Genomic DNA, 72,089 nt, shown 5'->3' with positions numbered 1-72,089 from the left:
AGAAGGTAGATCCGGTGAAAGCAAAGCGCACTCTGGCTACCCTGACAAAACCACCAAAGTCTCCGCCGAGAGGCAACTATGAGCGCGTTCTTGCAAAGACATATGCCGAAGCGGAGCGGTCGGGAAGTACTGTCAGTGATAAAAGGATGAAAGAACGACGAGCTGGGAAAAAAATTGCCCAGCTCGGCGAACAAGCAAACCAATCGTGCCCCCCGCTCAAGGTGTCAAAAGACATCGTCGCTAATGATCCGGGTATGGTGCCCGGTTATAGCAATCTTGGAGATTACCTGCCCGACGATGTACATTATGAAATCATGGAGGTGGACGACCACAAATACCATTACGGGAAGCCTCTCGTCAAAGATGTCAGATCTCTAAGCACGATGATGCGAAGACTACATGATTGGTACATGAAAACCTGCAGAGAGTCTGATGGGATGAGTACTTTGACGCTGAGAGTTAAACCGGAGCATGACCTTGTTGGAATTGAACTGCTGAATGTTCCATTTGAGGATTTCTTCCAGTTTTACAATCAAAAGTCCCTCGATAAAACAACGATCACTTGCTACTGTCTGTAAGTAGTACTACTTCTGTCATTAAGTCTCTCTATATAGGTCAGCTCTTTCATTGCATGTATTTATACTTATCCTCACTATATTATGCAGATTGAAGATCGCCGAATTGAAGAAAAGACAAATCGGTGATATTGGGTTCATTAACACAAATCTCATAGATGCATATACGGTTGAAAAACATCCCAAAGAAGCCGAGGCCAACTTGTTACAATCGTTGGTATTAAATCAAAACAAAGATATAATACTCTTTCCTTACAACTTCAAGTGAGTGTTACTGTCTTCTGCATATTCGGTTTCCCTTATTAGTCCAGGTTATGGTAATGTAATTGATGACTTATGCATGCATGCACAGCTTCCACTATATTCTCCTAGAGATTAAGCTTGAGCCGGGAGTAGTAACCGTCTTAGACTCGAGACGAAAAGATCCCCAGGACTATGCGAACATGACTCAAATGCTCCAGAAGTAAGTTAAATCGATCATTATCCACCATATCAGCAACTTTGTTCATTTCCTGATATCAAGTAATTGTTTTCTTTGTCTGGCAGGGTTTGGAGAAAATTCACCTCAAAAGCCCCGGGACTGCCGAACCAGCTGCAATTTAGACACCCGAAACTAAGTACTATAGTAGCATGTTCCGCGCATCTCCTAGTGATTCAAGCGCTAGTTTGATCAATACCATTTAGCATGCTTGCTTATCAGTTTGATTGACCTCTATTTCTTGTAAAGTGGTTGTGGAAGCAACCCGGGAATAATTACTGTGGATACTACGTTTGCGAGTCCATCCGCTACCATACCTGTGAGCGGGGCTACACTGAAGAACAATATGAAGTGCGTAAGCAATAATATTCACAATTTTATTTTATTACCATCATTTGTGTTGAGTTTCATTTATTCATATATATATGTATTGACCCCCTTCTTCAAATTAGATTTTTCGGAAGCGGGATCAACTCCTAGCAGAAGATCGTATGCGAGGAATTCAAGAGGAATTGGCGGCATTCTTCCTTGACCACGTGATCGCTGAAAACGGAGAATACTATGTGGACCCTGTGTTCATATAATATAATTAGGAGATTGTATTGTAAGAGATAATTATTTGTATATATGTAGCCGGTAGTGTCGGATAGATATACGAGAACTTGTTGTTCGACCAATATCTCGGAGAAGGAGAGGTGGTCGATATCACTTCTCTCTGTATGCATATGTTCATGACGATCTTCTGTTTCCTTCATTTGATTACTAGCTAGCGTGTCTAGTCCTCTCCATACGTATATAGTATGTAGCGTCGACCAAGCACGGAGATAAGAGAGGACACTTCTCTCTATTAATTAGCTAGCTAACACAATATATGAAACACCTAAATTAACCCCCCAAAACCCCTAAACCACTCCCTTTCAAAAAAAACAAAAACCTCAGCTCCTGCCAGGTGCTGACGCGTGGATGCCTATTGGTCCCGGTTGGTGGCACCAACCGGGACCAAAGGCCCTCCTGCCTGGGCTCCCCGCACCGGCCACATGGATGGCCTTTAGTCCCGGTTCGTGTAAGAACCGGGACTAAAGGGCTAGGGCATTAGTAACGACCCTTTAGTCCCGGTTCCAGAACCGGGACTAAAGGCCCTTATGAACCGGGGTAAAAGCCCCTTTTCCTACTAGTGCTTCTCACCCGTAGCGAAGCTGAAGTCCGTCTGAATCATGTTAGCAATTGCCGCATTCTACGATTATGAGATATGGCAAATGGACGTCAAAACGGCATTCCTTAACGGCTTTCTTAAGGAAGAATTGTATATGATGCAGCCGGAAGGTTTTGTCAATCCTAAGAATGCTAACAAAGTATGCAAGCTCCAGCGCTCAATCTATGGGCTGGTGCAGGCATCTCGGAGTTGGAACATTCGCTTTGATGAGATGATCAAAGCGTTTGGGTTTACGCAGACTTATGGAGAAGCCTGTGTTTACAAGAAAGTGAGTGGGAGCTCTGTAGCATTTCTCTTATTATATGTGGATGACATACTATTGATGGGAAATGATATACAATTCTTGGAAAGTATAAAGGCCTACTTGAATAAGTGTTTTTCAATGAAGGACCTTGGAGAAGCTGCTTACATATTAGGCATCAAGATCTATAGAGATAGATCGAGACGCCTCATAGGTCTTTCACAAAGCACATACCTTGACAAGATATTGAAGAAGTTCAATATGGATCAGTCCAAGAAGGGGTTCTTGCCTGTATTGCAAGGTGTGAGATTGAGCACGGCTCAATGCCCGACCACGGCAGAAGATAGAGAAAAGATGAGTGTCATCCCCTATGCCTCGGCCATAGGGTCTATTATGTATGCCATGCTGTGTACCAGACCTGATGTAAACCTTGCCGTAAGTTTGGTAGGAAGGTACCAAAGTAATCCCGGCATGGAACACTGGATAGCGGTCAAGAATATCCTGAAGTACCTGAAAAGGACTAAGGATATGTTTCTCGTTTATGGAGGTGACGAAGAGCTCGTCGTAAAGGGTTACGTCGATGCTAGCTTCGACACAAATCTGGATGACTCTAAGTCACAAACCGGATACGTGTATATTTTGAATGGTGGGGCAGTCAGCTGGTGCAGTTGCAAGCAAAGCGTCGTGGCGGGATCTACATGTGAAGCGGAGTACATGGCAGCCTCGGAGGCAGCACATGAAGCAATCTAGATGAAGGAGTTCATTACCGACCTAGGAGTTATTCCCAATGCATCGGGGCCGATGACTCTCTTCTGTGACAACACTGGAGCTATTGCCCTTGCCAAGGAGCCCAGGTTTCACAAGAAGACCAGGCACATCAAGCGTCGCTTCAACTCCATTCGTGCAAATGTTCAAAATGGAGACATAGATATTTGTAAAGTGCATACGGATTTGAATGTCGCAGATCCGTTGACTAAACCTCTTCCACGAGCGAAACATGATCAACACCAGAACTCTATGGGTGTACAATTCATCACAATATAACTAGATTACTGACTCTAGTGCAAGTGGGAGACTGTTGGAAATATGCCCTAGAGGCAATAATAAAATGGTTATTATTATATTTCCTTGTTCATGATAATTGTCTATTGTTCATGCAATAATTGTGTTATCCGGAAATCGTAATACATGTGTGAACACATAGACCATAACATGTCCCTAGTGAGCCTCTAGTTGACTAGCTCGTTGATCAATAGATGGTTATGGTTTCCTGACCATGGACATTGGATGTCATTGATAACGGGATCACATCATTGGGAGAATGATGTGATGGACAAGACCCAATCCTAAGCATAGCACTAGATCGTGTAGTTCGTTTGCTAAAGCTTTTCTAATGTCAAGTATCATTTCCTTAGACCATGAGATCATGCAACTCCCGGATACCATAGGAATGCTTTGGGTGTACCAAACGTCACAACGTAACTGGGTGACTATAAAGGTGCACTACAGGTATCTCCGAAAGTGTCTGTTGAGTTGGCACAGATCGAGACTGTGATTTGTCACTCCGTATGACGGAGAGGTATCTCTGGGCCCACTCGGTAATGCATCATCATAATGAGCTCAATGTGACCAAGTGGTTGGTCATGGGATCATGCATTACGGTACGAGTAAAGTGACTTGTCGGTAACGAGATTGAACGAGGTATTGGGATACCGACGATCGAATCTCGGGCAAGTAACGTACCGTTTGACAAAGGGAATTGTATACGGGATTACTTGAATCCTCGACATCGTGGTTCATCCGATGAGATCATCGAGGAGCATGTGGGAGCCAACATGGGTATCCAGATCCCGCTGTTGGTTATTGACCGGAGAGTCGTCTCGGTCATGTCTGCGTGTCTCCCGAACCCGTAGGGTCTACACACTTAAGGTTCGGTGACGCTAGGGTTGTAGAGATATTAGTATGCGGTAACCCGAAAGTTGTTCGGAGTCCCGGATGAGATCCCGGACATCACGAGGAGTTCCGGAATGGTCCGGAGGTAAAGATTTGTATATAGGAAGTCCAGTTTCGGCCACCGGGAAAGTTTCGGGGGTCACCGGTATTGTACCGGGGCCACCGGAAGGGTCCCGGGGGTCCACCGGGTGGGGCCACCTATCCCGGAGGGCCCCATGGGCTGAAGTGGGAAGGGAACCAGCCCCTGGTGGGCTGGTGCGCCCCCCATGGGCCTCCCCCTGCGCCTAGGGTTGGAAACCCTGGGGGTGGGGGGCGCCCCACCTGACTTGGGGGGCATGTCCCCCCCCCTTGGCCGCCGCCCCCCCTTGAGATGGGATCTCCAGGGGCCGGCGCCCCCCCCCCCAGGGCCCCTATATAAAGGGGGGGAGGGAGGGCTGCGCACCCTAAGCCCTGGCACCTCCCTCTCCCTCCCGTAACACCTCTCCCTCTCGGTGAGCTTGGCGAAGCCCTGCCGAGATCCCCGCTACTTCCACCACCACGCCGTCGTGCTGCTGGATCTCCATCAACCTCTCCTTCCCCTTGCTGGATCAAGAAGGAGGAGACGTCTCTCCCAACCGTACGTGTGTTGAACACGGAGGTGCCGTCCATTCGGCGCTAGGATCATCGGTGATTTGGATCACGACGAGTACGACTCCATCAACCCCGTTCTCTTGAACGCTTCCGCTCGCGATCTACAAGGGTATGTAGATGCACTCATCTCTCTCATTGCTAGATGACTTCATAGATTGATCTTGGTGATGCGTAGAAAATTTTAAATTTCTGCTACGATCCCCAACAACATGCTCCTGTCTCCCGTGGCCGGTTGTGCTACCGCGGAGACCTCACCGCCCCCTAATATTCCCACCGTTGGCCAGGCCCTGCGGCGACGGCAGCCTCACATCCCAGCCAAACCAGTGCACCCTCGTACTCCTCCCCGCGAGGGCTTCCACTGCCGCGTCTTCCCCGGCTCCGCATCGTCCCCTTCCTAGGCCTCGCCGTCGTCCACCGCCCTGGTGCTCTCGGCGCGGCGTGGTCAATGTGGTCAAGGAACGACTTCCATCAGAAGAGTACTATACGTGGATAGGCTGACAGCTGGGTCCACGGTGGCCGTAAGGAAGTGCCTCCTTATTACGCACAAAATAATTATTCCTCCACCTGACAGCAGGAACCCACCAGACGGGCCACCGTATTTCACGAAAAAAATGTTTCCCCCTGACTGCTGGGACCCACCAGCTACATCTTCGCATGCAAGGAAGTGCGTCCGGGCAAAAAAAAAACGATTCGCCCCCTGACTGCTGGGACCCACTAGCTACATCTTCGCACGGAAGGAAGTGTCTGACAGTCGGGACCCACCTGGTCGAAGCGTACGTAGCGTTGTCATTCTGGTCGTGAACATGTACGTACATACTGGTCGATGTAGAGGCGCGCACGTAGCATGTACACATACGTACAGCGGCCAGGGTGCAAGAAAGTAAATACGGTCACGTACGTACATATGGGCGGGGTCTCGAACGCCTACTCGCGCGTACGTACGGCCAGGACTCGTGTACATGGCTGGGTCGGAAAGGAGAAACTGCGTCGTCGTCGTGTTCATGGGGAGGCAACGGAATGCGTCGTGTTCATCGAGAGGCAACGGAACGCGTGGGAGCCAACCGGCTTGGACGGAACAGCCGATGGAAACGAGGCCTGGTGTACCGCAGAACGGAGGAAACGGCCTTGTGTTCGACCAGCCACGTTCGAAACGGGATCCTGTTCATCGGGAGGGGTCTGGCGTACCGCAAAACGGAGGAAACAGACCTCCTACGGTCGAAACGGGGGTCCTGTTGATCGGGAGGGGTGTGGCGTACCGCAAAATAGAGGAAACGGACTTGTGTTGGAGCGCTACGGTCGAAACGAGGGTCCTGTTCATCGGGAGGGGTGTGGTGTACCGCAAAACGGGACTCCACGGGATACTGTTCATCTCCACCGTCGACCCCCTCAAGCCTCCACGGGCTACTGTTCATCCACCGTCGACCTTCTCCAGCCTCCACCTGCGACTATTCATCCACGGGCTCCTGTTCATCCAGCCTCCACCGCGCGCTACTCCACCGGCTACTGTTCATCCAGCCCTCCACGGGGTGGTCATGTTCATCCAGCCCTCCACGGGGTCCTGTTCATCCAGCCGCAACCGGCTCGATCGGTCGGGGTCCTGTTCATCCAGAGGCAACACCACGGGGTCCTGTTCATCCACCCCCACCGGGAACTGTTCATTCAAACCCCCCCCCCCCCAGCAACGCTCACTGTTCATCCAGAGGCAGCATCGATCGGCTTCAGTAGTAGCGAAGGAATCGCTCGATCGGGTTCAGTTAACAGCCATCGATCGATCGCTTGGGTTCAGTAACACGTAGCCTCCAGTGCAATCGCTCGGGTTCAGTTAGAGCCCAACGCCTCGCACCCACGCGCGTGCGTGTACGAGAGAAACGCGCATCGCTCGGCCCCGACCACCCACCATAACCGGGAACACCCTGATAGTTTCCTCGCCCTCGCTTCTACCATGGTTTTTTCCGTCATGGACGGCCCAAAGAATGTCATGCAGCTGCGTCTCCGGCCCGCCCCCAAAGAATGTCATGCAGCTGCGTCTCCGGCCCGCCCAGGAAGAAAAGCCCATTTTCTGTCATGAGGTTTTGTCATAGAAGTAGGAGCCCACCACATCTATGATGATACCGGGTTTTGTCACAATTATCGCCATAGAAGTGTCATAAGTATGACAGAAAAAAATTCGTTCGGCCCAAAATGTCACGGATGTGTCTTTTTTTAGTGTTTCCCTCTTCCTCTCCTCTCCTTCCCTCTTTCCCCCTCCATTGGAAGGAAAAGGTGGGGGCGAATCCTACTTGGACTGGTAGTCCAAGTAGTAGGACTCCCCCCATGGCGTGCCCCTCCTGGCTGCCGGCCTCTCTCCTCCCCCCTTTATATATGTGGGCAAGGGGCACACCAAGAGTTCTCTTAGCCGTGTGCGGTGCCCCCTCCATAGTTTACTCCTCCGGTCATAGCGTCGTAGTGCTTAGGCGAAGCCCTGCGTGGATCACATCACCATCACTGTCACCACGCCTTCGTGCTGACGGAACTCTCCCTCGACCCTCTACTGGATCAAGAGCTCGAGGGACGTCATCGAGTTGAACGTGTGCTGAACACGGAGGTGTCGTACGTTCGGTACTTGGATCGGTTGGAACGTGAAGACGTTCGACTACATCAACCGCGTTAACATAACGCTTCCGCTTTCGGTCTACGAGGGTACGTGGACACACTCTCCCCTCTCGTTGCTATGCATCTCCTAGATAGATCTTGCGTGATCGTAGGAAATTTTTTGAAATTGCATGCTACGTTCCCCAACAGTGGCGTGGCTGAACGGACGCATAGTTGTGAACCCTTAAAAGTGCCAACTAACTGACTTCTTTGATTAGTTCCTCAACCTCTCCCGACAGATCAAGATTTTCCTGTTCTTTGCCATGCAGATTGAGTCCTTCAAAAGCATCTTCAAGATTTGGATCAGGGCCATAATGGTCCCAGTAAGTTGCCTCCGCATCCTCCCGATCTGCCTCTGCGTTTTTTGCTTTCCCTTCACCATCAGCAACATCTACCTTGGACGGATCTGGCAGTGCCAGCCCGCCCCCCAACCCCTTCTCTCCTCGCAACTCCCCCTCTCCTACACCTTTCTTCTTGCCCTCCCCGACCTCCTAACTGCCTAGATCCTCCATGCAAACGTTGGATTAGGGCTACCCGATCCAGACCCACTGATTGTCGGCAGGTAACTAGCAATCGTCGGTGAACTGGCGTGGAAATTGGTGGACTTTGGTAGCGCCGCCAGAGGAATAGGTGGTGTGTGTGTGTGTGAAGGTTCTTGTGAAATCAAGGATTATCATGCCAAGATTAAAGGTGTGTTGTTCATCTCCAATTTGCTTTCCGGATTCGTTTCCTTATCTTCAGGTTGCATGGATTGACCCCGTGATTAGAAGGTTTGCTATTTGATTGTCTTGCGATGAAATATTGGGCCAAATCAGTGGCGTGTCCGAGCTCGTGCCATTATCAGTTCATCGAATACAAAAAAATGTTCATCAAAATCAAAAATATGTTCATTTCTAGAAAATCTTGAACTTTTTAAATCCACAAACATTTTCTTGAAATCCTGGACATTTTTCCAAATTAGTGAACATTTTTAAAAAATATATTTTTTATTTATGAACATGTTTTGAAATTAAATTTGATTTCAAGAAGCAAAAAATAAAATTAAAAAAGGAAATAGAAGAAAGAAAAAAGGGGGCCCCCGCCCAGTGGATGGGCTAGCCCAAAAGGGAGCATCGAGGAGCGGGAGTGCGTGTTTCATCCCATCCCATCACGCCGGGGAATCCTATTTGGCGCATAGATCGCTAGTTAGCAACTGAGCACGTAACCCCCCGCTGCCGCTAAACCTGGGCATTCTCCTGGTCGGGCTTGGTTCGGGCTGGGCTTTGTGTTAGGGCATATTTCTCCCTTATTGGTTTTGGTGATTGATGACAATGCAATTTGCGGACTAACCGTGTGCATTGAGCATTTCAGATATTATCACATATGGCACAAGACGGTTATCTTCCCCTCGGTGATATAGACTGAAGATGGTTTCTTTCTGGCGTTTCTTTTTTGGTGGAATTCAGTCATAGGAAATCCGTACTATTAAGAGAGGGTTCTCTTTGGAAAGGTTAGGTTGGAATCAACATGTATACATACCCTTCCCACAACTTCAGAGTTCCTTCTATTTTCTGTGTCGGAGTTTTGGAAGCTTTGAAGCGGTAGTACCGCCCTGGACGGCGGTAGTACCACACAACCGCCTATTTCTGGGGTTCTGTGATGTTTTTTCGTCTCAGTGGTAGTTGGGCGGTAGTACCGCTCCAGCGGTAGCAGTACTATACCCCACCACATTGCCTTCTATGTAGCCTAGAGGAACTAGTAGAAGTAGTACGGTAGTAGGGCGGTAGTACTGCCTGAGCAGTACTACCACTTCCCACAACCGCACGAACTACCGCATATTTCTAGCTTCGGTAACCTTCCACTACTAGGAAAAAGCCTAGTAGTAGCGCGGGTTAAACAGCTAGTAGTAGGGTGGGTGCCCGCGCTACTACTACGGCACTACAGCTAACTTGTAGTAGTAGCGCGGGTGCACCCGCACTACTACTACGCCCGTTAGTAGTAGCGTGGGTGCTACCCGCGCTACTACTATTAATTTCAAAAACAAAAACAATTCTTGATCCTGTGCGTGCTGTCAATGGCAGCAATGTTTTGATCCAGCGCCGGCAGGGGTCGCCGGAGGTGCTGAAGGGTGGCGGCAGACCAGATCCAGCGGCTGCGGCTGTAGAGGGCCCGGATCCATGGTCGAGCAAGGCGGCGGCGTGGGGCTCCTCTTCGTAGCCAAGGCAGTGAGCTCCTGGTCGTCCATGGCGATGACCTGCACGGGCAAGGACATGGGAGGGTGAGTCAATCCAGAGGGAGAGAGAGAAAGAAAACGAGGGAGAGAGGAAGGAGATGGAGGTAGCAGCGGGGATGGTCGTCGGTGGTGAGGTGCTCCGTCGTGGTGGCATAGAGGCGAGGGGGAAGACGAGCGAGCTCCTAGATGCCAGCGACGCAGGGAGGTGAACTCGTTGGGCGCCATGGAGGAGGAGGTGTGCTTGGGCAGGAGCACCATAGGAGAGCCTATGGAGAGAGGGGCGAGGGTGAGGGAGAGATGAGGGATTCGGCCGAGGATATGGGGACTTCACCTACCTCGTACTTAGTAGTAGCGAGGGGTATACAACCGCGCTACTACTATCAACTTAGTAGTAGCGCGGGTTTATACCCCTTGCTACTACTATGGCCGTCCCGGAGGGCACGGTAGAGACTGTTTAGTAGTAGCGAGGGTTAAAAACCCGCGCTACTACTATCAACTTAGTAGTAGCGGGGGGTAAAAACCCTTACCCCCCGCTACTAGTAAGTAGCAGTAGCGAGGGGTATAAACCCGCGCTACTAGTAAGCGTCTGCCTATAAGCTTTTCCCTAGTAGTGTTCATTCCTCTCCACGGTTGTAGCGCAGTTGTAGCAGGCGGTAGTACCACTTCGGTGGTACTTCCGCTGTACCCACCTCTGCTACCGTTATTCCACTGTGCTCTGTGACACCACGCGGAAGTACCGCTGGTGAGGATGGTAGTATTGCTTCGGCGACACTATCGCCCCTGTATCTACATACTCACAGGCACTAGTTGGAACTGCCACCTCTAGCGGTAATACTGCTTCTATGAGCGGTAGTACCGCTTGAGCACAACTTTGAGGCAGATACCGGTTAGATTGTTCCCCCACTATATATAGGGGGTCTTCTTCGCTAAGAAGACCACCTCTTTTCCCCCTAAGCTACATTGTTGTCCTAAGCTCCAATTTCTCCCGATCTCCCTCCCTAGCCAACAAAATTTGTTGTTGCTCTAGGGTTTGCTTGAGAGGGCCTCGATCTACACTTCCACCAAGAGATGTTTCATTCCCCCACTGATCCCTAGCGGATCTTGTTACTCGTGGGTGTTTGGGCACCCTAGGCGAAAGAGGTCACCTCAGAGCCACAAATCCATTATGGTGAAGCTTCGTGGTAGTGTTGGGATCCTCCAATTAATTTGTGGAGATACTCCCAACCTTGTTTGTAAAGGTTTGATCGCCACCTTCAAGGGCACCACCAGTGGAATCACAACATCTTGCATTGTGTGAGGGCATGAAGAGAATACGGTGGACCTAGTGGCCTCCACACCGCTCCAATAGAGACGTACTTCCCACTAAAGGGAAGGAACTTCGAAAACACATCCTCCTCTCCATCAACTCCACTTGTGGTTACTTCTTACATTTACTTTGTGCAAGCTTATATTGTGTTGTATCTTGTGCTTGCTAGTGTTGTTGTTATTGAGAGCATCATATAGGTTGTCCACCTAGTTGCATATCTAGACAACCTATTTGTTGTTAACCCTAATTTGCTAAAAAGAGCTAAAATTAGTAGTTGTCTATTCAACCTCCCCCGCCCCCTCTAGTCAACCATACCGATCCTTTCACTTTGCAAACCTCAACCTCAAAATTCCAATCCCGAACCCGGCCCGAAACAAATTAACAGTGCACCTTTTTATTAAAATAATAAATTTGGGATATTTAAATGATATATTATATGTATATTTCTAACAAAATAGTTATGTATGCCTTGTTCGGGCTTTTCTTCGACATCCGGGTCGGCCTTCGGGCGGAAAAGCTGAGCTCAAGCCCGACCTAGATGTCGGGCTTTCGGGTGGCTGTCCATGCTCGGGTCTAAGTACCTATACGCACATTTTGGGCCCAGTAGCTCTTGGCGGTTTTGGGAACCTTCTAAAACCAATTTATTTCTTTTTTGTGTGTGTTTTTATTTCGATTTTATTCTTCTTTTGCTTTTGTCACTTTTCCTTCTTTCTTGATTTTTTTCTTTACATTTTTCCTTTCTGTTTCATGTTAATTTTTTCTTCTATTTTTAGTTTTCATCTTATTTCATTTTCGTTTTTATTTCATTTATTTCTTATTCAATCATGAAGATTTTTTAAATCAACAAATTTTTTTCAATTCTCGGCCATTTTTATGAAATGACGGACATTTTTAAAATTGTGATCACTTTTTGAATACACGAACATTTCTTATAATTCAGAAAGATTTTTTGAATTGTGAACATCTTTTATGAAACTTGTGAACATTTTTTAAAACAGAAAATGTGCTTTTGAAATGAAAAATAATTATTGAAATTGGGGAACCTTTTTTGACATTCATGAAAAAAATTATATTTGACAAAATTCTTTTAAAAGCGTGACTATTTTTTGAATCAGCATACATTTTTTAATATATGAACTTTTTATGTGATTCACACATATTTTTTGAATTTTTTGAACATTTAATAAAAACATGAACATTTTCTGAATTTGCAAACATTTGTTCAAATTCAGAAAGTCTGTTTGAATATCATGATTTATTAATTTCCAGAATGTTATTTTCATAATCGTGAACTTTTTTAGATTATGTGAACATTTTAGAAAAAATCACGAATAGTTTTTTGAATCCATGAGAGTTTATGATTTCCTGAAGAAAAAATGAATTCATAATTTTTTAAAGTTTGCAACTTTTTGAAATCTCAAAAATATTAAAGAGGTCCCATTGCGTTGGTTGATAAATAGGAGTTACCACCAAATTGAACCTGAAATCACTAACAGATGGCCACACGTTAATTGTGAGAAAATTACAAGCTAATCCTATAACTTGTTGGCGCATATCATAACCACCCCTGAAGGTGAGAAATGCTCCAGTACGGTAGTTGAATACACAAATATGTAACATCTATGGTCTTGTCTACGGTAGGGTAATGTGGTGCTGCCATGTGGCCATTGATATTTGCGAAAAGGACCCTCAGGTTTTCTGGAATCCGCGCATGCCTCATGCCACGTCCGTACAACCAACAAAAGGCCAGATCCCATCTTCTTCCTCTCTACTCCCCTCGCCCCCAAATTCCAAAATCGCTAACCCTAACAACAATGGAGATGACTTCGGTGTTGGTGGAGGTGGGAGATGGTGATGCGGAGAAACTCACTAGGCTCAGCGTGATCTGTAAGCTGGTTTCTGAACAACTCGATGCTCTACGAGGACTTCTTTTGTGACACGATTATGATGGTTCTTTGCATCTCACTCAGTGGGAACTTCTTTTGGAAGTATGTGTCCGTTGCCAGGCTAGCGCATATGCGGAGATGTACTCCTCTTTTGGCACTGCATGTGTGATAACATATCACATCATTGTGATATTGTCGGGTTGTAGTTTCTTGCACGGTATACTGTATTCTTGATGGCCTTCAAATTTGCAAAGGGTTTTGCTACAGCTACATAAATATTCTGCGTAACCTACGTGAGAGCTTGCTTGGCATGATTTGATTGAAAAAAGTGGCCCGAGCCCCATCCCGCGAAAATCTGGGTGAGGGAGAGGATTAAATTTGGAATTTAAGTAAGAGTAAGTACGTGGTTACGTAGATGTAGGATTGTTGATTTGGAAATAATATAAATGGCTTATAGCGATTCCATCTTAGTGCTCGTCTTTAGGATGCTATACGGGCCATGGCCCACTAGCAATCAGGCGGGCATTGTTTGGTGTGATTCTGGGTGGCTGAGCTATATGTCGCTCATACCGAGACATATTGCATCTCGCCTACAGGGCGGCACTATTTGGCAGGACCAATCCTTAGTAATAGTTTGACTGTTCTACATTGTTTCCTCAGGTTTTTTGTTTCTAATTTTCTTCCTTTTTGTTTATCTTTTCTTGGTTTTCTTTGGTATTCACTTTGTTCCACTACTTTCTTCAGTTTACTTTGGTGTATTTTTTTTCGTTTTTATTCTTATTCAACACATGACATAATTTTAACGCAAGATAAAAGAAAATCCTATAAATCTAGAACATTTTTATGTACATGTTTAACATTTTTAAAATGCACGATTAACAATTTTAAAATATATATTTTTTATGTCTACATTTTTTGTAAACATTAAGAATATTTTTTATACATGTTTACCAATTTTAAGATACGTTATTAATATTTGGCCTACATATACGTCTTCTATGTTTATTATTTTCATATATTTTGTATATTTTCTTAATACAAATGAAACATTATTTTTATACACGTTCAAAATTTTCAAATATATGATTAACATTTTTATAATATATTTTTCTTGTGTACACTTTACATATAGATTGTGCATTTTCGTATCCACAAAGAATTTTTTTCAATACGCGTTCAACTTTTTTCAAATACAATGATTTTTTTTTTCAGATACAAGTTTTCATGTCTACTTTTTCCTACACAATGTATATTTTTTGTATATATCTGAAAGATTTATTTTATGTTCATTTAACATTTTTCACATACATGTTTAACATTTGTTTTTGAAAACATGGTTGAACTTTGATTTCAAATATACTCCCTCCGTCCCAAAATAAGTGTCTCAATTTTGTACTAACTTTAGTACAAAGTTATATTAAACTTGAGACACTTATTTTGGGACGGAGGGAGTATGTTTCAAAAAATTCAAATACTCATTGATCTTTTTAAATGATATATACCTTTGTTAAAGTTGCATGAACATTTTTTCAACACAGCATAATTATCTTCAAAACTGGAAACCTTTCATGTGAAATATATGTATATAGAATTTTCCTGAAAATAAAAAAATGAAAACACGGAAGAAAAATAAAAGTAAAAATTAAAATGAGAGAAAAAACAAATCAAAGAAATACGAAAACCTGCAGCTGAGCTGGACCACTAGAGGCGTCCTTTCAGGCGACACTGGCTTCCTACTCCACAGTTTTTGAAAGGTTATGTCCAGTTTTTCCCTTTTTCCTATGTGTCATACATGTTCGGTTTCCATTTTTCTTTTTCTTTTTTTTAATTCTTGTTTTTTTATTCTACTTTTCTATACACACTTAAAAAACTTTAATACATATTTAAAAAAAATCAGAAACCAATTAACTAGCACGTTGAACTCATTTCAGACACATGTCGAATAATTACAAACCCATGTTCAACAATTTTTTGAATACAGGTTAAAACAAAATTTAGACACACATTGAGTATTATTTAATACACTTTAAAATAATTTTGAATGCATGGTGAAAAATTTTAAATAAAATTTTAATACTGATTAACTAATCGGTGAACATTCTTTAGTTGTCACGAACATTGTTTTCTGAAATTTCTCGAGTATTTCTAAAAATTACTTGAACATTTTTATTATTGACATTAAGTGTTTTGTAAACATGTGAACATTTTTAAAATGTCATGAACGTTTTATTGAATGGTGTGAACGTTTTCTAAATGTCATGATCAGTTTTTAATAGCAGAATTTTTTTTTTAATATTTAATTAAATTGCTTCCACATTCACAAAAATAATTTGAAGTACACAGAACATAGCTTTTTAAATGTGTATCAGTTTGACCGTAGTAAGGAACGGAACAAGATTCTAAAAAAAAGGAACGAGATTGTAGCTTGCGATTCCTGGGCTAGGGATCTCGCGCATGGTGCTGGGTGTGACCTGCGAGAGGAAGCCCCCTATTTGACGCTATTTGCATCAAATAGAAGGTTTGCCGCACAGAAGGGGTCGTCTTGGTGGGCTGGCCCATCCATGAACTGTTGCTCGAGTGGAGAGCTAGCGAGCTGGACATGTGCATTAGCGAACCCGTGTTACCTTAGCGACCAGGTTTTTTAACTTTTGAGCACATTTTGTGAAACACAAACTTATTTTGAAATTTCGAACACTTTCTGAAAACATGGTTTTTTTAAAAAAAATGAACATTTTCAAAACACTGACATTTTTGTAATATTTGCAAACATTTCTTGAATTTATGAACAGATTTTTAAATTGCGAATATTTTTTTAAGATTCTGAACATTTTTCAAAACGCGATGTTTTCAAAAAACTGGGCACAATTTTAGAAAATAGGAACATGTTTTGAAATTCGGAACAAAAACTTAAAGCAAGAGCATCTTTTGAAATTTGAAACAATTTTGAAATTTCCAAAAAAAGTAAAGAGGAAATTTTTGAAATAATAATAATAAACAAAACCGGTAAAAGTAACAATAGAAAAATACAGTTAAGAACTTGCTAGAAGTATCTCAAAACCTGGTTGTGTAGAACAGTCTACCGGTTTATCTCGTTCGCTGGGTCACTCGCACCTGTGCGAAGTAGTGACTATTTGCCACGAAATGCGACAATAGGAATTGCCCCGCTAGAGGGGAGTTTGGGTTGTCGAGACAGTCGCCCGGAAGTGGACACAATGGAAGCGTGGGGCCCGTCTAAAAAAATCTCATTATTCAGGGTACGTCTTCAGAAAATGAATAGTATTATTTTCGGCAATTCTATTATGCCGACGGTTGCTAGGTGGGGATGGCGAATTACACGTTTTTTTACTGCAATTTATATCGATGTGGGGATGGCAAATTTAGTTTACAAACACGACAGATCCTGGTAAAATAAACTGAACTAAAGCGGATTTGCCATCCTTGCGAACTAAACTTGCCATCCTCGACCAACACAAATTGCCATGCAAAGCTTTCGCAATCACCATGCTTCCCCGCAGACGTTCGCTCGTTAAGCCGGTCCACTATTATATCTCAAAAAGAAAAAAAAAATTGAAGAAGATGTGGCACACTTTCGCTAAGAAAAATGCACCCCGTTTTTTCTCTGCATGTAGACGGCACACCCTGCATGCATCAGGAAGAGAAGGCAAGCAACAGGAGCACGGCCACGCATATGCGGCGGAGAGGCAGACAAGCTCCACCCTCGGAAATGCTGAAGCTCAGCCTCTACCCACAATATTCTCATATTTTATCATCGACCCGGCCGCTTGCTCCCTTTGGTGCGTGATCTGCGGTGCGCATGGTTTTCTTCTTCTTCGTGTCTGTCTGTCTCCACCGCCTTTCCTCGCCCGAGCAAGGGTCCAAGGCCCCCGGCGTGAACTGCGATGCCACCCGGCTCCGCCACTGCCAATGCCAGCCACCATGGCGCGTGTGATCTCCAATGCCGAGCATATGGTAGTACATGCCGTACGTACGCGCTCAGACGACATCGACCTAGGCACGTACGGTGTCTGCGCCCGTGAAATTAACACACGGCTCCCTTGGTGTTCACGACATGGAGTTATGCACTGACAGTCGGACACGCACGGTGACAGTAAGATCGGTACGGGGCATACGATGGACAGCGTCATTACCTCCCGTGTCCTCGGAGGAACACGACGACACAGGGCAAGCTGGCTAGCTAGCTAGCTAGCGGCACTACTCCAGCATCGACCAGCCTGCGTTTCCTCGTCGGAACAAGTTTTTTTATTTTTTTTTTATTTTTGCGGGAACTGCCGGGACAAGCTAGCCAGGCTGTAGTGCAGTGATCACCATCACTGGAACCATAATTATTCCAGTAATTACGTACTCCCTCAGTAATGAAATATAAGAGACTGAGAATTTATAGAAGAAATATAAGAGAATTTAGATCACTAACCGCTCTTACATTTCTTTACGGAGGAAGTACATACATGATACTACATGCACACTATTGAAATTTGCCGAAACCAGTGAATGGTGATCAGAAGTTGAGAAAGGACCGATCCCCTGCCTGTTTCCTTGTAATACGCGATCGATGCGGTGAAAACTGATGGGCGAGGTCGTTCAGAAGGCATGGGACGGTCGTAGTAAATCACGCGAGCACGCACTGGTGGGCACCATTAAATCGCCATTCATTCTCCGTTGCCACGACGCGCGGTGCCATTGGCCACATTCATTCTCTCCGGCCGGCCGGTTCCGATCGATCGATCTAGGATCTGGCTAGCCCTTCTTTAGTTGGACCATGGCTGTCTATTCCGTGCAGCGCAAGCCCGGCCGGTCCCTAGCGTACGTATACCATGACATCCCAATGATAAATGCAACAAATCATGCATAAGAAAACTATTGGGCTTTCATCCCCGGTTTTCCAGACCCATGCAACGCTTTACCCAGAGTTGTGCGGGAGATTATGCATGTACAATCCAGTAACGGACGTCTAATCTCATATACTTATGCGATTTTACTCGATTGGCTCATGCCTAGTAGTATATACTCTCTCCGTCTCAAAGTAAATGTCTCAAGGCAGTATGAAGGATCAAAGACAACCCTTAGTCTCCCTAAAGAAATTAGTGTTCCTGTGACTCCCGTCGGCGTTGCCGTCGGTCCGCCTCGACTTCGGTGGCCTTAGGGCCATGGAGGCACGGTGGATCGGCCCTTACCGGTGTGAGGGCTCCGTTTTTAAATGTTCCTTCGAGTTTTGTTAGATTTGTGTCCTGCTCAGGAAGATGAGACGACGGCCGCTCCCTGACGGTGGAATAAGGTTCTCCCCGCCTAGCCTCCGTCCTGATGATGCGCCTAGTATCGTCGGTGGGCATGGGGAGGTGTGTCTCCGGCAGATCTGTCTTCGGTGGATTTGTTCGGATCTGGTCATCATTCGTCTATATTCGTGTGTTTTCAAGTTGGATCCTTCCGATCGACGCTACTCTTCATCGGCGGCGGTTGTTGTTCTGTTGGGCTGGTCCTATGGGGCTTTAGCCCGACGACTTTCCGACTGTCTACTACAACTCGTTTTGCCGGCTCCAGCGAGGGAGGGGCGATGACAGCGGCGTGTCTTCGGCTCGCTTCAGTGATTATAGTCTTCGCTAGGTGGTCTACGGATCTGGATATAATTTTTATTATTTTTGATATTCGTTGTACTGGCATGATTGAAGACGAAGAGATCGGCAGTTTCTCCGGAAAAAAAAAGACAACCCTTAGTCGTTTTTTTAGCCGTAGTTGTTAAGTATACTTGTGTTTGCTTCATTCACATGAAAAAGTATACAACCTTTTTCCGCGGTGACATGTTACATGTCTATTTGTTTTCTTTTGGAAAAGGTCTAAGTCAATATATTGAGTATCACAGGTCAATACAAACACACCATTACAGAAGAAGAAAACAATCCCATCCAATTCATTGAGGGTGTGAAAGTCTCCTTCCTCCTGCATCCATGTGCCATGAGCAAAGCTTGTTCCCTCTTATGGGCCTCCATCTCGACGAAGCAAATTTGTTGAAACTAGGAGCTTGTAGAAGCAATGGTCAGGAAGCCATCGATGTAGAACTGGTGTCGAGGGTCCCGATCCGCGCCCCGGAGAGGAAAACGTCAACGGGGGCATGTAAAAACTTCGAAGGCCATGAGTGTTGGATGGATCCACTAGAGTTCAAAACCGACCAGATCCCGGAAGGCCCGCCGGAGACACATCTCTACATACCCTCCACCGGCGATAATGAAACAGAGATAGGGCGAGAAGGACATTATTCCTAAGTTGGGTCGATGCTACCGCCTTGCCGCCCCAAACTAGGCGCATAGAGTAGACTACATAGAACAAACATGAACCAAGTTGCCCACGTCGTTGCACGTCAGATCCATGCCTAAGGGCGAGCACGCCGCCGGCCAAGCCCGCGCTTGGACACCAAATTCTTCGGTGACCTAGTATCAGCCTTCGCCCCCCGCCTCTGGCGACAACAAGAAGGGAGGTAGGCAGATTGGCGGCTAGGTTTTCTTTGTCCATGTCGGTCAACTTCGCTAGCCCTTATTCTCGTGTTACTATTCTTTTATTTATTAGATTTATATTAATTCAAGTTATATCCTACTAATCTGATCTAAACTCAAACCTATTTCGTCTGAACCACAAGCACCTCTATCTATTCCCAACGAATTTAAAATTTTCACACGGCTATTTAAAAAAAAGGAGAACAGCATTCTTAATAAGAAAAGTATATGGCTGAAGCGGAAGGGAGCTTTCTACAACTAATCGGGTGAAGTATCCCTCACAAAAACAAATTGTTTCTTGGTGAAGTTGGTTGGGGCAGCCTGAAAGCCGGGACCGGGACGGGCCTGCGCGCACGCACGTGGCTAGGGTGGCCGGTCACCAGTCGGACAGCCGCGGCAACGCACACCCCATCCATCACCCCTGTTTGCTCCGCGTTCTCTCTCGAAGCCACCACCGTTCCCCAAACTGCCCCTCCTCCCGAACCTGTCAGCATACGCAAGAGCCGAAACGTTCGTGCGTGGTGGCGGCTAGGTCGCGGTGGCCAGGGTAGCTCAGCCTCATCATCAGCCACAGCCATCGCCGTCGGCTAACCTGGACCGGAAACCTAATTAATTAAGTCGTACACGCGGCCATTATCACCTGAGTTCTACGTATAGCTAGCTAATCTTCTCCCGGCCGGCGAGAACGGGGAGAAGGAAACGTGGTCAAGCGTGCGCGCCGGTAGCTAGCTAACACACGTGTGGGACATGGCGTACGTACGTGTACGCAGGTGTGCGTAGTACAACGGACGGTGTCCATGCATGGGGTCGGGGTGGCAATGCGAAGGCCTCCTCGGCGCCGCGGATGATGGGGCGCTATCTATCATTGGTAAACAACATGCAAGGACGGATAAGGAGGGATTAGGGGAGGAAAGGAAAGGCACATGTTAGCTGCTGCACTACCGAATTCATTTTAGTGAAGCTTGTCATAAACATATGTTTTCTCGGATAAGAGGGGGGGGATCGATGTTGGAAAAGAAGAAAGACTTCCGTGTTGGTGTCAGTCTCTGCCTATGCTTGCTGGGCTAATGTCTGCGTATCTTTCTTTTGCATGGTAATACATGTCTCATTTATATATTATAAAGATCAAAGTACAAGCGAACCAACCTGTGGTTGGATGGTTAGAGGGACTGTGGTATCCCGTCGACGACGAGGAGCTTACGGTGACTTCGTAAATCTCAAGATGATATGCCGGCTCAGTCTTTCGAAGGTGCTCATAGAGGTAGGGTGTGTGTGCTTTCATAGGGGTCAGTGTATGCGCGTGTATATGAGCGCTTGTGTCTGTACTGATGTTCAAAAAAAATCAAAGTACAAGTGACGTAAGAAAACCAACATGACACTAGTGTAGAACCGGGCTTTAGCGCCGGTTGGCCTTTAGTGCCGGTTCTACAACCGGCATTAAAGAGTGGAGACTAAAGCCCCCCCTTACTACCGGTTCGGCACGAACCGGCGCTAAAGTGCCACCACGTGGCACGAGCCAGGCCCGGGTGCTGGTAGACCATTAGTACCGGTTGGTAGCACCAACCGGTACTAAATGTTTGGGGGGTTTTGGTTTTACTTTTTATTTTTCCATTAATTTTGTGTTTTTCATTTAATTCTTTTTTGTTTGCTGGTATTTTACGATACTACATATATTGTACACGTTATGCATATATAAATAGATTTTCTCGTAGAACCGATCATATATATATATATATATATATATATATATAATTGAATGTCTCACAACCGCCATTAATTATTCACACATACACATGTATATATATATATATACAATTTCTCCTACATGTTGCCTTGGTGCCTTCGGAGCACGATGACAAGTGGTTCATGGGGGCGGTAGCGGGTAATAGTATTCTCCTTTGGGATCTATGACCTGGTCGAGCAAAAATCCCGCTATTTCCTTTTGAAGTGCTAGTATGCGCTCCGTTGTTAGGAGCTGCTCCCGCACCTCTCTGAACTGTTAAGAAGGAGATCAATATGCATGTGTATTAGTTGTGTGACTAGATATCGATAATGGTGTAAAAATTGTGAATAGTGTTCTGACAAACGTACCCAGTCCTATCTTTGAGATCTGCTCCTTTCGGACGCCATCATGCGAATGTTCTCGCAAACGTAGAATGCACACAGATCAGTCCCCGGCGCCTGCTTCAGGGCCTTTACGAGAATTGAATTTAATCAGGTAATAATTAATCAAGCATGATAATTAATTAATGGTATTGAAACAAGAATTAAAGAGATGGTAGCTAGCTAGTACTACTTAATTACTTACCTTGGGTCGATACCAAAACAACTTTTCTCGCCATTTTCCTGGAGTCACCTTGATGAACTTTGCCCAAGCCCTGCCCGCCGGCAAAGAAAATTAATAAAGGGGTTATTAAATAGTTCATATCAGGAAATGACGAACTAAATAGGCCGAGATATAGTTAATAATGATTGAAATTACCTGTTGACTATCCCCTTCACGATGCTGTAGTCACTTTCTTTTTTAAGTAGTGAGTCCAGTACTTCAACTTTTCCTTCTTCAACTTTAATGTCTAACAAGATCCAGTGGTACCTGCGTGCGCATACGTTTGCATGTATAAATTAAGCGGGCATGTGCATAACACTAATCAACTAACCCTAAACCCTATACACTTATTAACATCTAGCTAGTAAGCAAAAACAGAATTTGTAGTACAAGACAGTGTGACTCACTCGAAGTTGTAAGGAAGTAGTATATCTTCATTGGTATTGAGGCACTTCAAGAACTCTAGCATTTTATTCTCTATATCTTGTCTATACCATTCCAATTTCCATGTGTATTCATTAACAATATTTAGGTCAATGAACCCAATGCCATAGCGTCCAACTTTTTTCATTTCATAGATCTTCATCCTGCATAATACCACAGAAAAGAATATAGTGAGGATAATTACAGGTAGTGATCGATCAATGAGCACTAAAACTAGCTTGAGACTTAAATTACAGAAAGAAATCACTTACAGACAATAGCAACTGATGAGAGATTTGTCGAGTGCATCTTTATTGAATAACTGAAATAGTTCTGAATACTCAATGGACACAGCTAGCTTATGGAAGTACTGATCTTCCTCGACTTTCACCATGAGGGACTCTCGATTGGAAATCTTGGTAATGTTCATGTACCATTGATGCAATTCATACATTCTCGTTGGGAGGTTCTTGACCTCGTCTGGCTTGACCAAAGGTTGGCCCCGGACATATTTCCGTTTTATTTCCTCCTCTCTAAGCGGAGACATGGGCTCGATATCGAGGAGTTGTCCAATAGTGATCTTGAGCATTTCAGCCTGCATTATATGATCCTCGGTTATTACCACATTGCCCAGCTGGGGAACGTAAACGGTTTGCCCACAATAATATTGGGCGCGCGTAATCTCATGTGTTGTTGGCACAACAAGCGGGGGGGTCGATTGCGCCGCCTGTTCTCCCAGCTGGGGAACGGTTTTCCCGCATTTTTTGACAACTGCTTGTTGGCTCGAGCTCGAGCTCGCTTCTTTCTGTAGTCGTGCTCGATGTGCCTTCCTGATTTGGTGCTCATAGTCTGAGTCAACAGGCTTGGGAGCTGTTGGTCTAGCCATAAGAATGAAGTGGTCAATCTTTTCCTCAGGCACTTTCTCCCTCGGTGGCGGTGCTGGTTTCGGTCCAAAATGGGCGTCCACTTGGGCCTTCACTATGGCATCGTTTTGCTCCTCGGTCATGTCGTAAGGCCTCTGAGGAAGAGGAGCGAGGCTTGGACCATATTTATATCGCTTGTCTCCGCCTGTACTTCCTGTACTACCTTGACTCGTACCGCTACGCACCATAGCTGCGGCGTGTCTCTTCTGCGATTGCTGAGGCGGCGGAGACGGCTGACGTGGCTGAGTTGGAGCAGGAGGAGTGGCCTGACGCTGTGCCGGACTTGAAGCAGGAGGTGTGGCCTGACACGGTGTCGGACTTGAAACAGGAGGAGTGGCCTGACGCTGTGCCGGACTTGAAGCAGGAGTCTGCTCACGCGTTCATGGACTTGGAGGAGCGGGAGTCTGCTAACACGGTGGCGGACTTCGAGGAGGAGTCGGCAGACGCGGTGTCGGTGGATTTCGAAAGACGATGCAATCCTTTCTCCATAGGATGATACGATGTATGGCCTCTCCCAGTGTGTGCTCGTCGTCACCTCCAGGAATGTCAAGCTGTAGCGCCGAATAGGGGTCCACCACCTCATCAACCAAGACACGAGCATAGCCCGCTGGAATCGGGGTGCAATGGAAGGTTGCTTCGGGGGTAATTGTAAAAGCAACGGCGTCCGCCACCTTCATTTATATGTTCTTCATTTTGAAGTGTAGCTCAAAGTTAGTGTTCTCTATGATGTCATCCACAGGGTATGTATCCAGCAGCGCGTCGCCCGGGGCGGAACCAATGCTGCTTCTCGGCATGGATGGGACGGTGCTATCCAATGCTGGATGATCATCCGCTTGCTGCTGCCGCTGCTGAGACCCCCTTTCCTGGCTAAGTGAGTCGATTTGCTGCTGCTGCTGCTGGAATTTGAGTGCCAAGTCCGCGTGCCTTGCTTCTAGGCCTTGAAGGCGTTCTGCGTCCTGCTTCCTCTGCTCCTCCTCCAGCTTCCTCTTCTCCTCCTCCTCCATCTTCTTTCTTGCACGGGTCCTGTAGTCGTCGTTCCATTCCGAAAAGCACTCATACCATGGAATAACGCCCTTGCCTCGTGTTCTTCCCGGGTGTTCAGGATTTCCCAGGGCACGCGTAAGCTCGTCGTTCTCTCTGTTGGCGTGAACACCCCCTTTCGAGCATCTTCTATTGCGTCAAGTAACTTTTGTTCGGCTCCTTTTAGACTTGCCTTCTTCGAAACCAGGCCTGTCTTCGGGTCCAACGCCCCCCCATGCGCATAGAACCAAGTTCTGCACCTGGGGGGCCAGCTCCTAGTAACCGCAGTGACCCCTGCATCCTCCATCTCTTGCTCGGACTTATCCCACTTAGGCATTGCCATCGCGTAGCCACCTGGCCCCAGCCTATGGAACTGCGTCTTTTTGCGGCATTGGCCTTGTTTTTTCTCGACCGTTCCTTAGATAATTCTGATTCCTTGAATTTCACGAAAGCGGCCCAGTGTTCTCTTTGCTTCTCCAGTGTTCCCTTGAATTCTGGAGTCTTCCTTTCTGCAGCGAGGTAGTTGGCCCATACAGTTTTCTTGTGGGTGTTGAATGCAATTGCCATCTTCTTAAGAGCGGCGTCCTTGACTTTCTGCACATCTGCATCAGTGAAATAATCTGGTAGGGTGAAATGTTCCATCAGAGATTCCCAAAGATTTTGTTTTGCTCTGTTGTCGCCCCAAGTAACATCTAGACGTTTAGTTTTTGGCTCTTTCCATTCTTGAATGGAGATCGGGAGTTGGTCCTTCACAAGAACTCCGCACTGACGAGTCCACTTGTTCGCAATGTTCTTAGGCGTGAGGGGTTCGCCATTAGCTTTGATGGAGTCGATGTTGTACTTTACACCCTCCTTCAACTTTTTGCCCGGGCCTCGCTTTGTCCTGCTGTCTGTAGAAGCAGATTTGCTTGATCCGGAGGGCTGAAAGAAGAAAGATCGATTCGTTAATATATCTTCAAATAAAAAAACATGTGATGATCACCAGATGCCTGCTTATATAAATATACCTCGCCGGTAGTCTTTGTTATTTCAAGATCAACATTGTCTGTGTCATCATAAACATTGTCTGCGTCATCATAATCATAATCATAGTTCATGACTTCATCAGCTCGGTCGTCGAGATCGAATATCTTATCATCACCCTCCCTAGTATTGTTCAGATATTGGGAGCTGTCATCTGCTTCATTCAGATCATCTAGCCTACGAGGGCTGCGTATGATCTCGAACAATTCCTCTTCTCTCTCTCTCTCTGTCGGTATTGTCCGCCATAGCTTTTACTTAACTAATACAGAAGAAATATAAAACAATTTAGTATTCAAATTACAATGCATGGATGCAATCAATAAGGAAAAAACTGAATCATATAGTACATAATATGCATCGTCTCGAATGATATATAATCTCGAGTACATCGTCTCGAATAATATATATAATCTCGAATACATCGTCTCGAATATTATATATCGAATACATCACTGGCTAGGTAGCTAATAAAGATCGAATACTATAGAAGAATCTAGGCCACTCGTGGTTCCTGGGGCGCGGGCGGTCGACACCCAAAGGGAAGGAACCATCACAGGATCATATCTCCGGTCATCTGCCCAAAGAACCTGCCAGGTATTGGAGAACCTGACGTCCATAGCAGCCATGTAGCGATGGACGTGCTCGTCCTCCTCCCTGACACGGCGACGCACCACCTCCGGCGGGGCCGGCTCCCTCTGCACCGAATGTGGCCCACGCGAACGCCACCAAAGGAGATCAGGGTCACCAAAGGAGATTTCACAAAGGAATATTTGAGTTACATGTTTAGCGAATGTCTGATGAGTTGTGAAAGGGGTTTCATAACTTGCACCTCCCGGAACACCACTGCAAGTGAAAAGTCCGTGGAGATGTAATCTAACCATTTATGACATGGTAAGGTCAAAGATGACATAAATAAATTTGCCATTATCCTTTTTAAAGTGATGCTTTAGAGACTGCGGCTTTTACACTGAAAAGAGCTACATCGGGTCTGTTGAAATGAAGCCATGGTATGGTACGCCCAACCATGTTGTATCTTTTCTTAACATTTGGAATATGGGGCTTGTGTAAAAGGTTACAAACCTATTCCAAATCAGACAAGTGCTACTTTGTAGGTTATCCCAAGTCATTGGGTATTCCTCCCTCACTATACCGAGGCAAATAGGTTTGCCACAAAGAACGGTATGCTTTTAAAGAGAATGGTTCTTTCTAAAAGGTGAGTGGGAGAATAGTGCAACTCGACGAGATAAACAGTATCTTCATCAGATCAAAGGAAAGAGACCTTGGAAGTAATTCCAGAGTTTCCTACTGCGACTGATACGGAAGTCTCTACAATAAAATGTATGAACTTCGGTCGAACTTGCAGCTGAACCACGTAGGCAAGGCTCGTGCAAACCTCTCAGGTGCGCAAACGAGATATTGTTGTTAGACAACATTATACCTACGATACACAAGGAAGCGTTGATGGGCCCTGACTCCAGAATTGGCTAAATGCCAATACAACCCGAGTTAGTTTCCATATAAGTGATTCAAGATTAAAACCTTGATACACCTTTCGGAAGACTTAGAGTCTAACGAATATTTATGGAACTTAAAACTGATACGGATAAAAATGTTTTATCCATAAAGCTCGACTTGTTGAAATAACAAGTTCAAGAGTTGACTACGATGAGGTTGTTTTCATCGTAGCGATGCTTAAAGTCGGTTCGGGTTGAACTAGCAATTAATACATATTTCAATCATGAGATATGAAACATGGATGATAAAAGGATTTCCATCTGATGGAAATGAAAGCTAGGACTTGTATATGATACAGTCCAAAGTAATTTGTCGATCCAGAGGATGCTAGTAGGTATGCAAACTTCAGAGTTCCAGCAATGGACAGAAGAGAGCAAAATGGAGTTGGAATCTTCGTGTTTTGATGAAATGGTCAAAGGGGTTTTGACTTCATCAATGGGTAACGAAGATGCTTGTAATTCAAGAAAGTAAGTGGGAGCGTAATAATATTTCTAAAAACCTTATGTGCTTGGCACATTGGTAATTGGAAATAAATTTCTTGACACAAATTAGGACTTCATTTGAAAATAGTTTTTCGATGAAGTGCTTAGGCTAAATAGCCTCAATATTAGGTATGATGATCTATGGAGATAGATTTACCTAATGGGGCTAAGCAATGAATACATATTGACAAGATGCTAAAACCTTTTAGCATTTAAAACGCCAAGGAGTGATTCTTGCCAAAGTCACATGGAAAGAGTTTTTGCAAGACTCGGTGTCCCAAAACACTGATGAGTAAAATACATGATGCAGATTCCACACACTTTTGTGTTTGGATTAATCATGTATTCCATGGTATGTAAAACAACCAGATATGTCCGATACTCCCAAGGTGTTGCGAGTATGGATACCAAAGTGATCAAATTACTGATCATGGGACAACAGTGAAAGATGTCACAGAGTACTAGAGTAAGTACTGATGACATGGTTTTCTCGCAAGTAGAGATCATGAAGAGTTCGTTGTAAAATGTTAAATCGATACAGTCTTCATCTTTTCTCCATGCGATTTTCGATTTAAATTAAGGGTTTTGTGTAACACACACTGTGGTGGCACAGTTAGTTGGAATTTGTTCAAACTAGTTACTGTGGCGAATTCTATAACAAGGGCTAAGTATGTTGAAGCTTTAGAAGCGACAAAGAAGATGTTGAATCATATAGTTCATTCATGAACTTAGCATAGTTCCAAGATGGCTTTTGACAATGGGACACTACTGCAGGTAGTTGCTCCATAACTCAGTCTGAGGAATCCAGGTTCGACCTGTGATTCACATACATACAAAGCCAAGTCCACACAAAATATGAATTTTGTGAAAACGCGAGGACATGCAAAGATACACACGGAACTGAAGTCGTCAGATCCGTTGGACATCAGGCTATACCACAAGCGAAGCATATTTACACCGGTGTGCCACAGGTGTGAAGTGCATTAGCATAAGCTAGATTATTGTCTCTAGTGCAAGTGGGAGTCTGTAGGAGATATGCCCTAGAGGCAATAATAAATGTTATTGATTATCTCCTTGTTCATAATTATGTTTATGTTCCATGCTATAACTGCTGTGGTTCCCGAGCCCGTATATCCATAAAGGCTCTGGGGAGAACCCATATGCACGTGTGGAATAATAAACGGTAAAATGTATTCCTAGTCGTGCCTCTAAGACTAGCTCAAGTGTTGCATGATGATTATGTTTTCCCAATCATGGGCATGTCTATGCCAAGCAACTTTGAGGGCACAATGTCAGGAAGGACATTTGTGTTGAATCGACCCGAATTGATGTTATGCTATGAGATACATTCGTCACAAGTTAATGGTTTATAACACAGAGATAGTTAATGTTTGCATAATTCCTTAGACCATGAGAGTATCGAGTTTCTTCATGCTTGTTTCATGAACTTTGGGGTTTGTTAAACGTCATCCGTAACTGGATGGCTATTACGGCGGCTTACGGGTTCATGGGAAAGTATGTTAAGTAAATTGATAGCTCGAGATTGGGATTTGCTCCTCCGACGATGGAGAGATATACTCGGGCCCACTCGGTGTTACGGTGTCCATCATCGTCTGGCCAGACACTTTGTGATTTGATCACGGGGATGCCGGAACACGAAACGAGAAAAGAGAACAAAACCGGTAACGAGGTAACTTGCATAGTGGACAAAGTGTTGGCCCACGGGGATGCAATAAATCTCACCTCAGGTGTTTGTGATATATCGTGAAGCAACAGGAATAGCTCACCTCAACTGGAGGTTCACTCGAATATTCATTCGTGTGGGTATAGGGGTCAATATGGGTGTCCACGGCTCCGATGTTGATCATTGATCGGAAGGGGTTCCAGGTCATGTCTATACTTCACCGAACCTATAGGGTCACACGCTTAAGGGTCATCTATCTGCTGAATACTAGACAGGGAGTCTGAGAGAAAATCACCGAAAAAGTTTCGGACACCGAAAAGTTTCGGACAGCGGAATCGTACCGCAGAGAGAGGTCACCGGATGAGTTTCGGTGAAACCGAAAAAGTTGTTTCGGGGTATGCCATTAAGTCAAAATAGTTTCGGCACATGCCTGATAATTCTTGGAGGGTGCCAGGATCATTCTGGAAACTTTTTGGAATTTTCAGAAATAAAAACCGAAAATGTTTCGGAGCTGCCGGTACCGCTTTGGCTGTTTTTCGCAGATGAAATTCACTAATCTGAAATTGTTTCAGAACGAATCCAAAATCATTTTAGTGGGTACTGGAATTATTCGAAGACCCACAGAAATATTTTCGGATTTAGTGGACGCGAAAAATTGTCTTCATGAATAGTGAAAACGCATTCTTGTTTGCTTTTCGCAGATGAAAATCACTAAACCGAAATTGTTTCGGAACGCGTTGAAAATTATTTTAGTGGGTACTGGAAATGTTCTGAGCCCACATAAATATTTTCAATTCGAACGGACGCTGAAAAATGTCGTCATGAATAGTGAAAGTGCTTTTTGCTTGGCTTCTTGGAGAAGCCACCTTGAGGGCCTTTTTGGTATTTCCCCCTTGGCTTCTTGGAGAAGCCACCCTTGGGCTTGGCCTATAAATAGGGGTGGAGGGGGCTGCCTAAAGGATCATCCCTTCTCACATACATGCCATTGCAATGATCTGGCTTCTTCTCTCCCTCCCAGCGAAATAGTTTCGTAGAGCCGAAAGGCTGTCTGGGTTCCGGCAGGAACTAGTTCTGGACGGCGAAGCCCTGCCGGATAGCTGACACCGTATGTGTGCAACTCTGTAGAGAGGTCGTAGTTTCGATCTTAGTGCCCTGAGGGGCTGTTCGAGAGTGCCTCCCGAAGGGCTGTCCAAGTGACGGTCCGAGTTCTGTGGGTCCTCCCGGAGGGCTGTCCGAGTGACCGTTCGGGTTTCGAAGGTCCTCCCGAAGGGCTGTCCGCGACACCGTCCGGGGGACTGTTCGACCGCCTCCCGGAGGGCTGTCCGTATGGCGGATGAGGGTATTCATCCTCGCGGTTGGGAGGTTGTAAATCCTAGCTGCGGGGATCTGCACCGCCGATCGTCATCGACTCTACTTCCCGCTGCGCTACGAGTCGGTAACGAAAAAGATCAAACCATGTATGCAGTCTCCATAGTGGTCCTGGGCTGGTGCGTAGGTCGGAATTTTTTTTGTTTTCTGCTGCGTTACCCTACAGTTATGCCTCTCTCTTTATATCGTAGACTTGATTTGAATAAGTTGACACCTACTGAAATATCTTTGCAAATGGCTGATAAATCAACTGCTATACCTGTCGGTATTTGTGAGGATGTGCCTGTTGTGGTTGCAAATGTTACTATTTTAACGGACTTTGTTATTCTTGATATTCCCGAGGACGATAGTATGTCTATTATTCTTGGAAGACCCTTTTTGAACACTTCAGGGGTTGTTATTGATTGCAACAAAGGCAATGTCACTTTTCATGTTAATGGTAATGAGCATACGGTACACTTTCCGAGGAAACAACCTCGAGTCCACAGTATCAATTCTATTGGAAAAATTCCATCGATTATTTTTGGAGGTTTTGAATTTCCTCTTCCTACTGTCAAGAAGAAATATGATATTCTTATTATTGGGGATGTGCATATCCCCGTTGAGGTAACATAGTGTTATTCGAAATTTCTCCGGTTCCATGTTATTCGGAATGAGTTTGTTAACAAGACTTGATCAACCTTGTTAGTGGATTCCTTTTGAAGAGCATGAGATGGATAAAATTAGAAAGCACAACCTTCTGTACCCTCTCTCTACTTTCTGTTATTTAGTTGAAGTAAAGTAAAAATAGTATTTTCCTGTCTGTTTTCTGAATTATCTGTGCAATATAAAAATACCCCGAAAATAAAAGTTCTTCAAATGCCCTGAAAATGGAATATGATTTTTTCTGGAATATTTGAGAATATCTGGCACTGAGAACACAGCAGGGGGAGCAAGCACCTGGCCACGAGGGTCCAGGGCGCGCCCCCCTGCCTCGTGGGCCCATGGTGGCCCCCCTCCACTTATTCCTGCACCCACACACTTCTTCTTCCTCCCAAAACAATCACCATCCAGCTCAAGCACGAGTTCTAGCTCATTTTGCTGCGATTTTCGATCTCCTTGCTCAAAGCACCTCTCACAAAACTGCTTGGGGAGATTGTTCCTTGGTATGTGCCTCCTCCATTGGTCCAATTAGTTTTTGTTCTAGTGCTTTATTCATTGCAAATTTGTGCTGCCTAGGTGACCATGTTCTTGAGCTTGCATGTCAAATTTATATGGTTCCAAGTAGTTCTAATGCTTGATATAGTCTCTAGGCACTTGTAGGAGTAGTTGCTATCAATTTTGTTGAGCTTGGTTCACTTTTATTTGAAGTTACTAAAAATTTCAGAATTTTTCAAAAAATAATGAAGAGATTTTTGAGGGGCTCATCGAGCCGAAGCTCGAAGGAAAAGCAAAGTGAAGAAGCATAGAGGCCCAAATATAATTTGCCTCGCACCGTGGAGGTCCAGCCGTGTGAATGGCCTTCCAATGATTTCTTGAGAGCAGCCGGGATTTATGATGATTTTTATGAATTGGCTGAGAATGCAGGCCTCACCGACTTCCTCCGCGACCAACGCGAACAGTATCTCTTACTCACCAATACTTTCATGCAAAACTTCTACTATTATCCTAAGGAATCACCTCCTTCAGTAGAGTTTCATTTATATGATGTGGTTAAGAAAATGTCACTAGATGAATTTTGCAAGGTTTGCAAAATACCTTTCGAGGGTAGCTTAGAAGAACCACATCGTAAAGATGTGGACGGGTTTATTGACACTATTACTGTAGGGGAAACTAGGAAGGTTTCCGATGCAAGAATCACTAGCATACATTTTCCTGTTTTACGCTACTTTGCCATATTTGCTAGTCGTTGCTTAATTGGTCGCGGAAACTGTGGAAACCTTAGTGTTCCTGATATTATTATTTTGTTCCATGGTTTATTCTGTGATAACGCTGTTAGTATGGGCGGTATTATTGCCAAACGGTTAAGTTTGAACCGTACAAAGGGCCCCATCTTTGGAGGTATTTACGCTTCACGCCTTGATGCACATCTTAACATACCCATTAGGCACTATGAAAAAGAAGAAAAATTGCTGCCCACTGTTTATTTAGATTATAAGAGTATGGTAGCACATGACTTTATTGTTAAGAATAGGGAAGGGGCGCTTAAATACAAATTGTTCTTTGATAAACATCACCCTGAGACTATTACCTTGCCTGCTCCTTCCTTGTTTGATTTATCTGCAGGTCTGTATCTCGTTCCGCTGGCGGCCATTCACGCCTACCGGAACCCTACATCAGTCACGGAGCCGGAACCACAATTTGAACCTCCACGACAGTCTAATTACCAGTGGGATCCGGAGATGATTGCCAACCAGTGGTAATCAGAGTCTTCTTCATCTCAGTACGACCCCGGCTACAACTACGGATATCCGCCAGGCCATCCGTGGCAATAAACCAACTTAGGCCAAAAGCCTAAGCTTGGGGGAGTACGTATTTCTCACCGACATTACATTCATGTTCACACACTTATTGCTAGTTGTCGGTGCTCATACTCTTTCATTGTAATATCCATGCTAGTTTATTTTCCTTTTTCTTGCTTTCTTCTTGTGTGTTTGATAAACCTTAAGAAAAACCAAAAAAAATAGTGTAGCTTTTAGTTAGTTTACTTTTCTTACTGTAGTAGTAATAATTAAAAAAAAACCCAAAAAGATTTCCTCTTCTTCTTTTGCTTGTTGGGAGCTTTCCCGTGTAAATAGTTTTATTTCTTTTCTTTTCTTTGGGGGTCGATAGGAGAAGACCATGATTAAATTGTTGAAGTGGCTCTTATATGCATTATTGTTGATTTAACCAAGAGCCCATATTGCCTTGTCTTCTCCTGTTTATTGAATGCTCGCAGATTCCAGCTTAGTCCAATGCACGTGCACTCTTATTATTCTCACATCGTTCGGTCGTGCAAGTGAAAGGCAATTATGACGATATATGATGGACTGATTGAGATGAGAGAAGCTGGTATGAACTCGACCTCTCTTGTTTTTGTAAATATGATTAGTTCATCGTTCCTGATTTAGCCTATTATGAATAAACATGTTTGCAATGACAATTAGAGATCATAGTTGCTTATGTCATGCTTGATTAGCTATGAGTTATAATGGTTTACCTTGCGTGCCAACATGCTATTAAAATGGTTGTGATGTGGTATAGTGGGGTGGTATCCTTCTTTGAATGATTTAAGTGACTCGACTTGGCACATGTTCACACATGTAGTTGAAACAAAATCAACATAGCCTTCACGATATTTATGTTCATGGTGGATTATATCCTACTCATACTTGCACTCAATGTTTATTAATTTTAATGCATGTTCATGACTGTTGTTGCTCTCTAGTTGGTCGCTCCCCAGTCTTTTGCTAGCCTTCACTTGTACTAAGCGGGAATACTGCTTGTGCATCCAATCCCTTAAACCCCAAAGTTATTCCATATGAATCCACCATACCTTCCTATATGCGGTATCTACCTGCTGTTCCAAGTAAATTTGTATGTGCCAAACTCTAAACCTTCAAATGAAATTCTGTTTTGTATGCTCGAATAGCTCATGTATCAACTAGGGCTGTCCGTATCTTCCATGCTAGGCGGGTTATTCTCAAGAGGAGTGGACTCCGCTCCTCACTCACGAGAAAATGGCTGGTCACCGGGATGCCCAGTCCCATGCTTTATGCAAACTAAATCAAAATAATTGCAAACAAAACTCCCCCTGGGACTGTTGCTAGTTGGAGGCACTCGTTGTTTCGAGCAAGCCATGGATTGATGCTTGTTGGTGGAGGGGGAGTATAAACTTTACCATTCTGTTTGGGAACCGCCTATAATGTGTGTAGCATGGAAGATATCGCCATCTCTTGGTTGTTATGTTGACAATGAAAGTATGCCACTCAAAATATTATTTATCTCTATTTCAAAACCGAGCTCTGGCACCTCTACAAATCCCTGCTTCCCTCTGCGAAGGGCCTATCTATTTACTTTCATGTTGAGTCATCACCCTCTTATTAAAAAGCACCAGCTGGAGAGCACCACCGTCATTTGCATCCATTACTATTAATTTATATTGGGTATGACTATGATTGGATCTCTATTACCATGAATTACAATGTCTAGTCAGTCCTTGATCTTTAAAGGTGCTCTGCATTTATGTTTTGCGGTCTCAGAAAGGGCTAGCGAGATACCATCCTATTATATTATATCATGATTGTTTTGAGAAAGTGTTGTCATCCGAGATTTATTATTATTGCTCGCTAGTTGATTATGCCATTGATATGAGTAAACATGAGACCTAAGAGTTATTGTGAATGTGGTTAGTCATAATCTTTGCTGAAAACTTGAATGCAGGCTTTACATATTTACAACAACAAGAGCAAATAGAGTTTGTAAAAGTGTTTCTTTATCACTTTCAGTTTATCAACTGAATTGCTTGAGGATAAGCAAAGGTTTAAGCTTGGGGAGTTGATACGTCTCCGTCGTATCTACTTTTCCAAACACTTTTGCCCTTGTTTTGGACTCTAACTTGCATGATTTGAATGGAACTAACCCGGACTGACGCTGTTTTTAGCAGACTTTCCATGGTGTTATTTATGTGCAGAAACAAAAGTTCTCGGAATGACCTGAAACTCCACGGAACATATTTTTGGAAAATATAAAAAAACTGGAAGAAGAATCCACGTCAGGGGGCCCACACCCTGTCCACGAGGGTGGGGGTGCGCCCCCTGCCTCGTGGGCCCCCTGACGCTCCACCGACCTCAACTCCAACTCCATATATTCACTTTCGGGGAGATAAAAAATCAAAGAGAAGGATTCATCGCGTTTTACGATACGGAGCCGCCGCCAAGCCCTAAAACCTCTCAGGAGGGCTGATCTGGAGTCCGTTTGGGGCTCCGGAGAGGGGAATCCGTCGCCATCGTCATCATCAACCATCCTCCATCACCAATTTCATGGTGCTCACCGCCGTGCGTGAGTAATTCCATCGTAGGCTTGCTGGACGGTGATGGGTTGGATGAGATCTATCATGTAATCAAGTTAGTTTTGTTAGGGTTTGATCCCTAGTATCCACTATGTTCTGAGATTGATGTTGCTATGACTTTGCTATGCTTAATGCCTGTCACTAGGGCCCGAGTGCCATGATTTCAGATCTGAACCTATTATGTTTTCATGAATATATGTGAGTTCTTGATCCTATCTTGCAAGTCTGTAGTCACCTACTATGTGTTATGATCCGGCAATCCCGAAGTGACAATAATCGGGACCACTCCCGGTGATGACCATAGTTTGAGGAGTTCATGTATTCACTATGTGTTAATGCTTTGTTCCGGTACTCTATTAAAAGGAGGCCTTAATATCCCTTAGTTTCCATTAGGACCCCGCTGCCACGGGAGGGTAGGACAAAAGATGTCATGCAAGTTCTTTTCCATAAGCACGTATGACTATATTCGGAATACATGCCTACATTACATTGATGAATTGGAGCTAGTTCTGTGTCACCCTATGTTATGACTGTTACATGATGAACCGCATCCGGCATAATTCTCCATCACCGATCCAATGCCTACGAGCTTTTCACATATTGTTCTTCGCTTATTTACTTTTCCGTTGCTACTGTTACAATCACTACAAAACCCAAAAATATTACTTTTGCTATCGTTACCGTTACTTCCATACTACTTTGCTACTAAACACTTTGCTGCAGATACTAAGTTATCCAGGTGTGGTTGAATTGACAACTCAACTGCTAATACTTGAGAATATTTTTTGTCTCCCCTTGTGTCGAATCAATAAATTTGGGTTGAATACTCTACCCTCAAAAACTGTTGCGATCCCCTATACTTGTGGGTTATCAGGGCCTTCTCAATCAATCCCTAGAAAATCAACAAGTTTGATTGGCCAGGGAGAGAGATCGGGCGAAAATGGAGCTTGGAGCAACAATGGAGCTTAGAAATGGAAGAGGTAGTCAACTCGGAGAAGAAGACACCCCTTATATAGTGGAGGGACAAATCCAACCGTTATCCACCAACTCAGCCTGCGTAGCACGGTACTACCGCGCCGGGGACGCGGTACTACCGCACGGGCACACGGTACTACCGCAGGGCCACGCGGTACTACCGCCCGAGCAGCAGAAACCTGGACAACCCAAATGCACAGAAGCAGAGGGCGGTAGAACCGCTGGCGCGGTACTACCGCTCCCCCTTGCGGTACTACCGCAAGGCAGGGATGATCCAGATTTAGTGAAGGCACGGACATATAAAAATACATCCATGGCAACTTCCGCTGAGTTGGAGTCTGTGCAAAAATCCGACATGGTAGTACCGTAAGCCAGGAGCGGTACTACCGCGCGGGGTGCGGATGTAAAAAATTACATCCGCCCCTACTGTCGCGCATGCTGCTGAGCCTGGCCAGAGCGCACGGTACTACCGCACCGCTGGCGCGGTACTACCGCGTAGGGCACGGATGTAAAAAATTACATCCGCCCCTACTACCGCAACCGCCACAGCGCCTGGCCTGAGGCCACAGTACTACCGCTCCAAGGAAGCGGTACTACCGGGGGCACCTGCGGTACTACCGCGCCCGAGGCCGGTACTACCGCTCCTAGGAGCAGTACTACCGCATGCCCCAACTCAGCAAACATGACATATTGCAAAGACATGAAAAGACGTAGGATGCTCCAAAGAGCCAACGGAAAGGCGGTGCAAAGAAGTAGACATGTACGTGATAATTCCACCCAAACCTTTCCAAAGCGGACCCCCTCTTAATAGTACGACTTTCCTACGACTCAAATCCACCGAAAAAAACGTAGAGAAACGTCTTCAATAGTCTTCGAGGGGCACCAAATCGTCTTGTGCCTAGTGATGAAATGTCTGAAATACTCAATGCACACGATTAGTCCACAAAAGCATTGTCATCAATCACCAAAACAACTAAGGGATAAATATGCCCTTACACTCGGTCCACCAGGGTTCAAGCCCTGGCGCTTGCATTGTTCCTGGATTTATTTCAGGATTTCTGGCGATGCTTGTTCGAAATAATATTTAGGCCGAGCTCGGCTTTCATTTCTCACCATTTTCGGGGCAGGCTTAAACGCGAGTAGACTGAAAAACTGCATTTCAGGCCGGGCTTTTGGGCTTCATGTCAGGCTTACACGTGAGTAGACTGAAAAACTGCATTTCGGGCTGGGCTTTCGAGCTTCATGTCAGGCTTACACGTGAGTAGACTGAAAAACTGCATTTGGGCCGGGCTTTTGGGCTTCGTTTCAGGCTTACACGTGAGTAGTCTGAAAAACTGCATTTGGGTCAGGCTTGCATTTGGGCTGGGCTTTTGGGCTTGAGAAAGCACATACTTTCGGGCTTGGGCTTAGGATTTGCACTTCGGTCTTTTTCAAGCCCGGTCCAGGGTATGATCAAGTTTACTCCAAAGTAGCTTACCAAAGACTGATCTAGCACCCCCTGCTTGACTAAAACTTCGGAGGAGGGAACCACACCCAGTAGCCACGAAACACACAAATCTAGCACATGGTCCACCATCTTCCAGATGTCGTCGATGCATACCACAATCTGCATCCACTCCTGGACTACCTTCCAAGCTTCGTGACGGCACTGAAGCAAACACCATCGCAACGACGGAGCCCGAGGACACAAGTCCACCACAAGGATGTCGTCGTCCCCACGCCATCCTCACTTGAACAGACTAGTTTCCAAATCCATCCTCGCCCATAGAATTGATCACCTCGTCGGGAAAGGATCTGGAGCTTCTTTATTTATGGTCGCCATCACCGTCATCGAAGTCCATATGTCGAATGACCTAAAGCATAAGCTACTAGGGCCTAAAAGCTAAAGCTACACGATTGACACGTGCGGATCCGACGACACCCCTCACCACCTACGACCAAGAAGTCGACGGCGGAGTGTAGACGACACAAGGCTAGACTAGCTTGGCCGAGATCGCTTTCTTTTCTTCCTCACGAAGAAAGAAAATGTGTTTGCCACCAGGCGTCCAATCGTCTTTATTTATGAACCGTCGAGAAAAGAAGAAGGCATATTCTTTTTGCAGATCATCAATAAATACAACACTAAAAGGCGATAACCGACAAATAAATTACAAGCTTGCGTAAATGCCCATCTAGGCTTGATTTTTGGGTAGTTTCGACCGCCTACGCAAGTGTGATGTCAGAAAGGACCACATCTGAGTGGAATTGGCAAAAAAAATGCCTGCTCCGCGGCGCGTGTAGGTGGTCTAAATTGCCAAAATTCTCTAGATTTAGGGCTCGCGTAAACGACGTGTAAGGAAACAAAACTAGATCGCACCAAATCATCATAGGTAATCTAGCACCGAAAGCTTGCAGCATTGCTCATCTACTCAATCAAGCGAAGCGACCAAGTGGACCAGCAAGAGAGAAAATGGAAGAGCTCGACTTGATCTCGGCTATCGGATGACGAACATGCAAGTCACAAGCCGCCGGCTTCCCTCCCCCTTGTCTCACCGCGGTCGAAGCCGTCGGAGTTGGAAGGGGGAGGAAGGGCGAGTGCAGATAGAGCAGAGAAATAACCAGAGGAATTATAGCAGGACAACATCGATCTTACTCATCGAGATTTTTGTAAAAAAATGCTTACAGTGATTTGATTCGCAGTGGCCTTCTCTAAACTATTTGCAATTTTCGCGGCGTAGCAATTTTCGTCACGGTCGCGTGAGCTGTCTGAGTCCCGGGAGAAGCCTTGCTTTCTCAACCCACCGTTTTCCATTCGCGTGCTGATTGGAGGCTCGTGCGGTGCAGGAACCATCGGACAGCTACGAGAAGGAGAAGGAGAAAAAGGGCGCGGCCCGGGGCCCCACCGCTGCCGGTCGGACCGCACCGAGGGGCACGCACGTCCTTTCGCAGCGCCAGCGCAAGGCATACGGGCCCGTGCCGTGAGCCAGCCGTACGCGGGGCCGCGTATTTATACGGCGACCCGGGACGGGACGGGAGCGCTAACGGCTCTGCTTCCTCCCTCCCCTCCCGTCGTGGCCGCCTCGCATCGCAAACAAAGGGAGAGAGGAAAAAACTCATCTGCCCCCGACTCTCTCTCTCTCGCTCGCTATCCCTTTTCTTTTCTCTCTCCTTCTCGTGGTGTGTGAGGTGGCGAGGTAGAGGAAGCAGCGGAGACCACACGAATCCCCCCACCACCCTCGCGCCCCCCTCCCAGCGCGGCGCCACCAACCTCGCCTCTCCCGGCGCGCCGAGCGGAGCCGAGCGCCGCCGGAGCCGGCGGCGGGTCTGCGTCAGGTCCGGCCTCGTCCGTCCCGCGGAGGCGGCGGCAGCGCAGCGCGCGCTCGCGGTGAGTCCCCTCCCCCTCCTCCTCCTCCTCGCTCCTCCTCCCCGGGCGATCTGGCGGCGGGCGCCTTCGTCGGGGACTCCGTTACGGGCTCCGCATTTTGGCCCCGATGGGGCTCCCTTGGCAGATCTGGCGGACCGCATCCTCGTCATCCCCTTGCGGTGGGGGAATTTTTTTTCCCGATGCGACAACGCGGTTTTGGCCCGTTCCGCCTCGGTTCCTGCGATAGGGTTCGTGCGGGCTGCGTTGGATTTGGGGGCAATGTACTAGTAATGTTTTCTAGATTTGTTTTGGGTGGAACGGACGGACGGACGGGTGGGCATGGATAGGGGTCGAGCGGCGGACAAGTCCCCGTTCTGGGGTCGATTCCCCCGTTGCGCTCCAAGGAGAAGGGGACATTTGTTTTGCGATTATTATGTTATGGTAAATTCGGTTACAAACATGGTCCCAATGACAAACGATGTTTGGATGTCAACAACGACTCTGACCGTCTCCGGGGTCTGGTCGTTGGAGGTTTGGAAAATTGATTCGAATGGGGCAAATTTAAGGCTCCCTATCCTTTTCCCCAAATGAGGAACAGCGGGATCCGGTTCCTCATATATCTCAATTTTGCATGGAATCTTTTGTTATTTGTGAATGTTGTTGTTCTGTCACATTTTATTTCGTCTCCTTTCTGCTCTCCTCCACGAGGGAAATCAGGCGTAGCTATTGTGGGTATGTATAAATCCTGTTGCTCATCCTTTTGTTCGTTCTTCCTTCAGGTTGGAGCTTAATCTTGGTTCCTGAAGCTGTAGTAGGGCTCTGTTATGGCGGGGTCTGTCGCCTCGGGGTTCTTCCCCACGCCGGGGTCTTCCCCGGCTGCATCCGCCAGAGGCTCCAAGAACATGTCTGGTGAATTACCTGAGTCTTTGAGTGTCCGTGGGATGGTTGCAAAGCCGAACACGCCTCCCGCGTCCATGCAAGTCAAGGCTCGGGCCCAAGCACTTCCTAAGGTCAATGGCTCTAAGGTTAACCTCAAGACTACAGGCTCAGACAAGGAGGATACAGTGCCTTACACTTCCTCAAAGACGTTCTATAACCAACTGCCAGACTGGAGCATGCTTCTTGCAGCTGTCACGACCATCTTCCTGGCCGCAGAGAAGCAGTGGACCATGCTTGATTGGAAGCCCAAGAGACCTGACATGCTTGTTGACACATTTGGCTTTGGTAGAATAATCCAGGATGGGCTGGTGTTTAGGCAGAACTTCTTGATTAGGTCCTACGAGATTGGTGCAGATCGTACAGCTTCTATAGAGACGTTAATGAATCATTTACAGGTGAGACAATGACAGGATGCAGCTTCCATTTTTTATTCCTTTCATTTTTTTTCTCGTTTCACTATTGATGCCATCAGTTCACACCAGTCGTCTAAAACCAGTTGAATTTTGGCAGGAAACAGCTCTTAACCATGTGAAAACTGCTGGTCTCCTTGGAGATGGTTTTGGTGCTACTCCTGAGATGAGTAAACGGAACTTGATCTGGGTTGTCAGCAAAATTCAGCTTCTTGTAGAGCATTATCCCTCATGGTACTTTCTGCAAGCCATAATTGTTGATGTCATTTTCCTGGCAAATCTTCTCTCTTTTTCTCACTTTCAGACTTCCAGTCAAATTCCTAGCTTGAATTATTCATGTGCATTCTTTATAGATGTGCACCCTTTCACCGGAGTAGTTTTTTTTCCTCATGTTTTTTGGTACACATTTTGAAGTCATACTTGTATCTTGCATCTTATTTTAGCTAACCTGGAGTTAGTCTTATTTCTTTCCTATTTAGCATCATAACATTGTACAAAAATTGCCTTTTGAGTTTGTCAATATGAACTTCCGTTGGTTGTCATATTAACCATTAAAAGTTTCTTATAACTAAGTTGGCCTTACGTCATACTATGAGAAATCCATAGTTAAGTACAGGCAATATATTTGGAGAGATTATGCACCACTCAAACATGCTCTAAGCCCACTTTTTTAGTACAAACAACACATCATGTCCTAGTTATGCTCAACTTTGTGGTCTTATTTACCACATCGATTGCTAAAACAGTGACGATTTATGGAATGGCAATACAAGTTAAGGACTATTTTATGTATGCCATGAAAAATAATGTCAGCAGTGCAGGCTTAGTTCCTGCTAGAATTTATAATGATTGTTTTATCAATCAGAAGCTCATGTGTACTGCTTATCATCCTACATGAAAAACTCCCCCCTCTATGTTTCTGATTCTGTTGTCCTACACAGATGTGTTAGATTGTTGCTTCGCTTTTGCTAGAATTTAGAATGCTTCTTTAGCAATCAGAAGTTCTGCTCACAGAGTATGTTTCACGTGTGGAACACCTTAGATCGATCGTTCCACTTGAGTGTAACAGACGTAGATTTTGCTTTTTGATGAATAAACGATCATCTTTTTCTTGTGTCTCCGTGTGCAAGGTAGAGGAATCTAGTTTGATTGATAAGACCACGTATTTAAATGCTCGAAGCTACTAAATTAAGTGGTGCTGGCCCATTTGTCCTTCGTTATTCGTATTAAAAGAGGCCGGGCCTCAGGAGATCAGAAAGTTGCCTTTATTGCTGGATTAAATGACTTGTTCGTATGCAATTAGTGCTGTGGGCTGCCAAACGACGAAACTCCTGATCTAGATTGGCATAATTTTTCTTAAATACTTTTATTAGTCTGTGTACCTGATACTACAGTTTTCCTTTGATGTCAGCAACGATCATTTGTTGAATTGATAAGAGGTTGAATCTTAAGTTTGCGGAAAAGGAAAAGCAATTTCAGTTTGTAGCTTTCTAGTTGTTCTGTAGCTTTACTTGCTGTTTTATAGGCTGAAAAATGACCTAGTATAATTTTCATGTGCTAAATTTTAGGGAAGATATGGTCCAAGTTGACACATGGGTGGCTTCTGCTGGAAAAAATGGAATGCGTCGAGATTGGCATATCCGTGACTACAATTCGGGCAGAACAATCTTGAAAGCTACAAGGTTTGGATTCCATGTGTTTGCATTTTGACTCGTGCTGTTTGTAGCATCTTTTTCGTCTGTTAATTGTGCTTCCCATTTGACACTTGTTTGCAGTGTTTGGGTTATGATGAATAAGACCACTAGAAGACTTTCAAAAATGCCAGATGAAGTTAGAGGTGAAATAGGCCCGCACTTTAACGATCGTTCCGCCATAACAGAGGAGCAGGGTGAAAAGTTGGCTAAGCCAAGGAACAAAGTTGTGGACCCTGCCAACAAGCAGTTCATAAGGAAGGGGCTTACTGTAAGTCAGTTAGATATTCTTAATTACCATCACTCAGTTTGGTGTCTCTGTGTCATCCATAATATTTCTATTTCTTATGGGAACTCCTTCATCCTCAACAGCCCAAGTGGGGCGACCTTGACGTGAACCAACATGTGAACAATGTGAAGTATATTGGATGGATCCTTGAGGTAATTTATTTTCCCCATTCTCTAGTGTTTGGTCAAAATGTTGTGGCTATCCGAATACATGAACTCTGCTGGTACCACCAGACGATTCATGCATCTATTATTGTGGAGCATCAGGTCTGGTGTTTCATAAAGTAGACATGATTGTTCTCATTCCCAATCATCATCTTAAGGCTGCTTAAGATTCCTGAGCTTTATTTATTCCCTTTTCAGAGTGCTCCGATTTCCATACTGGAAAAGCATGAGCTTGCAAGCATGACACTGGATTACAGGAAGGAGTGTTGCCGTGATAGCGTGCTGCAGTCACTTACCAACGTTTCGGGTGAATGCGTGGATGGCAGCCCAGACTCTGCCATCCAGTGCGACCATCTGCTCCAGCTGGAGTCTGGAGCGGATGTGGTCAAGGCTCATACAACGTGGCGGCCAAAGCGAGCGCATGGCGAAGGAAACCTTGGGTTGTTCCCGGTCGAGAGTGCATAACCGCTTCAGATGTTAAATACGGCAAGCATGGGTTCTTATGGGATGCAAAATCTAATCTTGCCGGGGATAAATGGTTGATTGAAGGAATTATTTTGTGCCGGGGATAAGCCAAGCCGCATAGCCCAACCTGCATCTTATATGCCACACACACATTCTGATTCGGGGACTGCAACGAACATGGTGGCAGCTTGTTCAAACTGTTTTGGGAGAAGATGGTGGAATTTGAGAGCCTTGGGTGGAACGAGGAGCTTCACTGGTGGTACTTCAGTAATTTGGAGGATGGAGAATGGTGGAATTTCGACTATGGGACAAGGCAGGGGCTTGTGTGTGGTGATAGTGATTTGAGCTGACTGGTGAAGAAGGAAGAATGCAGGCAGCGGCGGCTGGGATTGTTTGTGTTTTTTGACATGTGTTTGGATGCCGAGCGAAATGGATAAATAATTTGTGTACTAAGTTAGCCCAGATGTGTGTGTGGAGGCGAAATCCTATCCCTTGTAACAGCCTGATGATTTGTACATTCCTACCTAGTACCCCCCTCTCTTCTCTTGTCTTGTTGGTTGAATCGAATCGCAGCGCAGCTCTCCTGCGTTTCCTCCCATGCTTGAAAATGGTCCGTCGTTGTTTCTGTCAAATGATTTTACTCTGGGCTTTATTTCTTGACCCTAGTTATGTTGTGCTCGCTACTCCGAGGAGACGGGCTCGTTTTTTTTTTTTTTGAGGGATAGAAGACGGGCTCTTTCTTGTGGGGTGTCGGTTGAAGTTGTCTCAGAGTGCGCAGCTGGCGCAGTGAATTTCCGGAGGATTGTCTCTTGCCTGGCTCTGGCTGGCGTTTGGTCGCTGCGATGCTGCTTTGATTGGTGAACAAGAAGGCACGACCACAGCACAGCTCCTTGCTGTGCGTGACTGGGAGGTGGAGACGTGAAGACTGCGTTCCTAGTCTCTTTTTCGGGGGAAAAAAAAACTGAAGCTCCCATGTGCAATGCCGCTCTCATGAGTGGTGGTTCGTAGCACGCAGGTTGGACGTCGGATTTGACGCAGCGGCGGCAGCTGGTACCCCTAGGTAGATTCCCTTACCGGCCGTGAACAATGGCATGCAGCGGCGGGCGCGCATTGGGTCAGGCACTGCGTGCCCGGATGTGTTGGTGCGGAATCATCACCAGCAAACAGATGTGTTGGGGCATGCCACTTTGGCAGCCGCCTGTGTGGGATGATAACAGCTGGCGTTAGGTGCGCAGGCGACGCCGCAGACCGACCAACTGCTCAAGGAAACCCGCCCGCCCGCACTTGGTGTGCCTGGCCCGTCGTGTCATGCCAGCAACAAACAGACCCAAACCCGAACCCGACCTTGACCGCCCGGCGCGCGCCCATGACCCATCACGGCCCACCAGCCGCCGTGCCGGGCCTGCCGGTGGAAGGAACCTAACCTCCTTGATGATGGAGCCGGCCGGAGCCCCCCCGTGCTGGCCTACTGGGACGACGGAGGAGTTTATGGTGGACTCGATGGCGATGCCGGAGGGTTTTATGGGTGACCAGTGCCCGGCACTCCGGCGGCATGGGGATGCACAGTGGAGTGGAGGGCATCAACGTACGCACGCACGTAGGTGTCATCATTGAAGAATGAAGGGAGGACGCCCCGGCCCCTCCCTCGGCTCGGCCGACTCGACCCGTACGATCGGATCGGATCGGGCGGGCGGCACCGTTGGCCGTCCTCTCCATCGACTGCTGCTGGGGCGGGCGGTGGCAGGCAGGGCTGCTGGGCTGGTTTGGGTTTGGGGCTGCCTGCCTTCAATTCACGCATCGATGATGCGGCCATGTACGCCGATCGTGGCCTCTCGCGAGTCGCGACGCTGGTGAGGTGCGTGTCAGCGTGTGTGTGTGCGCACATGGCATGGCATCGATGGCGCACTCACGGTCACGTACGTACAGTTCGCGGTACGTTGCCGTCGGCCACAGTGTCCCCTGCTCTGCTCCCTCCTCCACGCATCCTCATCAAGGCACCAGCAACCACAGTACCGCGCCATCACGGATCGGGATCCCCTCACCTGGCTGGCATGCGCAAGGCAGGGAAGCCAAGCGACGTTTAATTTTGCATCGGATCCAACAGCGGGCACGTAATAAACTCCACGCAATTACAGCCCCCCCTCAAGTTTTTACATGCCTGTGTACTTCTTGGTGTGAATTTAGGGCCTCTTTGCCTCCAAGGTATTCCTGAAGGGAATTTTTTTTTCCTACTAGGAAGTTGATTGATTCATCGGATAAAAATCTTTGTTTTTCTTTCTTTCCTTTCCTTGTCTGTGTGTCTGGAAGAGTTTGCCGAGGTTCTCCTTCAAATCATCTGGTCGTGTATTCTGTACTCCTTGGGGTTTTTCCCCGGTTTTCCTTCTCCCTGATAGACCACATGCGGTTCTTATGCATGGTTAAAACAAAATATTTGTATGCTTTTTTTCTTTGGAGAAGGCAAACATTTTGTTCCCGGCTTATTTCTTCCTCATCCAACTCCGCGATCATCTTAGGTGGGCTGTGGGCATCACCTACAGGTCAGTAAAAAGGCAAAAAGGTAGAAGTCACCCTGGCATGCTCGAATTTTCAGTATCTTCTGTGCATCTTTAACGCCGAAGCCGAGAGTAATAAACCATTTTTTATTTGATGGAAACTAGCACAGAGCCACCCGTCAAGCACATACAAAGGTAAGTCGCATGCCCGACTTTTGCAATATCGGGTCCAACCTTGTGGCCTGTCATGAGGCTTGCATCTCCTCCACATTCATGCTGTTATCCGCGGAAATCCAGTTCACAGCTTTTCATTCCATGAATGGCTTTTCTGAAGTATATAGAGCAATTTTTTTCACACATGTGAACATCGGTTTTCTAATTTTGTGAGCAACTGTTTTCAAATATAGGAACATTTATTATCGCATATATGTGAACACATAACACTTTCTATTTTAAATCTGATTTATAAATTTTGTAGATAATATATAGAAATTTTGATATACTTATATTAAAAAGAAAAAACATTACATGTTCGTGGCGCGGCCCATGAAGAGCTGTTTTACGAAGCTGTTCCTCCAAAAAAAGGAGCACACTGCTATTCGCGCCTCCTACCAGCGCCGCGGGAGCTTCTTCGGCATGCGTGTCACGGCGCGGCGCGCCGGCGTCTTCGGAACGGTGGACTCCCGGCCTCCCAAGTCGCTGGCGGACGCGGCGCGCGCGCTCTGTGGCTGCTCCCACGACAAGGGCATCGCTTCCGGGAACAGGCTGATGGGCGCCCACCTGAGGGCCGGCAGGCCGGGCGCTGCTCGAGAGGTGTTCGACGGAATGCCGCGGCGCGACGTGGTGTCCTGGAACTCCCTCATGGCCGCGCACGCGCGGGAGGGCGCGCACCAGGAGGCTGCATACGCCTTCCTGGAGTTGAGGCGTCGCGGGCTCCGGCCGGACCACACCTCCTTCTCCACCGTGCTGTCCGCCGTCGCGCGGCTGGAGGCTCTGGAGCTGGGGCGATGCGTCCATGGCCTCGCGCTCAAGTCCTGCTCCACGGGTAATGTGTTCGTGGGCGCCTCTCTCGTCACCCTGTACGCCAACTGTGGGGTTTTCGGTTGCCTGCAGCGAGTCTTTGATGACGTCGACACGCCAAATGTGGCCTTGTGGAATGCTCTTCTATCAGGCCTCGTGATGAACCATCGGGTAGCAGACGCCCGCAGGGTTTTCGATGAGATGCCCGGTCGCAATGTCGTGTCCTGGACGGCCATGGTAAAGGGCTATGTTACGGTGCACGAGGTGGAGCTGGCGTTGGAGCTGTTTGACTCGATGCCCGTGAAGAATTCTGTGTCGTGGTGTGTCATGATAGGAGGGCTTGTCCACCATCAGCGATTCAGAGAGGCAGTTGAACTGTTCAGAAGATTGATGCGGAATGGGGAGGAAATGACAAATGCAGTTCTAGTTAAGGTTGTGAATGCGTATGCTGGTCTGAAAAGTATCGGAGGAGGTAGATGCATTCATGGGTTTTCTGTGAAGTGTGGATTTGTTCTTGACCTGATTATCGAGGCATCATTAGTTGCGATGTACTGTAACTCCTTGGACATGGATGAAGCACAATTGGAGTTTGATAAAATGGACAGAAAGCATGTCGGTTCATGGAATGCCATCATATGTGGCTATATTTATGCAGACAAGATTGATGAGGCTAGAGAACTTTTTGATTCCATGACTGAAAGAGATAAGGTCTCGTGGAACTCGATGATTAATGGCTATATCAGAGATGGAAGAATTACTGATGCTACTGAGTTATACTCAAGGATGCCTGAGAAGAACGTGGAAGCAGCTACTGCTTTGATGTCATGGTTTGTAGACAACGGAATGCTAGATAAAGCACGGGATATGTTTTATAGTATGCCCCAAACAGATGTAATGTCTTGCACATCTTTACTCTTTGGATACATGAAAGAAGGATATCTGGATGATGCACTGGACCTTTTCCATAGGATGAACAAAAGGACTGTTGTCACTTATAATGTGATGATAGCTGGTTTTCTTCATCAAGGCGAGGCTACTGAAGCTTACAGGCTCTTCAATGAATCACCTTCTCGTGATTCAGTAACTTGGAGCTGTTTAATTACTGGGCTCGCTCAAAATGGTTTAACTGATGATGCAATTGGGATGTACAAGAAAATGCTATTAACATATGTGCGCCCAAGCGAGTCAGTTGTTTCTAGCCTCATAAGCTGTTTTGCACACTATTCTATGATTGTTCATGGTCAGCAGTTTCATGCCGCAACTATCAAGCTTGGACTCGAGTTATGTTTACCAATTCAGAATTCACTCATTAGCCTATATTGCAAATGTGGCGAAATGGTTACAGCCCAAAATATTTTTGATCAGATGATTAAGAGAGATGTGGTTACATGGAATACAATAATTCATGGATTTGCATTCAGTAGCCTTGGTGAAAATGCTATTGAAATGTTCGAGAATATGAAGAGGGCACAAGTTGATCCCAATGATATCACATTTCTTGGTGTACTGTCTGCATGTAACCACATGAGTCTTTTAGAGGAAGCAAGACATTTCTTTGACACGATGACGCGCGATCATGGAATTGTGCCTAATATAACGCACTATGCTTGCATGGTTGATCTATTTTGTAGGAGAGGCATGGTTGAGGAGGCCGAAGGGTTAGTTAAGTCAATGCCATTTGAACCTGATTCAGCAATATGGACCTCTCTCTTGAGTAGCTGCAGATTGAGTGGCAATGATAAGTTGGCAGAGCATGCAGCAAGTCAGTTAATCGCCATAAATCCTTCTGCTAAAATGCCTTATCTGCACCTCATCAGTGTACATGGATCAACAAATAGATGGGGCGTCATTGATAGTCTAAGAAGTCAAATTAGGAGAACTGCCACTGAGAAAGAAGTTGGTTATAGCTGGATTTAGTGTCCCAGCATGATTCACTGCTGTTGTATTTTTCCAACGGTGGGTCAGTCTGGTACCAAAACACTATGCTGTATACAGTGAGGCACAGCTGGTATATACGACAATATCCACGGTGCAGCCTGTGATCATTTATATGGACATTTTCCACCAAACAGGTAAAATTCTATAAAAACTACTCTTGTATCACATATAACTACCTTCACTTTGGCATCTAAGTCATTGTTCTGATGATACAACTTTTTGTTTACACATCTTATGTAGAACGTCTGAAAGTTCAGGACAGACTCTTGGTGGATAGGTGAACCTGGAAGCATGAAACACATCTGTCAGGTATGATTCAATCGGATTGCATGCTTGTACATATAATGTGTGCCATCATTTAGAGGTAGACTACCTGTGCAACCATTTTTTTTTTGAGTTGATCGGTATAGAATAGCTTCCTTGTTAATTATGTTCAAAAAAGCTCCATGAAACACTATCTCAACTTAATTATTAACAAGAAATTGATGTCTTGCCCTCCAGAGTTTCAGTGCTTGGCTTGTTGTTTCTCTTCTTCCAGGAATACGGCGCAAATTTTGCCAAAGCAGAAACCTTTCAACCAGCTTAATAAGAGTTTGGTCAGCAGAGGGTGGAAGGCGTGGTGCAGGCCAAGACATGTTCAGTTCCATCCCTGCATTTCCGAGCAGCGGTGCCTGTGGGATGTAACCGAGTCTGCAAAAAATACCCAGCCAATCTGTGTGGCATCCACTGAATGGCCTCTGCCCTCCACACCGGCAACACTGTTCAGCAGCAAGGATCATGATGACTGTCCGGCTGAGCACAGGGAATGCGACGGTCACCGTCGCAAGCTACATGGCAGGGCGCAGCTTTAAGGCTCGGGCGAAGCAAAGCTTCACCAGGGAAGTCCATGCCGCAGCGCTCACCGGAGAAGATCTTCGCCTGATGGAAGACCCTGGACCTTTTTTTTTCTTTGCGGGAAGCTGGCTCTCAACCTTTTGGTACTCTTCTTTTAGCTGCTCTTTGTACTAGGCTGGGCAGGCCAAGCCCAGTTTATATTTGCTCGACCTAAAAAAAAAAGAAATTGTCGGTGACAGCCTTTTCTTGTTTAATTCACTTGTTTATTTACTACGTTGACAACTTGGTGAGTCTGAGATGTCAGTATTTTAGTAGGTGGCGGGACTCTTTTTTTCGCTTTTACTATTTATATACCTGATGGCAGAACATTTGTTTCACGTCAGTTGCCGGCCGCGGGATGGCGGGGGGCGACGGTCGGGGGACGAAGGAAGGAGACGGGGACCTTTTTTCATAGCTTTTGAGTGTACGCGGGCCTTTTTACAAAATAAGCACTGTATTACGCACGGGACATCCTTTTTCGGACGGAGGGAGTATTACTGTATGGGTCCTACTGTATGATGCATGGTGGCTAGGAGAAAATGAGAAGGGAACCATAGGAGCGACACGTGCTGACTACAAGTCTGCCGCAAGCTTTGTAAACTCGCACCCGACAGAAAACTCACGCAGCAGTTGTTGCGTGTATCCTCTTGTATAGAAGGGCGCTCGCTCAATTTCCAACAATTTCCCGGATCATTGACGTGGCATTTCCTATTTGACGCCTTCAGCTCCCGTTAACGTGCAATTTATTAACTAGAGCTGAAGAGTCTTACCTGGGCCGACCCATCTATGCGTGCCACGGGAGAGACCCCTTCCGGTTTTGGGAAGTTTCCCGGCCGGTTTGTTTGCTTTTTTAATTTATTTTGGTTTTTCCTGGACCCGTTTTCTTTTGTTCTTTTTCTTTTCTATTTTCTATTTTCTGTATTATTTCCTTTTCCTTTTTTATATTTACTTTTCAAAATGCACAAATTATTTTCAAATGCGATGAAACATTTAATAAAATTGAATAACTCTTTTCCAAAACTGATGAAATCTTTGTTAAAGTTCATGATCTTTTTTCAAAATTTATGTTTTTTCCAAATTGATGAGATATTATTAAAAGTTTGTGAACTAATTCCAAAATCGATGTTTTTTTCTCAAAATTGATGACTTTTTATCATAATCGATGGACTTTTTTTCCAAATTTTTAACTCCTTTTCAAAACTGATGAAGTTTTATAAAATTATTGAACTTTAAAAATAATTTGAACTTGTTTTCATTATCGATGAACTTTTTTTGAATTCATGAACTTTTTTTCCATATTCGTGGAAACTTTTTTTCCAAATCGTGAACTTTTTTGATTTTTGTCAAATGCATGAACTTTTCTGAGTTCCCGAATTTTTTTTGAACTTTTGCGTTTTTGGGATTTTCTGATTTTTTTGAGCGACCAGTCTTTCAGCAGTAGCGACCATTTGGTGCTATTTGTTTGGCGGATGCTACAAATAAGTCAGCTTATTTCTGCCAATTTTAAGTCGCCTCGATAGCCGTTCGATCGGACGCGTCCCCGCCATCCGATCCAGATAGAAACTGGGCCAGGAGCGGCCGTTGCCATCGACAAACCGTTGCAACGACGCTTATGCTGCAACGCAACAAAGGCGGAACATACTGCACCTCACCTGGCCCCCGCAGATCGCGGGCGGTGACGGCTGCCGCTCCCCCACCCCCAGCGGCCCACCCTCCGGCGCCGCTCCGCCGCCAAAACTGAACATCTGCAGGACATCCGGCAATGCCCCGCTGCCCCGAATCATCGCAGCGCGTCTCCCCCGACCCCTGCATCGACCCTGATGGCGCAACATATCTACAGGGATATGCTCGCCTCCGTCTCAGCTCCAACCTCCCATGGATCCGCTGCATCCAGGTGGACGGATCCAACTCCGGCGAGCTACGAAGCACCTGCGGCGAGCAGCTACCGAAATCCGGCGGTGTTCTTCCCAGAAAAACCACCATCCGCAGCTACAGTCAATTCCTCTGCATATTGGGTAAGTTCCTTAGAAAACCCCTAGCGCACATGCTTGCATTATTTGTTGCAATGGAGCTTCAGTTAGTAATTTGACTGTTGATGGAGCTTCAGTTAGTAATGGAGATTCAGTTAGTAATGGAGCTTCAGTTAGTAATGCAGCAGATTCAGTTAGTAATGGAGCTTCAGTTGGTAATGCAGCTTCAATTAGTAATGCAGCAGATTCAGTTAAAGAATTTTAATGGAGCTTCAGTTAGTAATGCAGCAGATTCAGTTAGTAATGGAGCTTCAGTTGGTAATGCAGCTTCAGTATACTGTCGATGAAAAAAATTCAGAAAGAATTTTCAGAAATGTTCAGTTTCATTAGTATTAGTAGTATTATGTTTCCAGTGGTGCATTTGAAAAAAATATCAGAAACAAAAACTGTAGGCTGCTGCAAAAAAATACCAAAAGTTCAGAAAGTTTAGTTTCATTAACTTAACTCCTTCTGCAAAAAAAAAATGAAGAAGTTCAGAAAAGTTTAGTTTTCATTGCCTTGATGATTACAGTGGTGCAGTAGATTGAGATTGTTGTTGTTGAAAAATCCAGAAACCATTGTTTCCACTATGAAGTGTTGAACTGAAAAATTGTGCATGATTGCTTCTTGCTTCTTCCTTCTTCTGTTGAAATGGTAATTACTAACTGATATAATTGAGCATTTACAATACTGTTGCATAGAAGACAAATGGTACTAGTACTAAAATCCCTGATGTATTGACTTTTGTTGGACATTTAGGGTGCTGGTGAAGAGACAGGAGGTGAGGAGAGCTATGCACAACCACATGTTGCAATAAATGGAGGAATGTCTTCATATGCCGGGCACAACTCAACCGCTGCAATGCATGATGATGATCAAGAGGATGATGATATTTCATCTCAGCCGCTTATGCCCTATGTTGGCATGGAATTTGACTCTATTGATGATGCCAAAGAATTTTACAATGAATATGCATTCAAGATGGGCTTTGGCACATGCATTTGCGCTTCTAAAAAAGCCAAAAGAGAGGTCCTCCGACACTTATCAAGAAGGTTTTCTAGTGTGTGCACGCAGGGAAGCCGGAAAGTAAAGGGGACAGTAGCACTTCTTATGAAGGGATCTCAATGGGAGCAGCATCGTCTAGCAAACAGAATTGGTTTGAAATGGATGTCGGCAGCAAGCGTCAAAAGAATCGGCTGCTGCGACATGATTGCAAAGCTCACCTGATTGTTGGGATCAAAGGCAATAAATGGGCTGTATCACATTTTGTTGCAGAGCATACGCACCCTCTAATGCCACAGCGGAGCTTGTACGCTACTACCGCTCACACCGCAAAATCCTGGAAGAAGATAAGGATCTCATAATGACTATGCATGATGTAAACTTCTCAACTTTTTCGTGCATGGGAATGCTTAGAAGGGTGCGTGGCGGAGACCGCAGGATACTACCATATGTCAAGAGGGATGTTTCAAACTTTCGGTCCAAGCTGTGACAAAACCTAAACCTCCGAGACATGGATTTCACAATTCAGTACTTTGAGAGGCGGCAAGCTGAGAACCCTCAATTCTACTATGCAAAAACAGTTGACAAGGAGACCAACTCTGTCACAGGACTCTTTTGGGTGGATGGGAGGACAAGGGCATTGTACCCCAAGTACAAAGATTGTATCTTCTTTGATACAACATTTTGCACAAATCGATACAACATGCCGTTTGCTCCAATTGTTGGAGTGAACAACCACTTGCAAACAATGTTGCTGGGTTGTGCATTGCTGTCAAATGAACAGATTGAACTTTCAAGTGGGTGTTCCAGCATTTTTTGCTTGCGATGAACAATGAATACCCATTGAACATTATGACCGACCAGGACAAGGCCATGGAAACTGCCCTATCTCAAGTGCTGCCCAATACGGTGTATAGATGCTGCAAATGGCACGTCCAACGAAAAGCGCGTGAGAAGTTGGGCAGGATAATGAGTAGGGATGAGGTTTTTGAGCAAGCTTTCTACACTTGCATCAATGATTCTGACACGGTTGATGAATTTGCAGAGAATTGGCAGCACATGATACATTGCTTCGACCTGGTTGACAATAGGCATCTATGCAACATGTGGAAGACTCGTGAAACCTGGGCTCCAACGTTCTTCCGGAACTGTTTTTCCCCTTTACAAGCACTACGGGGAGGTCAGAGGGACTAAACACTACTGGAATTACCTTATTTGCCGTCGCCAATTCTTTGCCGTCTGCTGGCTGACGGCAAAGAAGGTCTTTGCTGTCCGCTTACAGAAAACGGACGGCAAAGAACTGGCTGATGGCAAAGAAGGTCTTTGCCATCAGCCAGTTCTTTGCCGTCTACTAGCGGACGGCAAAGAATTTTTGCCGTTAGCTGGCGGACGACAAAGAGAGAGGTGGGCCCCACTAACGAGCTGCTCAGAAAAAACCTAACGGCCCCCTCTTTGTCGTCTGCTAGCAGACGGCAAAGAGCAAAAAAGCGGTCGGCAAAGGGGCACGGACGGCAAAGAGATAACCTAACTAACGGCTCCCCACCCTGCCCCCTCCCTCTCTCTCTGTTTCTGTCCTCTCTCCCTGACGAGACCGCCGCCACCCGCCGCCGCCGCCGCCACCAGCCACCCCGCCGCCCCCTTGCCCCGTCGCCCCACCACCCCCCGCCGCCCCGTCGCCCCTTGCCCCGTCGCCCCGCACCCCTCCCCTGCGGCGCCCCGACGTCCACCGCACCCCCGCCGCCCCTTCCACGCCGGCCAGCCGCGCCGCGGCCGTCTAGCCGCCCCGCCCCCTTCCTTGCGTGGCCGTCCCCGCCCAGTCCCGCCGCGGCCTCCCCTCCACCGGGCCGCCGCTGCCCCACCCGCCGCGGCCTCCCCCTCCATCGGGCCGCCGCCTCCCCCTCCACCGGCGATCCCCTGCAGGTGAGTGATCTCCCCCCTTTTTTTAGTTTAGTTTCTTTTAGTTAATTTAGTTTCTGTTTTAGTTATAGTTTTACTTTAGTTTTAGTTTCAGTTTAGTTTTAGTTTTATTTTTTGTTTAGTTTATTTTAGATTAGTTTTAGTTTTAGTTTAGAAGAAGAAGAAGAGTAGAAGGAGGAGGAGGAGGGAGGAAGAGGAGGAGGGAGAAGAAGAAAGAAAAGAAGAAGAAAGAAGAAGAAGAAGAAGAAGAAAGAAGAAGAAGAAGAAAGAAGAGGAGGAGGAGGGAGGAACAGGAGGAGAAGAAGAAGAAGAAAAGAAGAAGAAGAGGAAAAAGGAGAAGAGGAAGAGGAAGAGGAAGAAGAAGAAGAAGAAGAAGAAGAAGAAAAGAAGAAGAGAAGAAGAAAAGGAAAAAAGAGGAAAGAAGAAGAAGAAGAAGAAGAAGAAGAAGACACCCTGACATCCCGACCCCGACACCCCGACACCCTGACACCCCGACCCCGACACCCTGACACCACACCCCGACCCACACCCCGACCCCGACACCTTGACACGCCACCCCGACACCCCGGCACGACACCCCGACCCCGACCCCCGACACCCTGACACCACACCCGACCCCGACACCCCGACCCCGAAACAGCACCCCGACCCCGACACGGCACCCCGGCCCCGACACGACACCCACGACACCAGAGGCCGACGGGGTCATATATTTGTGTGAGTTAGGTCATATATTTTTCGATTTTGTTATGGAAAACATCATATATAATTGTGTTGATCAGGTAGATTTAACTGCGCAGTTGTTTCATCGCTGCGATGTTTGATTTAAATGTGCAAGTGATATACATATTATTATTCATGTCGGTATTTTTTTTATGTTGTAGTAATTTCGTTTACTCTTTGTCATGATAGGTGTTGAAAGATGGTGGGCGCTGGTCCGGAGCGTTCCGAGGCCCCTTCTTCGTCGGCGCATGGTGGGAGGTCTTCCATTCCACACGCACCTCTCCGTCGAGCGTTGCTGGACAGTATGGCGACACCGCCGGGCCCTTCTTCGTCGACCGCGGTGCCCAGCAGGGGACGAGGTAAGGGAGGGAAGAAGAGAGGAGTTGGAGCACGTGGTCGCGGGAGAGGAGGTAGGGTGACTGCTAGGGTGCCTTCCTCGCCGCCACCCCCGGCTGTTTCACCCGAGCACGTGACTGCTAGGGTGGACTCGTCCGAGGAGGAGGCTACACGGACTCCGGTCCACGGACCTTCGGCCCACGAGCCTCGGGTCGACGGGCCTTCAGCCCACGAGACCCCGGACGAGCACACGTCTGGATGGGGTACCTGGCCGGATTAGCCTGAGGGGCCAAGTGGCCATGCTGATGATGGCGGGGAGACGACTGATATTGAGGAGGAGGGGGGCACCGTCTACCAGCGTGGTTGTACACGGCTCCCGTCCGTGCCGGCGACCCGCGAGCAGAGGTGGTTGATTTTCCCTGATGGGGAGAGGTAAGTGCATTTAATCTTTTTGTACCTTCTGCATTCATGTTTCTTCAAATATCTAATGCGTTGGCCTTGTCATGCTGCAGGGGTTGGGACCACCATGAGAAAGTCCGCCGGCCCAACTCCGTCCTTGGAGTGCTTTGCCGGCAAAACTTCCCGGGGTTTGTCACGTTGCCTGGTGAGGGTCGGCTTCCAGAGCTTGGATTGAGCTGGGAGCACTACTTGGCTGCCCCGGCCCCGCCGGGTGAGATTATCGACGGTGTCTTGTGCGACACGAGGGCAGACGTGGTGATCAGAAAGTTCTAGGTAATTTCTCCTTTACACAATTAAAAATGTTCAACTAGCTAGTTATTAATTTTACTAATCAATATTGTCTCATTTGATTGCAGACATTCTACAGGTGCGAGGAGGGATACGAGGAGGAAGTGGCAAATGTTATCGATAACGTCTGCAAGCGCCTACTACAGAACTTACGGCACGAGGCTCGGGTGCAGGCTGTTCGAGACTACTACGCCTTGCGTGGTATCAAGAAGCCCAAGCCGGCGTGCCGCGAGAAGTTCCTGAGTAAGGAGCAGTACATGAAGGTAATTCTTAAGGCCTTGCACTTACTTACTTCATTTAGTAATTCATAGCCGTAGCGATCAAGTTTCTATTTGCTAACTTAGGCGCCTCCGAGATGGTGTGCGGATCGGATGGATTGTTGGGAGGTGTTGGTCAATGAGTGGTGCTCAAAAGAATGGCTAGCCGTCCACAACGCGGCCAAGGACAAACGTGCCCAAATGGAAGGTGTGCCACACCATCAAGGCAGCTCCAACTTATATCAGTTCGGGCGGAACTGGGTATGTGGTTTGCTTCATGATTCATGCAATTCATTCATCATGCTAGCTTGAGCCCTTTAATTACTAATTTACTTTGTTTCTCTCTTTCAGGCACGCTACAATAAGGCGGATAAGGTGCCAGAGGTGTACGACCTCTATGCCATGGACCATACTGCCTCTTACAAGAAAGTCAAGGCATTCTCTCCGTCTGACCTCGATGATGCAAACAACTTCACCAACATCTCCTCCCACGACAAGCTCGTGAAATATAGAGATCAGGGGAAGGCGAGGAAAGGGGAGGACTTTAACCCGAGCCAGGGTCCCATTGATCCAGAGCTGGTGATGATAGCTGGTGGCGGGAGGTCCCATGGCTCGATAGCCATTGGAGATGGACTTATCCGTTGTCCTAGCACTCTCCCGGAGATCAAGGCACGCCAGTCGAGCTCCGCTCCTGAGGTAAGGCCTCGTGAACGGCCAGTCCAACTCGCCTTTAAGGTTAGTTATACGTACTCAGCTATCTTTCTCCAGTACATTGTGTGCGCTTCCATCAATGATTACAAATGCTAACGAGGAGTGGTGTTGCAGGCTGCTATACAGAGTGAGAGAGATAGAACGGAGAAACTTCTGGCGGAGGCGGCAGCGGGAGTTGGAGGAGAGGACGACAAAGATGTTGGAGGAGGAGAGGGCACAGAATGACATGCAGGCAAGGGCCATGTACGAGCTCCTTGTGGTAAGTTTCTTCTGCAGATTAGCCAAAACATTCATGTAGTGTTTGTCTCATTACTAACTAGTATGACTGAGTCGTCAAAACCAAATGTGCAGTCTGTGTGCGAGAAGTCCGGTCAGACCGCTCTGCCGATGCCAGAGATTGCTCCTGGGACCACGGTGAGTTTAATTTGAATGGACATTACTTGCTAGTCTTAACATTTGAGTGTCATCATGCTAACGAGACATTGGAAATGATCTTTGGTGCAGCGTAACTCCAGACAAGCATCGCACGATCCTTCTCCAGCTACCGGCACGAGCCAGCCCGCTCCTACACCTCCATGATCACGGTAAGTTTCTCTAGTGTTTTGCTTAACAAATGCATAAAGACCTAGACTTAGCTTTATTTCCTCCAAAATGACTTAATAAGCTTACTGACCTCCAAAACCATCCATTTTACCTAAGTTAGCTCTAAAACGATCTATACTTAGCTTTGTTTCCTCCAAAATGACCAAAGTTAGCTCTAATATGCTTAGTTAACTAGGTTTGCTCAATAATGACATGTACTTAGCTTACTTATGTCAAAAATGGCATAATTAGCTTACTTAGCTCATAAACGATCCATTTTACCTAAGTTAGCTCTAAAATGATCCATTTTACCTTAGTTAGCTCATAAACGATCCATTTTACCTAAGTTAGCTCTAAAATGACCCATTTTACCTTAGTTAGCTCATAAATGATCCATTTTTACCCAAGTTAGCTCTAAAATGACCCATTTTACCTAGGTTAGCTCCAAAATGATCCATTTTACTGAGGTTAACTCTAAAATGACCCATTTTATATACCTAGGTTAGCTCCAAAATGACCCATCTTACCTAGGTTAGCTCTAAAATGATGCATTTTACCTAAGTTAGCTCATAAACGATCCATTTCACCTAGGTTAGCTCATAAACGATCCATTTCACCTAAGTTAGCTCACAAACGATCCATTTCACCTAAATTAGCTCATAAACGATCCATTTCACCTAAGTTAGCCCATAAACGATCCATTTCACCTAAGTTAGCTCATAAATGATCCATTTCACCTTAGTTAGCTCATAAACGATCCATTTCAACTAAGTTAGCTCATAAATGATCCATTTCACCTTAGTTAGCTCATAAACAATCTATTTCAACTAAGTTAGCTCATAAATGATCCATTTCACCTAAGTTATCCATTTCACCTAAGTTAGCTCATAAATGACATATACTTCTTCTTCTAGTCTTCTTCTTCTAGTCACCTTTTTCTAACTTTCTTATTTGCCATTTTGCAGATTTCATTCACTTCATGGAAGCTAGCTTGGTATGATGGAGTGCTTGTTTTTTCCTTCATTCTCTTCTAGTATTCTTCTAGCTTGCTATGATGGAACTTGCTATCTTGATGAAACTTTGCATTGTAATATGTATGGATGGAACAATGTGTATGTGCAACTTGCTATGTATGAATGGATAGAACTATATATGTATGTACGATGAAACTTATGTGCTGGATATGTCATATGTTTGCTGTGAAATAGCCCTGTGAAATATATATATATATATGTCATATATATTTGCTGTGAAAATTGTTGGATTTAAAAAAACAGAAAAAGAGGCAATGCAGGCTCTTTGCCGTCTGCCACCGACAGCAACGGGCTCTGTGCCGTCCGCCGCGGACGGCAAAGAAGCCACGTGGCAGCCACCTGTGTTTCCTGGAAGCTGACCCATTTGGTCAGTTTGCCTACAGTGACGGACGGCAAAGCCTTGGTGGGCAGTGATGTTCAACTGACGTCATTTGGCCGACGGCAAAGGCCGCCTACTCTTTGCCGTCAGCCACGGACGGCAAAGACTGCCGTTAGCCACCTAACGGACTAACAACGAATTTATTGCCGTCGGCTTTCTTTGCCGTCAGCCGCTGATGGCAAAGGCCCCTTTGCCGTCCGCTTCAGAAAGCAGACGGCAACGAAGGTCTTTACCGATGCTATCTCTGCCGGCGCCTTTTGCCGTCCGCGGCAGACGGCAAAGGCCTTTGCCGTCCGCCATCCATGCCTTTGCCGTCTGCCTTGGCGGACGGCAAAGTAGCTAATTCCTGTAGTGAATCTCCTACTTCAAGACATTTTTAATCCTCATGACTCGGTGTGGAGGTTTGTGCAGCAGTATGAGGTGCTGCAAGAGACTATGCTAGACCGTGAGGACAACCAAGCTTTCATTGGCGCAGCAACCACAACCCCGCTTTACTCACGGTACAGAATTGAGCGTCAGGCAGTTGGTTTCTACACCCGCAACGTGTTTGGCAAGTTTCAAGCAGAAGTGACTGCCTCCACAGGGTTTGTGATGAACCAAGTTCCTTCTCCTGACATTGGAAGCATGAGATTTGTGCTCTTTTCAAATTACTATGAAGACCCCAAGATATTTACAGTGAATGTTGTGCTGGCAGAAGAGACATTTGAGTGCAGCTGCAATTGTTTTGAGATGAATGGAATCATATGTGCACACATCGTTAGAGTAATGGTCCACCTCAATGTCCAAGCTATACCGCAGCACTACTTGCTAGAAAGGTGGTCAGAACGAGCAACAACACCAACAGGTGGTAGCGGCCATCTTCTCGATTTCGCGCTCCCTTCAAACAATACACTCAAGTACAACTCGTTGTGCAGAAAATTCACATGGTTGGCCTCCCAAGCTTGTAGCAATGATGTTGCCTACAAAATACTAAATGATGCAGCTCATGCGCTTGAGCCCATTATACTTGCAGCAAGGAGAGGGGAACTACCAGAGCAGCAGGAAGCGCAATAGCAGCAACCAGATCAACATCAGAGCACAACACAGGGGGAAGGCAGCAAACAACAATGCATCAAAGGGGGCCAACTCATCAGCAAAAACATCCCCAAATGCAGCAGCTACAAACACCACTTGAACCAAAGCAACAACAGCCAAAACATCCAAGAAAGAAGCAACCAGATTGCCCCACGCAGTAGCAATAAGCGGCTACCACACATGTATAGCACACGATATCGGGGAGGTACCCATGCTTCAAAACCCAGCACGTGTGCCGAAGAAAGGGCGACCGACGGAGAAGTCTAAGAGAAGAAAGACTTTACTTGAGCAATGAGAAGATGCTCAAAAGAAGAAGGCAAAAACAGATGAGAAGAAGAAAGAAACCAAGCCCAAAAGGAAACCTAGACCAAAGAAGAAAACAGATATCTGCTCGTATTGCAAAGAAGATGATCACAGTGTTGTAACATGTGAGTTGTTGAAGGCTGCGATGGCTGTCTAGAAATGCAACTACTGTAACGAGCCTGATCATGCAGTGAAGCATTGTCCCTACCTAAGGGCTGCGATGTCTATGGAGGCTGGTGTCAGTAGAGCAATAGAGCTTAGGCTCTGAAGAACAAATTAAGAGAAGAAAAATGACTGAAAATGCTTTCCTAGAGTGTTTGGTGTCCCTCCATAATGTATACAATCTCAAATGAACTGTCTTTTCATGGTAGTTTTTGTCCACATGAGAAAAAGCCTGCTTCAAACGTGTAAAAAGAAGTCTCTTATTTGAACAACATTTGTGCTTAAATTGTGTGCTGGGCAACCGAGGATACCTATATTTACAGTGCTTATAATGCGTTTAATTTCACAGAATTTTGTTTTGTTTCTGTCTACATAACGGTGTTGGACAAAAATAATGAGGTATTATTAAATTTGTCTATATATTTGTGCTTGCTTATACTGATGGTCCACTGAGACAAACTGAAAATAAGAGCAGAGTCATGGTTGGAAAGCTATCCTGATGCTTCAATGGGAGAACAGAGTTACTGAGTGAACATATTTATGCAACAAAACTTGCACTTCTTGAGTAGAAAAAATGCTCCTTGCGTAAAGAAGCGACGAGTTGGAAACTAAAAATATTCGCTATAGGGGTTCGACTGCTTCCTAGAAGCATTTCAAAAAGAATAAAAAGGAAAAAAATGTGAACATGTATATAAAACCTAGTTAGAAATTAGAACCTATGACATTGGTTTTCAATAAACTCAAAACTATATAAAAATAATACCAAAAAGTGATCGTATATTCATCACATGAGCACATGTTGCATTCGTCTTCGACAAAAAAAGAAAAAAGGTATACTAAAAGAAGCAAGTGAGGGTACAGAAGAAAATTTTCATTAAAATGTGCTATATCAACATCCATACAAGACATGAAAACACGTCAAACCCATGCCAATGGGCGTGTCTAAACAGAAGTACCAATCCAACAAGAGGTTTTGCATCCATTACACTGAGTCTACATTCTTGTTTACAACAAAAGTTGTGAACTACAACCCACAAGATAGTTGAGGACAGACACAAAAGCTCCCTGGAAGAACGAACGAACTCCATCCACCCCCTTGATGTTGATGATGAAAAATGGTCTTCGATGTTCAATCAAAGTTCCAGCAACTTCTTCAACTGGTCTGCAGGGTCCAACGTATTGCTGGGATGCTTGATAAGATCTGCTGCAATACGTTTCCGGAGGTTTGGGATGCAACTCTGTGACAATGGAAATGAAAAAAGGGAATTAAGAATGGATAGAAAGAAAATGGTAAGCTCCTAAGTAGAACAACAGTATGCTCCAATTTGTAGAAAGGGATAAAAATTGGCACCTCATCGAAATGCTTCATGACAACACCATCGAAGTTTCCCAAGAAAATAATTGCATAGAAGCCACAATTATAACTAAAAAAATACATAGAAAGATACAACAAAATCAATAAACACTAACCACCCACAAATTCAAATCTCTGTAATTTGCACAAAAATTACTACAAATAAAAGGCTTACCGCGTTAATTGCTTCGGGTGATCTGGGGTGACCTTCTCAAAGCAATCAAGATCAAAATGAAATGAAGATTCTTTGCTTGCAACTTTCTTTATGTTGGCAATCTGATTGGATGCAACATAATAAAAACAGATTCAAATACTGGAAAAAGAGGGGTTGTTTTCTTTGAATCATACAGGTTTGAAAAAGGATGAAAGAAACAAAATGATAAAGCAAGCAAATATCATTACCACAGTGTCGGTTGCCTTATGGAGCAAATTAACATCCGTGGCGTTCTTGACCGAGTCGAAAACATTGAATTGCTTGTGCAACAAGTTCACAACAACCATCGCCCAATGCTTATTCTGGACGACACTAATGAGGAGCTGGATGCAACATAAAGAAACTAGATATTACATAACATGCTTCAGAAAAATAAGGTGAAAAAATGTCATAGAAGCCAAGAGGAAAAACTTACTAGATCGCTTTTTGAAATATGGTTATTTTCACATGCCCTTCTGAACTCTCTTTCGCAATTCTTGTGATCAAACAAGTCAGGATCCATAGCCAATTGACTTTGAAAAAAAGGGTAAAAATCCAACAAGATAGCACAGCCAGATGAGTTTATGTATGTTGCAAGAAAGTGACAAAAAAGAACCACTAGATGGAGGAAAGACTAACCCCCATAAACACTGAGAATGCAAACTTCTTCGGCTTCTTGTTGTACAACTGCTCCAAGTTGAAAGTTTTCAGATACAGTGTCATTACCTCGCTGCCAAGATCAGCTCATGGCTTTAATGAAGCATGGAAGTTCTGAAGTGATGTGTGGAAACCCTCTATTTCAATGAAATCAGGGATGCAAAACATTTCAACATGGGACAAAGGGACACATGTTGACAGAAAAGAAAAAGGAATAGGAGATTAGTACTATAAAAAGCCACTGACCCGCCATATATTTGGTAAGGGGAACAAACAGAAAAAGGACTCACATTACTTGATCTTTCTTTGCTCTTGGTATTTTGTACCTACTCATCACATACTGCTGGTACAGAGCATCATCTTTTCGGCCGATCTTGATCCTCTTCATCTTTGGAACACCATCAGGAGGCTGGGCCGTTCTTTTCTTAACTGCCTTCTTCACATGAGCACTGCTCCCACTGTTAGCCTCAACAATCTTCTCCCCTGGCTCATGCAACTCAGCTTCCGATCGATCTTGTTGCACTGGCACGAGACAAAAGCAAGAAAAGAGCAAACACATAAAAATGATGAACTAACTACATGGTGTTGCGAGTATGGATACTAAAGTGATCAAAGTACTGATCGTGGGACAACAGTGAAAGATGTCATTGAGTACTAGAGTAAGTACTGATGATATGTTTTCTCGCAAGCGGAGATCATGAAGAGTTCGTTGTAAAATGTTACATCGATACAGTCTTCATCTTTTATCCATGCGATTTTCGATTTAAGTTAAGGGTTTTGTGTAATACACAATATGGTGACACGGTAGTTGGAAATTGTTCCCAACAGGATACTGTGGCGAATTCTATAACAAATGACTAAGTATGTTGACGCTTTAGAAGCGACAAACAAGATGTTGAATCATATAGTTCATTCATGAACTTAGTATGGTTCCAAGATGGCTTTTGTCAATGGGACACTACTGCAGGTAGTTTCTCCATACCTCAGTCTGAGGAATCCAGTTCGACCTGTGATTCACATACATAAAAGCCAAGTCCACACAAAATATGAATTTTGTGAAAGCGTGAAAACGTGAGGATATGCAAAGATACACAAGGAGCTGAAGTCGTCAGATCCGTTGGACATCAGGCTATACCACAAGCGAAGCATTTTCTACACCAGTATGCCATAGTGTCGTCAGATCTTTCAATATGCATTAGCCCCCAAGTGCCAAGTGTCTTTGCTTTGCAAAGTGCTTGGGACTTTAATGTTGCACGATAATTATGCTCACTGTAACCCGGATTTTGTACAGGCTGTCTGCAAAAAAATTGAAGCTGAAATTTCTGATCTGAAGACCCGCCTGAAGACTCAGGAGACTGAGACCCGGAAAGCCAACGCCAAATTCGAGTTCAGTGTTTCTGCACAAGAGAAGCTGAAGAAGAAGTTTGAAACCGAAAGGAAGACTTGGGCCGAGGAAAAAACTGCTTTGGTCAGCCGGGCCGAACAGGCGGAGGCTGCTTTGACAGAGAGAACCGCCGAACTCTCCGGCTTAAAACGCCACGTGTCACAGATGGTCGCCGCAATCTTCGGTAAGTCATTCTGCGGACTTTCAACAAGTTTACCTTCTTTATGCCTCCTAAGCCCCATCATTGCTAGCGGCTTACCTGACGTTGTTAAACAGGTCCTAGAAGCGCCAACCTCAATCAAAATGTGCTGACCAAGCTGAAGGCCGTGTACACCCTGGTGGAGCAACTCTACACCGGGTCACAGCGTGCTTTAGCCGTTGTGGCCCTGTCCAATGAGGTTCCGACTCACCTGGCGGACGTGCTTTGGCGGCTTGCTGTTCTTCCTTAGCGCTTCCAAGAGCTGTGACGGGCCTCTGCAAGAGCCGGAGCCATAGCTGCTCTGAGCCGGGCCAAGGCTTTCCTCCCGGAGCTAGACCCGGCGGAGATCGCGCTTGGATACCCCAGTCTGAAGGAAGACGGTACTCCCTTTGACCAAAAAGATTTTGCTGATTGTGTGAAGAGTGTGCGCCCGGTGGCTACCTTAATTGGGAACGACACCGACCTCACCAAGTATCAGCCGGGCTATGACTCGGAGAATCAGAGGATCCCCACTCCACGCTACGAAGCAATCAGCTTGATCCCTCTGACTCGTAAGCATACCTTCGCCCCAAAAGTTGACCCGGCCGGGTTAATTGACGAGGAGGCTCAGTTTGAAGCTTTGAGCGGCATTGACTGGAAATCGTCAACCTTCCAGGTCATAGGAACAGCCGGAGGAGCGGAGAGGGATGAGCCGGAAGCTTCGACCCAGCAAGCATCTTGACTCTTTAGGCGGCCCATAGTTATGCTTGTTTAAACAATGCCTCACCTTTTGGACTTGGGAGTCTTGTAAGAGAGTAGGACAAACATTTTTACTTTGTCGTGCCATCGTGCACATGTTGAATGCTTAACTCCATTGAAGTTGCTTCCTTATATTCCTCCGGGTCATAATTGATCATTTATTTTCCTTAAGCTCGAATAGCTGTTTTGAACCATCCTGCAAAGAAAACAAATCACAAGTCTCTAGGCGGCTTACCGCACTGAGAATCATAGATCTTATACATATAACCCGGAATATGAATCCAAGTCACCAAAGACTGGTCCTCAATTATATCCTTGATGTAACCATAATAGCATACTTACAGGCCTTCAAGTATACTTCCGGGTTAATAAGGTTGGTACCTCAACTCCGGTTTACCAGTTTTGATAATGCTTATTGTGTGTGACTAACACTGTGAATCAAAGTTAAGTCGGCGGAGTAAGAACCACCGTGCACACTGTTGATACAACCAGAAGAACTTGTTGCAAATCAGAAAATCAAAACTTAGGGGCTTCCGGTTCGAATACGACCTGAGACCCGTCCCAAAGGGGTTAAGCTAAGATTCGAATGCGATCATATAGCCCCCAGTGGGTTTGGCGATGCCGATCAAGAGGGTACCGACAGCTATGTTCTCTTTGGTTCGAATACGACCCATGTTTGAACAGGAAGCCCCCAAATGACCTTGAGAGTTGTTTAACGACACTGATTCGAATACGATCCACGTCGGTTCCCAAAGGGGGTTAAGCTATGATTCAAATATGATCAAGGAAACTCCCTGATGAGCTCGGCAGTGTGCCAATCAAGTGGGTATCGACAGCTATGTTCTCTTTGGTTCGAATACGACCTACGTTTGAACAGGAAGCCCCCAGGTGATTATATTGTTAACGGCTAGATTCGAATACGATCATAAGCCGGATCCACCTCCAAGTGACCATGTGATCTTGTAATGGAAATAACACTTTTACCTTTGGAGGAGAAAAGGACAGAGGTCCTGCTTTATTATTTATCATAATATATACATGGCTATAGAAATATGTACATTATGAGAGCCGGTGGCTCAAGTGTAATAAGGCCGAAGCTGAGCTATGTTCCACGGCCGACGGGTCTCTTCCTCCGACTTGCGCGAATCTTTGTGCTCCCGAACATCGATGAGGTAGTATGACCCGTTGTGCAAGTTCTTGCTGACCACAAAGGGCCCTTCCCAAGGCGGGGATAACTTGTGCGCATCTGTTTGATCTTGGATGAGTCGGAGCACCAGATCACCTTCCTGGAAGACCCGGGACTTAACCCGGCGGCTGTGATAACGGCGCAGGTCTTGTTGGTAAATCGCTGAGCGAGCTGCTGCCACATCACGCCGTTCGTCCAACAAGTCAAGAGCATCTTGGCGTGCCTGCTCATTATCCACCTCAACATAAACCGCCACTCGAGGTGAGTCATGACGAATGTCGCTAGGGAGGACTGCTTCCGCTCCATAAACCATGAAGAAAGGCGTGTAACCCGTAGATCTGTTAGGAGTAGTATTGATGCTCCATAACACGGAGGGTAGCTCCTCTACCCAACAACCCGGCGTCTGTTGAAAGGGACCAAAAGCCGGGGCTTGATGCCTTTCAGAATCTCCTGATTGGCTCTCTCGGCTTGACCATTGGATTGAGGGTGAGCCACTGATGAAACATCAAGTCGAATATGCTCTCGTTGACAAAACTCCTCCATGGCGCCTTTAGACAGATTGGTACCGTTGTCAGTTATGATGCTGTGTGGAAAACCAAAGCGAAATATCACCCTTTTCATGAACTGAACCGCAGTGGCTGCATCACACTTGCTAACTGGCTCTGCCTCAACCCACTTTGTGAACTTGTCAACCGCCACCAAGAGGTGCGTCTTCTTATCTTTAGACCTTTTAAAAGGCCAAACCATATCAAACCCCCAGACCGCGAACGGCCAGGTAATTGGAATCATCCTCAGCTCCTGAGCCGGCACGTGAGCCCGTCGTGAGAACCTCTGACAACCATCACATTTACTGACCAAGTCCTCCGCATCAGCATGAGCCGTCAACCAGTAAAAACCATGACGAAAAGCCTTGGCCACAAGAGATTTTGAGCCGGCATGATGGCCACAATCCCCTTCGTGAATCTCACGTAAGATTTCTTGACCCTCCTCAGGGGAAACACAACGCTGGAACGTTCCAGTAACACTACGGCGATGCAGCTCACCATTGATAATGACCATTGACTTAGACCGCCGGGTTATTTGTCTGGCCAAAGTTTCATCCTCAGGCAAATCTCCCCGGGTCATGTAAGCCAAATATGGTACTCACTACTGGAATCAGCTAATTTGCCATCTGCCAGCTCTTAATGACCATTGACTTAGACCGCCGGGTTATTTGTCTGGCCAAAGTTTCATCCTCAGGCAAATCTCCCCGGGTCATGTAAGCCAAATATGGTACTCACTACTGGAATCAGCTAATTTGCCATCTGCCAGCTCTTAATGACCATTGACTTAGACCGCCGGGTTATTTGTCTGGCCAAAGTTTCATCCTCAGGCAAATCTCCCCGGGTCATGTAAGCCAAATATGGTACTCACTACTGGAATCAGCTAATTTGCCATCTGCCAGCTCTTTGCCGTCTGCTAGCTGACGGCAAAGAATCTCTTTGCCATCAGCTACCCAGAAGCTGACGGCAAAGAAATGGCAGACGGCAAAGAAGCTCTTTGCCATCTGCGGGCTCTTTGCCGTCCGCCAGCGGACGGCAAAGATTCTTTGCCGTCCGCTGGCAGACGGCAAAGAGAGAGGTGGCCCCCACCCCCCGCTCGTTTGGAAAAAACTTAACGCCCCACCTCTTTGCCGTCTGCCAGCAGACGGCAAACAGGCAAAGAGGAGACTACCTAACGGCCCGTACCCCCCCGCCCGTTACTCTCTGTTCTCTCCCTCTCTCTCCTCGCCGACGCGCCCCGCCACCACACATCCCACCCCACCGCCGCCGCCGCCGCCCGCCGCGCGCCGCCGCCCCCAGCACTCGCCGCTGCCCCGGCCCCACCGCCCCGGGGCCCCGCCGCCCCACCGCCCCGTCGCCCCGGCCCCCCGGCGCCCCGCCCCCCCCCGCGCCCCACCGCCCCGGGCCCGGCGCCGCCGCCCAGGCCGCCCCGCACCTCTCCTCCACCGGCCACCTCCTCCACCACCCCGCCCCTCCTCCACCGGCCACCTCCTCCGCCGGCTCTGCCCCAGGTGAGCTCTACCCCCTATTTTCCTTTTTTTTTCTTCTGTTTTTTTAGTTTTAGGTTTAGTTTTAGTTTTGTTTTAGGTCCGCAAACAACACACTAAAAAAAGTTCGTACATAAAGTCTAGTTCGTACATAAATACTAAAAAAACTACTCGGCATCGCTATCGAGGTCAATCACGGTCGGGCCGTTGCCGCCGTCGTCGCTGCTGGACCGGTTCGCGACGTCGTCCCAGTCCACCGGGACGTCGTCCGAATCCTCTTCCTCCTCCGCCGCCGGCGCCTGCTGCCACTCCTGCTGCCACTCCGGCGGCACCTGCTGCCACTCTGGCGGCGCCATCGCCGCCTGCTGCGCCGCCATCGCCGCCTGCTGCGCCGCCTCCTCCTGGGCCTCCAGCGCCGCGGCCGCGGCAGCCTCCTCCGCAGACTGCGCCAGGATCGCGAGGAGCCCGGGCGTGTCCTCCGGGTCGCCGTCCTGCTGGAGCGCCGCCTACTCCGACGGGATCACAACGTCGGCCGGGGCTGCTGGGGCGGGGGTGGGAGGAGGGGGGCGCCCGCGCGGCTGGGAGGGCCCGGCTCCACCAGAGAGATCACCGACAGGGAGCCCTCGGGCGGCGCGCTTGAAGGCGCCGATGACGTTGTCGAACCGCTTGCCCTTCCAAAAATGGCGGCGGCCCTTTCGGTTGTAGCGTCCCCCGGGGTGCGCGCGAAGCTCTGCCTTGGTCGCCGGTACGCCCTGCGTGGGGAATCCGTCCGCGGAGATCCTCCACGGCCGCGGCACCTTCGCCGCCGGTGGCACGTAGAGGCAGAACCGAGCGAGGTCCTCCGTCTGCCCCAACGTGAGGCTCGACGGCCAGTGGCCGCCCGGTGCCGCGCCGTCGGAGTCCGAGTCGCTGGACGCCATCCCACGAAGAGAACGCGCGTGTGAAGAGGGAGAGGAGGGATGGATGGGCGGTGTGACCAAACTCGCCGCGCAGGGCGGGTTTTATAGCGCCAGGGAGATGAGGCGCCGTGGCGGGGCGGGGCGGGGCATTAAACTGCGGCAGGGAGGCGCCGGGCCGCGGAAGATGAGATGGCGGCGTGCGGAAGACGAGATGGCGGCGCGCGGAAGACGAGATGGCAGCGTTGACCGCGAGGCATCGGGGCACGCGGGGCAGGCGAGGCGGCAGCGGGGGGCAGGCGGCAGCGCCTCAGCGGGGGCGGCCGACGCGACGCGACGCGGCGGCCGAGGCGGAAGTGGCGCCACAGGCCGAGGCGGAAGCGGGGGCGGCCGATGCGGCGGGCGAGGCGGAAGCGGGCGAGGCGGAAGCGGACGGCAAAGGCACTAGAAAGTTTGCCGTCCGCGGCGGACGGCAAAGGCCTGCCGTTAGCCACTTAACGGACTGAGAGCACAATTATTGCCGTCTGCTCTCTTTGCCGTCCGCGGCAGACGGCAAAGGGCCTTTACCGTCAGCCGCCAGGAAGCAGACGGCAAAGTAGCTGTTTACCGTAGCCTACTTTGCCGGAGCCTTTTGCCGTCCGCGGCTGACGGCAAAGGCCTTTGCTGTCCGCCGTTCATGCCTTTGCCGTCCGCCATGGCGGACGGCAAAATAGCTGATTCCTGTAGTGACTGTCCAGTTTGGGGTGATGTGGAGAGCCGCCACCAATTGTGCCTCCGGGTCAGGAACAGCCAAGTCTTCTTCTGTAGGCAACTTGACAGAAGGGTTATGTAAGATGTCCAGGAAGGTATTAGGCGGCACCGGCTTTCGCTGGGAGCCCAGCCGGCTTAATGCATCAGCCGCCTCATTCTTCCTGCGATCGATGTGCTCTACTTGGTAACCCTGAAAGTGCCCAGCAATGGCATCAACTTCACGGCGATAAGCCGCCATGAGAGGGTCCTTGGAATCCCACTTGCCTGATACTTGTTGAGCCACTAAATCGGAATTGTCGAAGCACCTTACCCGGCTCAGGCGCATCTCCTTCGCCATCCGAAGACCATGGAGCAAGGCCTCGTACTCATCCGCATTGTTAGTACAAGGAAACATCAACCGTAGCACATAATGAAACTTGTCACCTTTAGGGGAAGCCAATACAACTCCAGCCCCCGAGCCCTCCAATTGCCTAGACCCATCGAAGTGAATAGTCCAATATGTATTATCTGGCTTTTCTTCAGGCACCTGTAGCTCTGTCCAATCGTTGATGAAATCCACCAAAGCTTGAGATTTGACGGCAGTGCGTGGTACGTATTTCAGACCATGAGGCCCAAGCTCTATAGCCCACTTAGCCACTCTTCCTGTAGCTTCTCTGCTTTGGATGATATCTCCAAGGGGAGCAGAACTAACCACAGTCATGGGGTGACCCTGAAAATAATGCTTAAGCTTCCGGCTTGCCATGAACACCCCATAAACAAGCTTCTGCCAATGTGGATACCGCTGTTTGGACTCTATGAGTACTTCGCTGACGTAGTAAACCGGCCGCTGAACCGGATACTCCTTACCCTCTTCCTTGCGCTCCACCACCACAGCCACACTGACGGCTCGTGTGTTAGCAGCTACATACAGTAATAAGGGCTCCTTATCAACCAGAGCAGCAAGGACTGGGGGCTCAGCCAGCTGTCTCTTCAAATCCTCAAAAGCAGCATTAGCAGCATCATTCCAGATAAAATCATCAGTTTTCTTCATCGACTGGTACAGTGGCATGGCCTTTTCACCCAAACGGCTTATAAACCGGCTTAAAGCAGCGATACGACCCGCCAGGCGCTGGACGTCATTTATACACGCCGGCTTAGCCAGAGAGGTGATTGCCTTGATCTTCTCCGGGTTAGCTTCAATGCCTCTATGAGAAACCAGAAAACCCAAGAGCTTGCCTGCAGGAACACCAAAAACACACTTGGCCGGGTTAAGCATCATCTTGTAGACCCGGAGGTTATCAAAGGTTTCTCTCAGATCATCTATCAAGGTTTCCTTCTCCCTGGACTTAACCACAATATCATCCACATAGGCATGAACATTGCGCCCAATCTGGTTATGAAGACAGTTCTGCACGCAACGCTGATAAGTCGCCTGTGCACTCTTGAGTCCAAAAGGCATAGACACATA

General features: G+C 46.6%; 2 protein-coding genes across 2 annotated transcripts; both read left to right on the top strand.

The window, feature by feature from the left end:
- Window positions 1–39,416: 39,416 nt before the first annotated feature.
- LOC123164387 (palmitoyl-acyl carrier protein thioesterase, chloroplastic) lies at window positions 39,417–44,293 on the top strand. The gene is made up of 7 exons (XM_044581831.1): window positions 39,417–39,760; window positions 40,519–41,073; window positions 41,189–41,322; window positions 42,657–42,770; window positions 42,864–43,050; window positions 43,152–43,220; window positions 43,431–44,293. The coding sequence occupies exons 2-7, from the start codon at window positions 40,564–40,566 to the stop codon at window positions 43,695–43,697; spliced, it is 1,281 nt and encodes a 426-aa protein (XP_044437766.1). The 5' UTR covers window positions 39,417–39,760; window positions 40,519–40,563; the 3' UTR covers window positions 43,698–44,293.
- Window positions 44,294–46,735: 2,442 nt separating this feature from the next.
- Window positions 46,736–50,325, top strand: LOC123170764 (pentatricopeptide repeat-containing protein At4g02750). The gene is made up of 3 exons (XM_044588535.1): window positions 46,736–49,281; window positions 49,388–49,456; window positions 49,686–50,325. Exon 1 carries the CDS (start codon window positions 46,736–46,738, stop codon window positions 49,124–49,126), a length of 2,391 nt encoding a protein of 796 aa, XP_044444470.1. The 3' UTR covers window positions 49,127–49,281; window positions 49,388–49,456; window positions 49,686–50,325.
- The last annotated feature ends 21,764 nt before the right edge of the window (window positions 50,326–72,089 follow it).

This window comes from Triticum aestivum, chromosome 7D, assembly GCF_018294505.1.
Source record: "Triticum aestivum cultivar Chinese Spring chromosome 7D, IWGSC CS RefSeq v2.1, whole genome shotgun sequence".
NCBI lineage: Eukaryota > Viridiplantae > Streptophyta > Magnoliopsida > Poales > Poaceae > Triticum > Triticum aestivum.
Note: the sequence above shows the minus strand (reverse complement) of the source record. Positions and strands in the feature narration are given on the sequence as shown.

Coding starts and splice junctions, on each gene's coding strand:
- LOC123164387 (XM_044581831.1), top strand. CDS start 40,564: ATGGCGGGGTCTGTCGCCTCGGGGTTCTTCCCCACGCCGGGGTCTTCC. Junction 43,051..43,151: donor TCATAAGGAAGGGGCTTACT/GTAAGTCAGTTA, acceptor CATCCTCAACAG/CCCAAGTGGGGCGACCTTGA. Junction 43,221..43,430: donor ATATTGGATGGATCCTTGAG/GTAATTTATTTT, acceptor TTCCCTTTTCAG/AGTGCTCCGATTTCCATACT.
- LOC123170764 (XM_044588535.1), top strand. CDS start 46,736: ATGAAGAGCTGTTTTACGAAGCTGTTCCTCCAAAAAAAGGAGCACACT.